This window comes from Ipomoea nil, unplaced genomic scaffold, assembly GCF_001879475.1.
Source record: "Ipomoea nil cultivar Tokyo-kokei standard unplaced genomic scaffold, Asagao_1.1 scaffold2848, whole genome shotgun sequence".
Classification (NCBI taxonomy): Eukaryota; Viridiplantae; Streptophyta; class Magnoliopsida; order Solanales; family Convolvulaceae; genus Ipomoea; species Ipomoea nil.
Genome location: NW_017619276.1, coordinates 748,250 through 820,338, shown reverse-complemented (window position 1 = coordinate 820,338; position 72,089 = coordinate 748,250). Strand labels below are relative to the sequence as shown.

The following is a 72,089-nucleotide window of genomic DNA, read 5'->3' as shown; positions in this document are numbered from 1 at the left end:
ATGTTTCCACCGAGGTCCACCAAGCTGGCTGGACCAACAGATTCCCAGCACCTCACTGCCCACGTATAGCACAGCAGCTTGTGCAACCAGACCTCCCAACTTCAATTTTCATAATCAAATCAATTTAATATGCAATTCCATTTCCAGTAACACTCCCAATGGCCTTTCTTTTTTCAATTTCCAGTAGCTTACTCCACTTAACAACTTTGTCTGGCGGAGGATGGTCGTCACAGACAAGCCGAAAAACAGCACGACGACCAAAGAAGGTGAATTATACTCTAAGCAAGTGAAATGACTACTTTACCCCTCAAACTAACGTTGACTTAACTTTCAAATAACGGAAGGACCAACATTGGAAAGATTTCGAAAGTCAAGTATCTAAATTGTCTAAATTAAAAGTCAATAACCGATTGAAAAAAATCAAAATAGTCGGAGGACCATTGCTGGAATTAACTCATAAAAAAATTAATAATGGAGCATGAGACTCCCTCAGTCCCTTAAAAGCGAAGCCTCATGCTCAATTTGCCAAAGGCCATTACAGAAGCAAAATTGCATTTGGCAAACTGCTAAGGGGTCGTTTGGTTCACGGAATGTCAGATTACCTTTGGGAATGTTAGATTGCTGGGAATGTTAGATTCCTGTGTTTGGTTAAAATTGGGGTATGTAATATAATCTTGTTTGGTTTAGGGTTATCTTTTATTCACACACTATAATATCCTTAACATATTTTCATATATTTTAATAAATTTTAAAATTAAAATAAATAAATAAGATAACGGTATCGTGTATAATTACATTGAACTTGAGAAACAAAATTATTTTATATGCTAATCTAACATAATAAAAATAAAAAATATATAATTACAAAATAATTATATATGTGTGTGTGTATGTGTGTGTGTGTGTGTGTGTGTGTTTGTGTGTGTAATAAACTAACATAACTAAGGTTATCTTACATAACCTTAGAAATTGAAGGGACTCACATTCCCTTCAAAATCCTATGTGGATGGAATGTGACATTCCTGGAAAATGTTAGATTCCTTGAGATAATGTGAACCAAACATAGGAATGTGAACTTTGGAATGTTACATTCCCTTGGTTATGTTATATAACCTGAACCAAACGCCCCCTAAAAGCTAAAGCCAACAGCGTTTTAGAAGTTGGCAATTTGTCATCAAATCGATGTCTAAATTCGCCATTAATCAAAACATACTTTTTATAATTTTGACAAAGTTAAACTGCTACAGTAGTCAAATCCGTCAAAATGTCATTTACCAAACAAATATGGAGTATATAAAACATTTTTTTTGGAGCACTTTTTTTTAGAATATATTGTTCTTTTTAAAATTATACTTATGCAGTAATGTGCTTCTTTGATTGTTGATTTACAGTATCATTTTGTGAGGAAGATGGATTGGCACTAAACAAAAAGTTGCTGTTAGTCTTCAGGATAGTAGTATACCCAGTGGCTTATTTTCCTTCACTTTACAATATTAATTCATGAGAGTTATCCTAAATGATGATAAATAAAGTTCAATTTTTTAAAATAATAATCAAAATTCGATTGAATTAGCACATATCTTACACAAAAACTACTCAAATACGAAACGGAATATGAATTGCTAAAGTTTTTCACTTTCATGTCTGTATAGAAAGTCTTTTATGCTTTTTACATAAATCATACTGTAGTGATGCTTCACTGTATTTTCTACTAGCCGAAAAAAAAAAACATTGCTTCATCTATAATCAATGATGATCGTTGAATAACTTTTTCATAGAACATCTGAAATATAAACGTATTCCAACCAAGAATAAAATAGATATAAAATTAAGAAAATTGAGAATTCATAAGAACTGAAATTCATATGATTAATATCAGAGTCACATTGTAACAATCAATCTGAGATTGATTCAGAACAGAACGCCCAATTTAACCCTAATCATCAACCCTAGATCTAAACACCACCGAAATATACACCGCCGATATCAAAACCTAACCGCCGAATCCGTACAGAGTGCGGCCCTGTCTCTTGAGAGCATAGACGACGTCCATTGCGGTGACCGTCTTCCGGCGAGCGTGCTCAGTGTAGGTAACAGCGTCGCGGATGACGTTCTCGAGGAAGATCTTGAGGACGCCGCGAGTCTCCTCGTAGATGAGGCCGGAGATACGCTTCACTCCACCACGGCGAGCAAGACGGCGAATGGCCGGCTTCGTGATGCCTTGGATGTTGTCCCGGAGGACCTTACGGTGTCGTTTCGCTCCTCCCTTTCCCAAACCCTTACCGCCCTTTCCACGCCCAGACATTTTCAGCAAATTCTTCTCTTCTTCGCTAAGGAAATCTGACCTGTCTTTTGATCACGCTGTTAAATGATTGAGATTTTGGGAGGTCTATATAACGAAGTGAAGTGGAGAACAACCGTTGGATTTGTTATGAGAATTGACGGTGAGAGATGGTAATCTGCGTGATGCGGGTTGGAGCTCATTAACGCCGTTGATAGCATTTGAATCGACGCTGTAGAGATTGCCTCTCACGTGATGACGCAGATCGTGGTTTTTTTGGAAGCGTGAGGTGGTCCCGCGTGTTTAGATTTTGAATTTGGGAAGTTCAGTAAACGGAGTAAAAATTTTCGAAAAAGCGGCAAATTTTATAGAGTGAAATTTTTATTATTTATATCTTGTAACTATAGTGCAATATATCTTGTAACTATTATCTTTTAACTTTAAATTTTATAATTTAATAGTAAATATTTCTATTTTATAATAAGGAATAAGGTCAAAATTGGTCATTATAACCTGAAAATGCAATTAAAACACTGAACAAAAAAAATACAATTAGGCCACTAAACACTTCAGATGTATGCAATTTCACATTATAGTAGGTTACCATTCATTTCATCAGGTTGCATGCTTACGTGGATGATGAGTTGTCATTTTAAATAATTTTTAATAATAAACTTTAAGGTGGCCGCCGGCCACCACCTCCCCCCTCCTCCGTCTCCAACGAAAACAAAGGAGGGGAAAAAGGGGTGGCGTGAGACGAAGGACCTGTCTCACCCACCCTTCACCCCCTTCCCCCATTCACCCATTCCTTCATCTTTGCTGGAGACGAAAAATTATTTTTTTTATTTGTAAAGTTTATTATTAAAAATTATTTAAAATGTCAACTCACCATCCACGTAAGTAGGCAACCTGCTATCAGGTGAAATTGCATACATTTGGAGTGTTCAATGGTCTAATTGCACTTTATTCATTCAGTGACTTAATTGCACTTTTAGGTTACGTTCAGTGACCAATTTAAACCATATTTCTTATAATAATTATATCTTAGTATATTTAATAATTGGAGAAAAATTATGTTGCCAATTGACACCGTGCCTTTTTGTGAAAATTTAAAGTCAAATAATGTAAAAATAAAATTAACTTTATACTCAGTACAAACTCAAAATCTTAACCATTCATTTTGAGATGATACCGAATATAAGAGTCATAAGCAACGATATATCATTAGAATTTTCCTTAATAATTATAATCAGGGAAGTGTTCAATTCCACCCACGAACTAAAATCATGGTTGCAGTAGGCGCTAGGCGCTAGTCAGGCGCCCGGACAGTGCCTAGCGCCTAGGCGGAATCTAGACGGGCGCCAAAAAAATAGTGGTAGACTTGCAGTTTGACAATTTTAATGAGGTTATTTTCAACATTTAATCAAATAACACACCCAAATAAATGAATTAATAATAATTTATAAGTCATAACATCAAAACAATAGTTTTCAAAAAAAAAAACATTAAAACAATATTAAAAATTAAAAATACTCAAATATGAAATAGTCAAATACTTCAATCATCCAAAGATTCAAAGTATCAAACTAGTCTACGAGTGTATATATATGTCATATTATATATATATGTATGTGCGCGCGCGCGCACACACACACATATAATAAAAAAATAGGCCGAGGCGATCGGGTTAACTCGACCGAAATGGATGAGTTAACTCGACTAACTTAGACGCTAGGCGGTCAAATTGGCCGAGTTAGGCGCTAGGCGGACCCCTAGGCGGCCGGTAACCTAGGCGGGCGCCTAGGAGGGAAATCGCCACGGTCTAGAGGCGCCTAGCGCCTATGCGGGCGCCTAGACCGATTTTTACAACCCTGACTAAAATATAGTCTAATCAGCCACACTAATTTTCTAGATTTGTGTCATTTAGCATGTTTCGCAGGTAACCACCCGGTTACCTATCTTTGTGGTTGACGTGGAAATAATTGTTAATGACATGGAGTATTAGCAAACCCTAGAGTGTAATCAGCCACGTCCTTCTCCTTAGTTCACAACACGTCTTCAGAGTTTGGCTTCGTCTTTAGAGTGAACGAAATTAGCTCTCCATTCTTCAAGCTTCATTCGTGATTCTCCTTGGCTTCGTTAATAGAGCTGGGCTTCGTCAAGATTCAACTGTATAATGTCATCATCAGCGGCTTCATCTAGCGTGCGAACTAACTTGGAGTATGAGCATCATATATATTGTAGGTGTGGATTGAAGGCTCCAATCTGCACAACCCAAGAATCTGGGAAGAAATTTTATGGATGTCAAAGGTGGAAGGTGCATTTATATCCATAAATGTATATATTGTTGTTAATTTTGGATTGATATTTTTAAAAAATTTGTTCAGGAGGGTCTTGGGTGTGGCTTTTTCGTATGGAAAGAAATTGAAAACGCAAAGTGGAATGGAGGAATTGAAGAAATTGGTAGCAAGCATGAGGGTTGACTTGATGAGTGAAATAGGTCTTCTACGTGCAATAGTTGAGAGTGAAGTGCAGCAGAGGAAATTGAAGGAGAAGAAATATGCAAAGAGAAAGTGGTTTTTGATTTCTTTATTAATTGTGTTAGTATTAGTGAAGATTATGTTGTAGTGAATCTTGTAAACCCTAGTTAAGATTATGTTGTAATTGTTAGTGAATGAAATGGCATTCTGCAAACATTGAGCATTTTGTTTCTTTGAATCAAATGGCTAGTAAACTCATTATAATTTGTTTCTGTTCTTTCATTTTTCTTATCAAGATTCACTTTACATATAATAATGAAGCTTATTATAATGATGTTATGTGGTGTTATTCTGGGATTTAGGTAACTGAAAATAATTGCTGAAGTTGAATCTCAGGGCCTCAATGATTGCGGAAGAGTAAAGAGAAAGGGGGAGAAAGTATATGCATCTACTTTTATTCACTTTGAGATTGCTCCTGGTTTTTTTCTTTCTGATGGTGACATGAATGTATATCCAGTATCTACAGATTGGTTAATGGAAGATGACATATGATTCAAAAGAAACTACTATAGTAGGGTATGATCCTAAAATACACTGCCAAACAACAACTTCACTGCCAAACAAAAATAGCACAAAACATACTGCATTAATGCAATAACACTAACAGTTAGAATTGCCAAAAGATACTGCATTGTCTACACAAACATACTGCCAAACATACTGTCTTGTTTACAAAAATATACTACTAACATAAAATATTCTACTTGTTATAGTTACAAGCCAAGACAAAACATTGCTACTAAGATAAATACATCAGAGTTAATTCCCTCCAATTGAACTGTTGGCCATGCTACTTGTGCTAGGTGTGTTGGTCCTCCCCCTTCTAGGTTTATATATGACTCGTTGACTTGGTAGTCCACACTATACAAAAATAAAACAAGATCTTAACTATCTACAAAGTAAGATAACAATAGTGCAAGTAAATTAGTCTACATCATTCCTTACATTTAGTGTGACTTCTCCAGTGTGTGGGTTTGTATATATACCAAGGCCAACTTGTGTTCCACCTTTTTCTGCACCAGAATGTCCACTTTTTGCAGCAGAAGTGCTTCCTCTTGCATTTGAACTTCCTCCTCTTGCAGCAGCAACATTAGAACTCCCTCCTCTTGCATTTGAACTGCCAATCTGCCTTGGTTGAGTATGACAGTAACGTTTGTTGTGTCCCTTTTGCTTACACAGTGCACAAGTCATAACTCTTCCCTGTCTGGACAACTAAGTAGTGGACCGTGAAGGCCTATGTTCTGACTCTTCTTGTTTTCTTCTTTTCTTAGGCCTTCCAGTTATCTTCTTGGGAGCAGGTGCATGTATCTTCTCATTTTGAGTTTTTGACCAAAAAATCTCACCATTTATGGGTTGAATCACATGTGTATATGTTTTGATATACACAGCCTTAGAGTACCAATCATGCATAAACACTTCTGGTTGTCTTCCTTTGTCAAAAATAGCACAAATTGCATGTGCACATGGGATACCAGTGAGATTCCAAGACCTGCAAGAACAACTCCTCCTTTGAATGCTGACCTTAAACTAATGTTTTCCTTTCTTTATCTCATATCCATCATCACCATTGAAATCAACCTCCCATCCAACACTTTCAACAATGTTATCATTTAACTTCTTCATAATAAAGGACCCAAACTGCCCATTCCACTTTTCAACAAAAAGACTTCTTTGCAGCAATCCTCTTCATCATTCCAACTCTAATGTCCTCTAACATTAAAACTATTGGTTTTGACCTAGCCTTTAAGAGTGTGCTGTTGAAGGCTTCTGAAAGGTTATTGTCCACTATGTCACACTTAACCTCTGTTCTAAAAAAAGACTTAACACCATTAACGGGTTCAATAGACCCATTGAACCCACAGTGGGGCATGACAACCTGCATTGGCATCGCTAGCTTCATTTATCCATTTTGATAGATCAATGATTGATGGTTGCTAAAAAAATAATGATAGAATTTGTTGCATTAGTTTTATAAATTTTGCAAACTTAAAAGTTTACAATATGGCTCGTAAATTTTTTTTTAAACTAAAACTCACAACCATTAATAAACTCTAATCGGCAACCGTAATTGATTCTCACTTTTTTTTTTTTTTTTTTTTTTTTTGCAATAAAACCATGTTCTCATTTTAAACCCTGGGTTCCCTATTAAGAATAGTAATGCGGGTGGGGCTATATCTAGAGATGATCACAGTACGATTCGAATCGAACCGTGCATTGTTGGAACCAAACAGAGTTTTGGATTCGATTTCAAAATATTTAGAACCGAAATTGCCGATTTTGGTTCCAAACCAAAAAAAAAATGTAAAAACAAATATTATTATTATTATTTATTTGATTAATGTTTAAACTTTAAATAACATTTTAAAGTTCAATGATTACAATTACTTTTTAATATAGTTTATGTTTCATATAACAATTTTAAAAAATAAAATTGTTGAATTTGGACAAGTTTAAAAATACAAAATAAAATTTACAAAAAAAAATAATAATAAAATCTGGTTCGAACCGAAACCGCTAGTTTCGGAATCGAATTTGGAATCATTATACAAGGTTCAGTTCCGATTCGATCGATTCCAGAACCGAGAACAACATTTTCGGAATCGGAACCAAACTGTGACCATGACTAGCTATATCTCCCCCTTGTACGGATAATTACTCATAGTCGATGTCCCCATTGGAGTTTGAACCTATAACCTTTACAGCACGTTTGGTTCACATAATGAATTTTGCGGTAATAGGAATGCTATTCCATAAGGAATGGAATATGCAAGGAATAGAATAGAAATTTTATTCTATTGTTTGGTTCGCGGAAGGAATAGACTTTAGGATTACATTACAATGTTTGGTTGATTTAAGGAATAGAAATGAAATATATTTTAAAAGACATAAATGCCCTTATAAAAATATGTGATGGTGGCGATTGTGGTGGTGGCAGTGGCGTTGGTGGCGTTGGTGGTGGCGATGGTAGTGGTGGTGGTGGTGGTGGCGGCGATGGTGGTGGCGATGGTGGTGGTGGTGGTGGAGGCGACGGCGGTGGTGGCGTAGTGGTGGTGGTGGCGGCGGCGGCGGTGATGGTGATGGTAGTGGCGACGGCGACGGTGGTTGCGGCAGTGGTGGTGGTGGCAGTGGCGGCGTCGGTGGTGATGGTGGTGGCGGCGGCAGTGGTTGTGGTGGGCGGTGGCTGTGGTGCTGCTGGGGTGGTGGCGGTGGCGGCGACGACGATGGCGATGGTGGTGGCAACGGTGGTGATTGTGGTGGCGGTGCTAGGGTGGTGGTGGTGGTGGTGGTAGCGGAGGTGGCGATGGTGGTGATAGTGGCGGTGGCGGTGGTGAAATAGGAAATAAATTTAATTGGGGGGTAAAATAGGAAATAGAAACTTTAGGCTATTTCCGAAAATTCAGGAATAGCCTAATACCAGGGGGCCCCCCAGGAATCTCTATTCCCCTTGCAAGGGGAATAGGTCATTCCCAGGAACAATGTTCCTGGGAATACAAGGAGTTATCAAACAGAAGAATATGTCTATTACTGGGAATGCTATGCCATTCCAGGCCTATTCCGTGAACCAAACAGCCCATTATTTGAAAGAACCATAGAGGTGTCATTAAGTTTCAAGTTAATATCAAAAAATATTTACAAACTTCAACATTAATGAATTAAATTCTTACCTTAGTACCAAAACTATAATAATTATAAACTTTTAACATTAGTGTTTTAAATCTTCTATTGCAAACTTCATATTAGTAGTTAAATTACCACCTTAGTACAAAAACAAAATAATTATTAATTTCAACATTTGTTCTTCAGTTTCCTATTTGACATCTCAAAGGTTCATAATATAATTTGCCCCCTATATCGACGTGGGTATAAAAATTTGTCCACATACTCGCACCCATAAACAAATCATATAGGAATTGCTATTCCTAAATCCTAACCCTATATAGGGAGATTCAAGTGAGAATGAGGATAAAATTTGAGTTGTTATACTATGGATCAGGATCTACCTTGCGAGATGGATCTAGGTCTTAAACGACGTATAAATTATGTATTTTTAATAATAACTTACTGAAACACAAAGAACCAATAACGCCTCCAGTAAGGCTCAAACTCATAATCTTCCAAATGGAAGTCCAACCCGAATACCATTAGACCACATAGTCCTGGTAATATCTTAATACCTTAATATAATGTAATTACAGTATTTGAAATGAACTTGTGAATATAAAACAAGGTAATCAATTACATATATGTTAACATTGTGTGTTCGTAGTATACAAATTATGAATTTTTAAAAGATAAATTGTGAACATTTGGATCCGAGTCCACAAAATTTAATGTGCGCCAAGGTCCATAAATATCATTTTAATTACCCTTCATGTCTCTACTATCTAATTTAATTTTATTCACACAATAAGATCATTATATCAATAGTAAAGTATCATTTTAATTTTACTATAAGTTCATATTATAATATACATATATCTATGAGCTATGCTATTCAATTTCATTTTATATATACATTAGGTTTATTATATCAACACTAAAGTATCATTTTAATTATTATACATATTCGTTTGAAAATATACATATTTGAAACATGATACGTCATGGATTCATGATAACAACAATCATTTCTTATAATTAAAAGAAACAATGACATATTAAATCATGATCCACACAATTATGTAGACATTGGTCCACCGTATAATGATTGGAGAACAAGCTAATAGAATTACTGTCAAAGCGGGCTGGGCTAGCCCATTTGGCCCACCCCTCCACGGGCCTAATTTTTGTGGGCTTTTGCGGGCCGGATCGCGGGGTTAGGGTTCATGCACCCCTAGCCCGTCCCACGCGAGTTGGCGGGTCGGCCCACGGTTTTGTTGTTGTTTAATTCAAAGTTCAAAAAAATAAGTAAAGTCTACTAACATTGCGAATTTACAATCCAACTTCATAGTCCAACAAAAAAATAATATTAATTCAAAGTTTATAAAAATTAGTAAAGTCTACAAATATATATATATATATATATATATATATATATATATATATATATATATATATATATATGTTACACATCAAGGCAGTACGCTGCCTTGCTATGTAACATGTATATATTATTATTATTTTTAAATGGGCTTGGCTCGCGCGCTCCGTGTCGATTTCAGTTCGCCCCGTTAGGCTTGCATTTTCACGGGCCTATTTTTCTATGATTCTAACTCGCTCCATCGCGGGGCGGGAGCGGGCCAGCTTGCGAGTTTCGGCCCAATTTGAGTATTTCACAATATTAGATAAGAAGTGATTACAAATCTAATCCATCAATTTTAGTACTTGTAACTTTTATCCCAAAAGGGCAAAAGGTATAAAAAAAAAATAGCAAAGGAAAGAATTAATAACCAAAATGGTCCCTTGACTATGTTATAATTACCAATTTACTCATCGACTACCATTCTTACCCAATTAAGTCAGCAACTATACATTCTTTATCCAATTTAGTCATCCATTAATTTGCATATTTGTTGACTATCAAAATTGAGGGCAAAATTGTAACTCAACAAGCTTTCTCCCTCATCTAGTGACACAACAATTCTTCCTGGTCGATGAGTCGAAATGGTAGCCGATTCTGATGGCGGGACCAATGAACAATCTATTTACTTGCCGAGGGCCCACTAGATTGGAGTTAAGTTATCACAGTCGAAACCGTATAGTGGTAGATGCGCTATAGAGACGCTCATGGAGGTCTCACATCAGTCTATGTAGAAGAGTTGCCGTGAATCGAGGTCCAAGACCTCGCAATTCCGGGTGCCGCAACATCACATTTTACAGGTGAATTAGACAGTAGGAGTCCCACATATGGTCAGCTCCACACGGACCACATCAAGACTTTCCTCTTTCCTCTTTCTCCATTTCCCATCACATTTCACTAATCATCTTCATGTAAAATTAAAAATTGCAAGAAACAAGTCTACCTAGGCACAAATCCTCAACCTCTCTTTCTCTTTCTCTTTCAATCACTCACATATTTTCACCAAACTCAATCTCACATAGTTAAAAATGAGATTTCCTTAACATAATCAAGATTTTGAAATAAGCTTGTTTTATATATGTGTTGTCAGTGCATAAGATAGGGCAGCAATCAAGTTCCGAGGAGTGGAAGCAAACAAAAATTTTAGGCTAGAAGAATACGAAGACGATTTAAAACAAGCATGTTATTGGAGAGGAGGGAAAAAGCTTATAAAATTATAATTTTGTCTCCAATTTTGACAATCAACCAACAAACAAATTAACATAGTATTAAATTGGGTAAAGATTCATAGTTGAGGATTTAATTAACTAAGAATGGTAGGCGATGACCAAATTAGTAATTCCAGCATATTTGAGTGGCCATTTTGGTTATTAACTCCAAAGGAAACAAGGAATTTATTTTTATCAAAATTGAAAAATGTTTTTTTTTTTCACTACAATAAATTCTCCACCAATTAAAAAAGATAAAATTTGTTTTTTCACAAATTTAAAAAGAAAAATCTCACCAAACATGTCATAAAAATGAAATTTTGTCTTTACTCCATATAGTTCTTTCACTGAAACGACGACGTTGTGACTCAGTGCGTCGAGAAATCCCATTTACACTGCTCTCGCGACTAGCAGTTCTCAGTCAGACCTTTTCTGGAGTAGAGAACGGGAGATCTCGATCGCCGCTGACCTGATTAATTGCCGGCGGACTAAGATTTTCACCGTAAGTTCTCGAAAAGATCTTGTTTTTTCTAGTTATTATCGGTATTGGTGTTGTGTTTCTCATCTCTCTAAGTATTTCATCGGCCTATTTATAGTTTAATCGATTTTCTTTCTTTGGTCTGCGTAATTATGCATCAATCTGTTGTTTCATTTTTTTTTCTTCTTAATTTAAACTGGAAATTGTTAGATATGACGTGAAAATATCTGGATTCCCATTAGCAACTGTGATTTTCCCCAATTAATCTAAAACCTAATTCTCTCACTATGCACCATAGATCGGTGTAATCCGATATAAAAAAGGTTTAAATATTTTGCAGAATAGCCAAAATCACTTTTGATTCTGTGAACTGATGGAGCTAGAACAAAAATTTCCAAGCATTTGAACAAAATCTCGAGTTCATTGTTGCGGAGATTCAGTTTTTTTTTTTTTTTTTTTTTTTTTTTTGGTGGTTTAATGTGAAATTTTACTCCGTGATGGAAAGTTTAGGTCGAAAGTTTATTGATCCATTAAGAACTTTTGTGATTTATTACTTAAAAAAAAAAATTATGAATGGAAGTATATGTCAAATTTGGATTCCTTTCAATGCAACCATATGATTCTGGGAAAACAAAATTTTATTTGCTTTAGATTTAAATGATAGTCTGTGAAGAAAAGCTCTCAAGTTTTTGTCATTGATGTTGCTTTATGTTGAATTTGAGTCTTTTTAATACAACCAGACACTAACTGTGGCAATGCAAATTCTGATGTGGAATCGCTTTCTATGTCTGCTGCTATTGTTTATGTTTCATCATTATTATTGTTATTTTTAGCTCAAAAAATTAGTTTGTGCATCCGGAATAACCTGTGGACTTTTCATTTTTGGTTTTTGTGCAATTTTTGTTACAGATGATTGACGATCAAGACTTGGGCTTCTTTGCCAACTTTCTTGGTATCTTTATCTTTGTGCTGGTGATTGCATACCATTATGTGATGGCTGACCCAAAATATGAAGGCAACTGATAGTTAATTTAGATATGTGAGTGCACTATGAAGTAGTATGAATATCATTTGCATTGACCTTTTTGTTTCCTAAATGGATCTTATGAACAAATTTTGGTGCACGGAAACTTTTTAGATTGAGCATGTGTTTGACTGATTACAGTCCTTAGATATTTCACCAAAATCTTAATTGTTACTTTGTACTTCTGTTACTTTTATGTCTGTTTCTTTCTAATTAATCTCCTACAGATGTACCTTTTGTTACTGGAGAGGTCTAAATCCAACACATGTTTATGCTTTAAAAAAAATGGATGGTTAGTATTGGAAGAGCCATAGCCGTGACTTTGGCAGTTTGCCTAGTTAGTTTTAGAGTTTTAGCATTGTGCTTGCATAGTTGACATGGTCTTCCCAGCACACAAACATTGAACCTCCTTTTCTCCATGGTCTTCCCCATCCCTGCAATAGTCATAAACTTTTCATTAGCCTCCTTAAGCTCAAAGATAGAAACTCAGAATCTTCTCTACCTCTTTGTGTTTTGTACCAAAACGCTGTGAGTAAAGTTGGATATCTTGGGGTTCTTCTTCCCAATGGTCATGATCCATTTTCTCTTTTGACAATGCCTGAGAATGTCTTGGACAACTGAATGAAGAGATTACTTTCTTGGAAGGGTCCAAGCCATTGTTTACATATTCTTCAAAGCTCAAGCTCTCTCCAAGCAACATCACAGTTCTGCCATGCTTTTGTAAGTAATGGTTGGAAAAATAGAGTAGATCCAGTGTCTTTCTCAAGTGTCTATGAAGCTTCCGATAGAAATAGATAAGAGGGGGTAATCCCTGCCATGTCAATCGGGTTTTTGGCTTTGTAACAAGGTTCCAAGTTCAACTTCTAGTGTAAGTGGCCTATTTGATTTGAGCTGGTTAGCTATGGGCAACTCAGGTTGGTTTATCTCCTTGTGATCTTTTACCATCTAGGGTCACAAGACGGGGTTTATCTAGTGCACACCTTTAATAGTGGTTGTGGGTTTTCTTGTCACATACAAAAAAAAAAGGAAATAGGATAAGGTAAAAACCCAGAATCAGGTTCTAATTCTGCATCTAAGGGGGTGTTTGGTTGGCATGAATTGTGTTGGAATTGAATTGCAATTCAATGAAATGATAAACTACATTGTTTGGTTGGATGGAATTGCAATTCCCTCAATTCATTGAATTGCAATTCATAGGTCCCCTATGAATTGCAATTCAATGAATTCATCCCAAGGGAAAGGGAATGAAAAGACATATTTGTCATTGAATGCTATTATTAAAAGTATTACACAAAGGGTATTTTAGTCTTTATATCACTTCTCCCGTTTTCATTATTTCTCCTTACCAAACAATGTAATTGTAATTTCTACTTTATTCCCACCTTATTCTTTTCCCACCGAATTACAATTCCTTTCCCACTTAATTCCTTCCTTCCAACCAAACGCCCTGTAAAATGATTTTACAAAAGTGTTTGATGTGTGATTTACATGCATCTTCTATCCCCGTTAATTGCTGAGCCTTCTGGCTTGATCTAGAACCATGTGTATATTTTCATCTCCTTGCTCAATTTGGGATGAAACTGTTCTGGTCCCCTGGTTTGTTCACCAGTTATACTAATCTCCCAGAAATTAGTTAATACCGGAGTAGAAGATTTCTTTATTCTATTAGCGGCTTTATACGGAGTAATATAATACGGGGAATGGCTATTTTAGTCTCTCACCACTAGAATGGTTAATCAGTCCCTTAATTATACATATGACCTCATTTAGTCCTCAAATTGTTTGTTTGGTGGTTATTTTAGTCCTTCACCTTAAATAGCTGTCGGTGATAGAATGGTATTGTTTGTTTGGTGGTTATTTTAGTCCTTCACCTCAGATAGCTGTGGTGATAGAATGGTAAATATGTAAATTCATCCGTTTCTTTAAAAAAAAAAAAAACACAAATCAAATAAGTGAAAAATAGATTTTAAATCAAAAGCATTAGACAATAATTTTGTTTTCTTTGTAAATTATTTAACTGCTTAACGACCAAAAGCAATCCTATAACTAAATGCTTTTAAAATGATTAATGAAAACTAAGAAAAGACTAGTAATAAAGTAAAAACAAAAATAAGTCAAAAGCAATTTTTGATTTGCTTTGTCCAAATATGTATTTTCTACTTGGTAGAAATTGATTCTCACACAGTTGGTTGAAGAGAATCAAAATTTGCTTTTAACTTTTTTTTTTTAAAGGAGCCTGTACGACATTTATTCAAAATATGTAGAAATAGATGCTGGTGGATCATAGTCCGAGTACATACTAGTTGATTGAGTAATTGCAGTAGATGCTAGAGTATGAGCTAAATAATTATTAGTCTAGGAACATAATGAAGTAAACAATAATCAAAAGATAATATACTAGTCCTGCAACTATCAATGGCATAACCCAAGTACGATCTTGACGAGTGTGTCATAGATGATAAATATTGTTGAAGCACCAAACAATCCGTGAAGAGCTCGATAGACTTTATTTCGCGACTTCTTAGCCACGACAAAACTTCCTTGCATAAAGGCCTCCGCCATTAGGGGCGAAAAACAGTCTATCATAGGGGCAGTCATAGCCGAAACATAATGTCCTTGCCAATTTAGAATAATGGCTCCCACCGCTGCTTTGTTTGTCCGTGGGTCGTACGCCGCATCGAAGTAACATTGATCCCTCATGTTTTGCGTGGCTTGGTGTACCATGTTCGGCGTTGGCAGCTGTGGTGTAGTCGGCACAACAATAGTATTGGTTGTTGCTGAAGGGACCGCCGTAGCAGTGTGGGTGTCCACCACGGGAGCAGTTCGGCTGCTTGATGCCGCGGAGGTGGCCGGCGGACGCAGACCGGGATGGGCTACTTTCCAAGCGTTCACAGCTGATGATGCCATTGCAATTATCTTCCGAGGTTTGGGCAAGGTCGCATCCCATACAGCCCCATTCCTTGCACGCCAAATATAATATAAGAGTGCCACTGCATAAATAATTCCATCATTATATAAAATATTCATCAAATCATTAAACCAATCACTGAAAATATTTGTGACACTATTGGGGATTGGAAGGTGCCCAAATGTTTGTTGAATAATCACATGTGATCAAAGAATGCAAAATATCTTCATGCTCAATCCCACACATGGCACATGTTGGATCAATATCAACTCTCTTTATAAGTAGGTTCTTTGTAGTGGGCAAAATATCATTTAGAGCTTTCAACAAAAATGTTTTCCACTTTGGGGGCTTTAAGCTTCCATAATATTTTCCATTTATCAAAGGTCTCAACCGCTTGGGTGTAGTTACCTACTATTGCTCTATAGCCACTTTTAACCGAATATTCTCCTTTTGGGTCCCCATACCAATACCACAAATCCTCATAATCTGATGACACAGGTATTTTTAAAATTCGCTCTACATCCTCAGGGTCAAAAATATCAGGAATATCCTGATCCCAGGTTCCTGTCTGTTGATCCATCAGTCCCATCACCTTTGCCTGTGCCAATTGGGGTGGTTTTTCTGTTAATATTTTCGGCTGACTCACATCTTGCAACCATGGATGGTCCCAAATCAAAGTTGATTTGCCATCCCCGATCCTGCGCCTAACCCCTCCACAAATCAAATCTTGTGTCGCCATAATACTTCGCCAACAAAAACTTGGGGTTATTTCCCAAGCATGCTTCATAGAAAGAATTAGTGGATAGTACCTGGCTTTATAAACTCTTGAAACCAATGATTGTGGCTGTGTCAGAAAGCGCCACGCTTGCTTGCCCAACATTGCAAGGTTAAAGGCTCGCAACTCTTTGAATCCCAATCCTCCATATTCTTTTGGGATACACAGTTTATCCCAAGCTTTCCAATGAATACCCTGGTCATCTCTCGATCTCCACCAGTATCGATTCATGGTTCGCTCAATGGCAGTGCACATAGTCGTAGGGAGTAGAAAAACGCTCATCGAAAAGGTAGGCATAGATTGAGCCACACTTTTCAATAAAACTTCTTTTCCTGCCTGTGACAAAAGTTTCTTATTCCACGAGTTAATCCTCTGCCTTATCGTATCTTCAATATAAGAGAACGCCACTTTTCTATTCCTGCCCACAAATGATGGAAGCCCCAAATACTTTCCAAAATTCTGCGCCTACAGAACTCCCAATATATCGGCAATCTCCACCCTTATTTCACCTCGTGTGTATTTTTACTATAACAAATATTCGATTTGTGATAGTTAACTGCCTGGCCAGACATCTCTTCATATTCTGACAAACAACGTTTAATCACACCCGCCTCTTGAATATTTGCTTTGAAAAAAAGCAGACCATCATCAGCAAAGAATAAGTGGGTAATGGAGGGAGCTCCTCTAGCCACTCTACAGCCATGTATCTCTCCCTTTGCCTGTGCCTGTTTTAATAATATTGAAAGCCCTTCAACACAAATAATGAACAAATAAGGTGACAGGGGATCACCTTGCCTTAAACCACGAGTCGGGGTTATTTGATCAGTCCTTGAACCATTTACCAGTACACTGTAAGACACAGTGGTTACACACATCATCAATAACTCTATCCATCTTTCATCAAATCCCAGTGCCCTTAGCATCCTTTGCAAAAAAGACCATTCCATACGGTCGTAAGCCTTAGCCATATCCAGCTTTAAAGCCCCCCAACCTGTTAGTCCACGTTGCTTCCTGTTCAAATAATGGCCAACTTCCGCAGCTATCAAGATATTATCTGTAATTAGCCTTCCAGATATAAATGCACTCTGGGGGACTCAGATATAATATTCTCCATTAGTGGTTTCATCCTGACTGTAATCATCTTCGCCATAACTCTGTAAATGACATTACTCAAAGCAATTGGCCTATAATCAGAAACCATTTCCGGGGTTTTCTTCTTGGGGATCAAAATAATGTTTGTTTCATTCAATTTATCAGGCATTGAGCAAGTATTCAGACAATTCAAAATATAAGAAGAAACATCAGTACCCACTACATCCCAAAAGTGCTGATAAAACCCAGGGTTCATACCATCCGGCCTGGTGCTTTATCAGGATACATTGAAAACAATGCAGATTTAACCTCACTCTCTTCAAATGGGCGCAATAAATCTCATTCTGTGTGCCTGTTACACGTGGTTGTATGCTCCCAAAGAAATCATCATTAACAGTAGGAGAACTCGAGTTAAAAATACCACGATAATAATCCAAGATTACATTTCTCATGGCATCCCCCTCAATCCAATCCCCATCATTATTCATAACTTTAGTAATAGAATTCTTTTTCTTTCGATGAGAAGCATACCTGTGGTAAAACCTGGTGTTTGCATCTGCATCCTTGAGCCAATGCTGTTTGGCCCTCTGTCTCCAGTACGTACCCTCCTGTAATTCAATACGAGCCAAACATTCATCTAGTCTCCGAAACTCGGCTAGGGATACCGGATCCGTACACCCCCTGAGGCGCAACTGTTCCTTACGCAAGTTCAATATTTTCTCACCAAATTTATGGAATCAGTCTCCACCCCAGCGTGTTAACCGATCACCACATAGAGTGACACACTCCTGCAACCCCCTACTTCTTCCTTCGCCCCAGGATTTTTCCACCACTTCCCTACACCCCTCATCATGTAGCCATGCCATCTCAAAACGAAAACCCCTTCTTCCCCGAAGATTGAGAATCCCAAGGAAAAGGAAAGAATGATCTGATTTCCGGGTTAATATATTCTGCACATTTGCATCAGCCACCAACTCTCTCCAGGTTTGAGTAGCCAAAACCTTATCCAATCGTCCCTCTATCCAGTTTGGCGTGCCTTTTCCCTTCTCCCAAGTATAGGGATATCCAGACATTGGTAATTGTGTCAAACCACACTCCTCAATAGTTTCTCCAAAGCCCCGTAGCAAGCTGTCCGGATGGGGATTTCCTCCTCGTTTCTCATACTGATATAAGAGATCATTAAAATCTCCAATGATTACCTATGACAGATCCGATCTACTTGCCAAAGACCGAATAAGGTCCCACGACTCCATTCTCTGCGGACGCTTCGGGAAGCCATAGAAACCAGTCATCCTCCACTTATCAAAACCTGGCAAACTCACCTCAACATCTATGTGATTATTAGAATAACCAATTATTCTTGCAGTATCATTCGTTCTCCATAACAATGCCAGTCCTCCACTCAATCCAGTGTTATCCACATTAAAAAGGCCTTCGAAACCAAGCTTAATCCGAAGTCGCTCTGCATGATCTCGGTTAACCTTAGTTTCCATCAGAAATACAAAATCGAGTTTCTTGCGGGACACTATATCCTCAATTTCCCGAACTGTCCGTGGATTACCCAAGTCACGGCAGTTCCAGCTCAAAGTACTCATTGGGTCGGGCGGGTCTGCACCGCAGCACCCGCCATCTGCAAGTTTTTTTGAACATCCGTCATTGCTATATCCTCTTCCATCACCACTCCCTCCCTCACCCGGTGCCCCCTACCACCCCCATTCTCAGAATCCGCCAAACATAAGCTTTCCGGCTCAATGTCCACCCCTACTTCCACTCCACCACCAATCTCCCCATCCATTCTACGTCTCTTTGGATCCACCCTTACTCCCTCTTCCTCCCCAACTACCCCTTTCTCCCTCGCCAACCCCAACTGACCGTCACCACCCTCCCCCGCAGCTCTACCCACCGCCACCCGACCCCTTGTTCCGGATATAGCCGGCCCACCTGCTACCGCAACATTGTGTCCATAGCCACCAACACCAAACCCGATTTCTTTCCTTCTCTCCTGCCCTATCTTAAACCACTTATCACCCAAATTTGCTTTTAACTTAAAAGTATTGTTTTATTTTTTAAAACAACTTTATTACTAGTCTTTTCCTAGCTTCGCATTATCATTTTAAAACATTTAACTATAAGATTATTTTTGTTTGTTAAGTAGTATTTAAATAAATTTACAAAGAAAATAAAATTATTGTTTGATATTTTTGACTTAAAATCTATTTTTCACTTATTTGAATTGTATTTTATTAAGAAACTGATGGATTTATACATTTATCCATCCATTATAGTTAATTTTTAGAAGTTACTAAGCTGGTATAATTAAGGGACTGATTTAACCATTATAATACAATTAATTAATGAACTAAAATGATCATTCTCCAAATATAATATGAACCGCCTTATAATATAACTAGTAGTTCCACCCGTGCGTTGCACGGTAATATATGTAAAACATCTAATATAAATTAATTCCTTAAAAAATATATATATATACTTCTGCAAAACATATAGTATGTATTAAACATTATTGAATACTTCTTTATATACGACATTTGTAGTCGTATTTTTTGATTGTACATTTTCGTCTGAGATAAGTATTTTTAATCCGTTAGGATTACTAACTCTTGACAATGCTACGTACTTTTGACCATGATTAAAAACCGGCCTCTTCAAAAACAAACCCACATTAGATAGTGTTTGGCCCTGGCTTTTATTTATTGTCATGGCATATGACAACATTAGCGGAAATTGCTTTCTTTGGAATTTAAAAGGCAATCTTGGATCCGAAGGAGTTAAGGACATCCTTGGAATTAAGACCTTCGTACCAGCACTTGATCCGGAGAGTATTTTAGCTTCTAAAACATGATCCGCTAACTTTGAAATAATCATCCTTGTCCCATTGCACAACCCCAGTGAGTGATCAATATTTCTTAACAGCATCACTGGCGAGCCAAATTTGAGAGTCAATGAGTGATTTGGAACTCCCGAACATCGTAATCCATTTAAAAACTCCGGTGTGTGCAGGTCCGCCAGCATGTCAACATTAGAATCAGATTTGCATACGGAGTCACAACTGATATAGGTCCTTCCTTCAGCATTGTTATAGTCATTCATGTATTCGTTGACTGTATCTACAACATCCAAAGTAGGTGCAAGTATGGCACGATCTTTTAGGTACTCATTATCTCTGTGGCCACTGCGAAACATAGGGAAAGTGCTATCAACAATTGTAGCAATAGGATCCTCTCCACAACTGAGCAAAAATTGATCGGGAATCTGTATCTCAGATTCTCCATCCATTGAATCACCAATGGTTCCATCACCTATATTAGCAATCCACTTTGCAAAATCAGCAATCTCTTGAACTTCACTATCTGATCTCAAAGATCTAAGCCTTAGATTTTTTGTTAACCTAAAAACTTTACAGTTTCTCCAAAGATAGGATGAATTTATAGTTGCTCGCACAATATCTTGTCTGGTGCCCTTTGGAATGACTGGTAGAATTTGTCTGAAATCTCCACCTAACACCACTGTTTTTCCACCAAAAGGCATATCGAAGCTGTTATGATTTTTGACACGCATTATATCTCTCATAGATCGGTCCAACGCTTCAAAACAGAATTTATGCATCATTGGAGCCTCATCCCAAATGATCAACCTGCTTTGCACGATCAAGTGTGCCAAAGGACTGTTTTGGCTGATATTGCAGGTTGAATCTTCATTAACAGCGATCGGAATGGCAAACCTTGAATGTGCAGTCCTACCACCTGGTAATAGAAGGGAAGCTATGCCACTTGATGCAACATTCAGTACTATCTCACCCTTTGACCTTATAGCAGAAGATAATGCTCTCCACAAGAATGTTTTACCCGTTCCTCCATATCCATAAACAAAAAATAGTCCTCCAAGATTATTCTCAGCATCTTTCAAAACATTGTCATATATTGTTCTTTGCTCTTCAGTTAGTTTATCCACCAAAGCATCATTCTCTTCCTTCATTGCAGTAGTATCATATGCCAATTCCTCCTGTATCAACCGATTGGTTGTTCTGCAGTGATTAACTACATCGGCTATCGGCATCCCCGGAAAGTCTTTCAAACTTTTTCCCATAGCTGAAAGCATTATTTCAATCTCCGTAAGTGCAAAATTCTTCTTCTCATCTTCAGATATAATCCAATCTGTGACAATATTATTTACACTACGTGTAAAACTTTTGTTGTAAAATAGAACTATAAGAGTAAGAATGGAATAATTTAATACCTGGCTTTCCCAATTGTTCTCTAATCTTGAATTGTGCATCATTTGACAAATGAATCCACGCAGCCTCCCAAACCACCTCTGGTTTTGCTATTGAGTTAGTCATCAAGAGAGTGACAAATAATCTTCTAAGATTCACAGTTGTGGCCCAATCACTTGCTTCTTCTATAACATAAACATACTCCATGTCATCATCTACTAATCCTCTTGCACAACACGCATCCCTAAAAGAATCATATTGGACACCATCCACTGTTTTTATATCTAAATAACTTGTCGGACCTTTGACCTTATTCAACAGACACCTTAAATAAAAGATTTCCCCTGATCCAGGAGGCACATAGAAAACTCTACCGATAAAGAATCCTCTTTTTCTGGGCTGCCATTTTCGAATATCTTTCTTCCACACAAACTTTGTTGGCATTTCAGCATATGTCAACTTTCTTGCTTCTGGGAAGTTTTTATTTGCCTCGAACCATTCTAGGAACATGCTTTGCAATATTGTTGGCCGACTGAGTATGTTATCAACGGGGTCATCATCTGCGAAAACAACACTTTGTTGGTTCGGCAAGTGAAAGCTTAATCGTTCCACTGATGGTGTCCTAAACTGTATATCAAAACCGAACAACCGCCACGATGCTTCACACGGAGATATGTACCTACAATCATAGTACATACTAATTTCATCCAGAACTTGTGCACCATCTTGATCATTGCTGGTTCTGTAAAACTCTGCTGTTACCCTGTCATGACCCTTGTTCACGTACTTGAATAGGTATTTGATTGAATGGGACTGATTACACCATTCAACATTAATATGAGCCCTATACTTTAACAACAAATGTCTATTGTGTGGTACCACGTACCTATTATCCAAGTCAATCCCATTGCGCGTCACAGAACGACCATTGTCTCTTCTCCGATATATAGGATAGCCATCCTCATCAAAAGTTGAGCAATTAACAAACTTTTTGGGAAAATGTTTAGTACATTTACCATTTGCCATACAGGGAGAACTGAATCTGGCTTTCCCACAAGGTCCATGCATCATAAACTCCTCAACTGCTTTGAAGTATTCTGCGTCAGCTTCTTGATCAGGCAGCTCAGCGGAAATAATGTTGTCCAAATTGTCAACATTATGATGTCCATTGACTTTATCAAGAAACAACAGGATATGAGCATGCGGCAAACCTCTTTTTTGAAACTCTATGGTATATATAACTGGTAAAAAAAAAAAAAAAAAGAAACATTACGAATGGCAAAAAAATTCTAACATTTATCTATATGAACTGTTTTAAATAGTGGCATGTAATTTACGTACCTCCCATCACTGGCCCAAATAACTTGTTCTTCCGACAAACTAAGATTAGAGCATCCAATTTCATTTTGAATAATCTACATATTATGTTAGGACGATCTTCAGCTTTTAACTTTCGATCCTTCAAGAAACGTTGTACCTCGGGCCACTTGGGGTTGCAGGTGAATGTGATAAACAGATCTGGATATCCAACCAATCTACATATAGCCATAGCGTCCTGATAATTTTGAATCATGTATCTAGCACCCCCTGTAAAACTTGAAGGCAATATTATCCTCTTTCCTTGAGTAGTGGGGTCAACTTCACCGTGTGTTAATGCATCATTCAAGCAATTATACGATTCACACCTCAAACTTTTTTTGTGTGTCCTTATATAGATTAACCTTCCTGACTCAACCATTGTATAGGCATCTACCAAAAATTGTTGGAATAACCTCTTTGAATGCAATAAAGTAGATACCTCAGATAACCTTGACTGTATACGGTATGCAAAATATTCTCGAGGACTTATCCTTTGACGGCCAGCACTTGTGTTTCCTTTTAATGTAGAGAAGGGAATGTCTTCCCTGTATTCGTCCTCACCATACGGAAAGAGTAAAGGGTATTGCATTAGGAGGTATGCTGGATTCAACTCACTAATTCGTTGCAATAGGCCGCTCTTGGTTTCGACCATAATGTCACGTTCTCCAATATTTGTATCAATGTCACCCACAATTAAGGCTGCAACTTCCGAAACCTGCGGCAAATTGTATGTTCTTGCATCCTTTGATCTCTTCCCAAGCAATTTAATTTTTACCTCAGCAAGCGGATTCTTTTGCAGCTCAGATCGTGCCATGCGGAATGACTTGACTAATACATTACTGGTATCCAAAACTTGTTGGATATCATTCACCATCTTGCCTAGCATACGACAAAAAATATTAGAAGTTGCTAAAAACTCATTTGGATACAAATATTGTAGAACTTATATTTAGAAGTAAATAACAGGGACGTACCTCATAGAATTGATACGATTACTCAGTTCATTATTAGTATCATATATATACAACTGTGCAAAATGTGGTCTTTTCCCGTCTACCGGCACGAGATTACCAATGTAATGGAAGTTCTGGCCATTGATCCGGAAAACAGGTGGACCACCGTTCTTGTTCACGCCCCGATCTATCTTACCACCCATGGACGTGAAGCAAAACATGCTATTGTATGTTCTAATATTTTGTAGGAATTGCTTGTTTTTTTTCTCCTTCTCCAAAAAACAAATTGTAAATTGCATTCGGTGGCCTCATGGTTGGTGGCAATTTGATCTTACCACTGTTGCAACACATTGAATATTTTGGCATGCCGTAAACAACTGTTTTGTTGATCCGCTCGTCGTACCAAAATAGAGCTCCACAATGTTGACAGGTGTTATTTGCATCCCCAAGATCTTTGTATTCAACTACATGGATATATTAGTTAGTTAAATAATAATGTACAACTGAATAAATTTTTAATTGACAGAAGCTAGGTAATAATAAATCAATTACCATTAGGAATCTGTTGTATAGTTTGCTGGTCAATTCCAACCAATCCTTCTAAAATAAGAATAAAAAACTAACTACATACAATGGCCTCTTAAGATTGTAAAGCACATATTTTTACACATGTTAGTGGATATTGAACTTACCACAACTATATTCCTCTTGCACCGGAGTTATGCGATTAGTAGTGCATACTTCTTCAAAATCTTGAAACAAATCGCGATTGACCTCATTATCTTGACTATGGTCTTTTCCATCATTCATGAATGGCCTCTTGTTGCATTGTCTTGTACCTAATTTATTTAAAGTATAAGTAAGAGTCCTGCCACCTAAAAATTAACATTACAAAGTTAAAACAAACGGGAAAATACATACCGTTTGATACATCCTGTAGAGGTGACCGTCTGACCTCCGACCTAGTTACTGTACCTTTTATGACAAATTAAATGTATATCGTTTTGTCAATAATGATATTAGAGTTTTGATACCAAACAAATAACATACAATTTATATGCACAAGATTAACTAACCGGTCAATGTAGGTGTTGTTGTACTTGATAAATAGGGAGATTTGCCGCCTAATACAAAATGTCTGGAGTTGCTATTAGCTTTTGTATACTCCATGTGACAACTACTCATACATATATTAAAATTATCTTGATTAACTGCAACAAAATAATTCGGAGGTTCAACAAACATTTCTATATAGTGTATTATACCGAAGGATATACAGATATATAAATCCAAGAAGTGTAAAGCGTTTACCTGTTGTTAGACAACTTCTTGGTGTCGCATTTGAAGTACCTGTTTGTTGTGGTGTTAAGTTTGTGGCTAAATTTGTGGCAGTTTTTTTCAAAATACAGTTGTGAGTGCTTATAACAGGCGAATTCTCATCATTTTCTGCATTAAAAAGATTCAAGGGACATAATAAAGTATCTCTTATTATAATGTCCAAAAATAATATAACTTAAGTACAGAAATAACAAAAAATTGAACATATTGTGCACAAATTTAAAATAGACCATCATGGACCAATGGTTCACACAATATTGTGGACCACTACCCACAAACTAAACATGGAAAATAATTTTTGCATACCTTAACTTCTAACTATTTCAGACCAAGCCCATTGCTATCCAAAAAATAAAAGCCCATTCTACCACAACAGATCATACCAGGCTTATTTTAACAATTAGAAATTAAAAGCCCAAACCCGGCCCACTATATGTTTGCATAACTTCACTTCCAAATCGGGTATTCTACACTTAGGTGGCATTTCTTGAACCCTCATCTCCGCGACCTTCTTAGAGCTAGCATCTAGAGAACACTACCCACCCTTATCTCTCACAATGTTCAGACAAACCCACCGCAATTCCGATACTCCAAGCCAAGAGTCTGCCATTCCAGTTTGTAGATCTTCGTTAATTCGTAGAAGATCTCAAAATGACTGGAACTGTTCATCTAAGCTAAGAGTAGATTACCCACAGTAATGAAACACAAATTACAGATCCGCGATGTGGTTGTGAGAGGATCTATGGTAGTATTCTCCGATCTGCGTTTTTATAGTCGGATGGCAGTTTTTTGAAGGTTACAATGGTGATCGATGATCTAGATCTTCACGGCATACCTATTCCACTATATCCGATCTAAGGTCTGTAAGCTTTAACACCCTAATTTATTTCGTATTTGATTATAGATTAAAGCTAATTTTGTTTGGTAATTGTAGATATAGAACACTGTAGACACCATACACAGTTCATGGACATAGATGGAAATTACAGTATATTTTTTCGCAATCCAATGAAAGATAAGTGATTTAGTGGATTATTTGCTACCAAGTATGTGTTTCAGATTATATACTAACAACATTGCGCTGCTGAAATGGCAGATTTGCAGGTTTTCTTTGTATATCTAAACTACAAAGGTTGGAAGCTAAGCATTCTTGAATCTCTAAGATTTGGTAAAAAACAGGGATATTTATGCAATTAACTGAGACAGTCAGGTAAAGTATAAACTACAGTTTGAATATGTGTTTATGGTACCTTTATTGTCGATCATGTGCTTCCTTTTGCTTCCAATTATTGTAGACTTCACTATTTTCCTCATGTTTGAGTTGATATTTTGTATGTTCCACTCTGTTGTTGGTATTTGGTTTCCAATACAAATACTTGGATTCAAATAGGTTATGGTGTTATATGGTTTATTGCCTTTAAGATTGCACTTTAATAGGAATGATTAAAAGCAATGATATGACTCTTCATTTTTTATTGGAAACCAACAAATGAAAGTAGTTTTTATAGAATTTAATATACATGTTCCCCTGGCTTTAAGTTTGTGTTTATTTTTCTATATAAATTGTGACTAACAATTTTTTTAAGTGTGTGGCAAATGATGAATTAACACTTCTGATGCGAATCCATTTCAACTACAACTTAGTGGCTTTTCAGTCTATAAACTTTACATGGCTCTTAGTTTAACAAATAGTCATTTCGTTTATTCTCTACCAATGTGGTAACAACTTACAGGATTAAAGAGTATAGTAAATAAAGGGCTATTTGTTTCTAGGGATGGCAATGTGCCCCGCACCCGACGGGGATCCCCGTTCCCCGCTCCGATAGAGACGGGGATGGGGAAATTTTTCGGGGAACGGGGACGGGGACGAGGAATATATGTGATTCCCCGTCGGGGACGGGGACGGGGATGGGGATACCCCTCCCCGCCCCACCCCGTCCCCGAACAATTATATATAACTATAATTATGTCGCCACTGTACTGTATGTATAACTAATATAAGTGGTAGTAATTAATTAATGCATTGTATTATATATATATATATATATATATATATATATATATATATATATATATATATATATATATATATATATAACTATGTCGCCACTGTACAACGTATTGTATGTTTATATATATAATAATAATACAAGTTTAGTAAATAATTAATGTACTGTCTATATTAGGCAGTATATATACTCTCTATATATATATATACTTAGTATTTTAAATTTTGAAACAGAAGTTAAATTTTAAATTTTTTTATTATTAAAATTTACAATTATTTAACATTTTGACTAGAAGTTGACGGGGAATGGGGAATCCCCGTCCCCGCTTAATTTCCTGCGGGGACGGGGATGGGGAGTATTTTCAATTCCCCGCCGGGGACGGGGACGGGGAGTATACTCCCCGCCCCCGCCCCGCCCCGTTGCCATCCCTATTTGTTTCATCCATATTCTCTGCCAATGTTTCATCCAAGCATCATTTTTTTAGGACTAAGTTTGTTTTATTTGTTATTTGTTTATTCTATTTTGTGACAGAATTTTTGTTTTTATGTGTTCACAATTGATGAAGTTACATTTTTCATCGAATTGTTTACAGATTTTTTGAATTGGTTGAGGAGAATTACCTGAACATGATTGGTGATTACTGATCGAAACATGAGTAGTTCTTTGTCCTTAAACTTAGCTTTTGTGTTCTAAGTTTAAAATAGAGTAATTTATTCAATATTCAATTACATATGTAGTGTATTGCAAACAATTTTATTCCTACATGGTGTATTTAGGGTTCATTATAAATAGGCATTATATGTAATTATGTACTTTTACAGCAGCAGTTTCATTTTTTAATGTAAGCAATTCCTCAGTCTCAACCAAATTTTAAATATCCCTGTTTATGATTTTTCAATACACATGAATATTTTTTTTCTTTAATTCACCTCTAATTTGTAGATTAAACATGGTTCTATTTTAAATGTAGTTACAATAATGTAAACTAAATTATACTTACCACATTATTCTTAAAAAATCATTTATTTTTGGTTACTGTATTTTCAAAACTCCACTGGATACAAATTTCCAGTGCACAATTTGAACTTAACCTATATATGTGGAACTTTTATCACCAAAATTGTGCACACAGTTCAAATTAGTCCATTTTGAATTAGAGTATGTCAAATGATGTTTTTTATGAAAATCTGTTATTATCATAGCAGCTTAATTGTGGTCTTTAAGTCAGGAAGTGTTTTATTATATATGTGAGGTGTTACTGTGTTAACAAAATGTCCTAAGTGTTTTACCATATTTTTTAAGTGTTTTAAAATAGACATGGGTGTTTTAACAACAATCTTTATTTAAAGATGCAGAATACTCCCATAAATTAAGACTGTTTGCTTATACTTTTTTGATGCCTAAATGACTGCTTGATATACTAACAGTGCTTGCAGGGCTCTTTTTTATAACTGATTGTCAATATTGAAAGCTAAATCTGCATATTTAGCATTGTAATTACATACAGTCCTAATTACATTACATAGAGTCCTAATTACACTACATAGAACCCTAATTAAATTACATGAGTGTTTGGGTGACTTGTGTTTTCTGCCTTGTTGTCTACAGTTTTCTTCCTTGGTGACTTGTGTTTTCTTCCTTGGTGACTTGTGCTTTCTTCCTTGGTGACTTGTGTTTTCTTCCTCGATGACTTGTGTTTTCTTCCTTGGTTACTTGTCCTGCATACAGTTTAATATATAGAACAGTATAGGGTAATAAATGGATAATTAGAAGTGTTTAGGATAAGTCCTAGGTATAGGTAAATATAACAGTTCCAAACAGTGCAAACATAGATTCAAATTAAAAGTAAATTGTTCAGGGCACACTGGTGCAATTAAACAGGCCAAATGTTTGTCTTCAAAATAGGAACAACCACAAAAATGCGGTAACAGTTTGTCATTTAAAGGATCTCTTAAATCTTCTCTTGCTTAACAGCAACTGTTTTGCCCTTCTTGCAAGAGGAGGAGAATTGGTCCATAAGAGATCGCTTAACACCATCAGCCTCTAAAGTTTCATGGTCTAGGCTTTGAGACTGTTGCATAGGTAATGGGCTGTTGACCTCATTCCCTCCATTTGAAGCTTCCTGTATATTAAAATAAGCTTAAATGTAAAATATGTCAAAGTAAGTTAAGAAATGAGATTAGTTATTTGACTTTAGTAGAATAGAAAACAAAACCTGATCAGACTCCTCTTCTTCCTCCTCGTCCTCATCTATCATTCTTGATATCAAGTCTTTGTCTTGTTCTTCAATGAGTTTAGAACAGTATGTTGACACCAAGGCTTCATCCCTTAGAACTTTCATAACAGTGTATGCTGCATTAGATCCCTTCATGTACTCCAATTTTAATGATATCTTGAATACCATTCTCATTCCGACTAATGATTCCAACTCTTTTGGGATGTCACAAACCTAACATTAAGAAAATATAATATTAAAAAAGAAAATAAAAAAAGGTCTATATGGATGTGTCAATTAAGCGACAGTTTTTTACCTTATTATACTTTGTGTACAAAATGTGTGCCGGGATACCAACCAATTCAGAACACTCCCTATCCCATAATAGGAACGGAGCGTCTCCAAGACCTTTATCTAGGACAATCACTCTTACATGATACCTGGCCATACCCTGTTTGTATTTCTTATCACAACTTGTACATTCAAGATCAGTCCCATCATTAAAAAGTTTCCTGTTACATCCCGGGGACATGCAAGATATGTACATCCATCCAAAAGAACCGTCAATTGCAACAATTTCAGCAGGTACATAAAATTCACCATTCTGCAATTGTATATAGATTCCTTTGTTACTATTTCTTATGTAATGTAATCTATGTTATTAAATCTATACAGACTACATTGATTACAAATAGGGACTAACCTTTGTCTTTTTCAATAGCTCCTTGACTGTAGTTACAGTCAAGGCACCACTTGTAAAATCATCAATGCATGTGGATTGGGACAGCACTGTTGCAGTACTTATACTTAGTAAAGGATTGGTTGAAGCATATAACCTACAGGTGAACACAAATTTTTATTCATGTGTAGTAGAATAGTTGATAAAATGTATAATTTAGGAAAAAAATCCAGGCACTTACTGAGACCTAAAATCAGCAAATTCTTGAAAAGATGCATTGAAATGGAGTTGGGTAGCATCATAGCAGCTAGTTATTCTGACTTCACCTAATTTTGCATGTTAGATGGCAATGAACTATGGAAATATATAAATAAATGAAAGAATAATACTGTATATTAACTTACCATTGACCACCTTTGCCCGACATAGCTGAAGAACCAGAATTAATGGTTCTTTAAGACCTGAATCATAGTATGGTAGCATGGCACCAACATGACTGTCTCACACAGTGCACTGCAAGAAATTACCCTTATAGCAAAGTGTGTTAGACAAAATATAATCTCTGGAAATATAGGTACCAATTTTTTAAATTGAAACTTACTCATTATCAGCCATTTTGAAGTCTAGGAGTTTGGCTGGTCTACCCCCTATTATTTTGTCTACAGGAGCATGGATCTCTACAACTCTGCCTATTAAATCTATTTCATCACAAAATAGAAGAATAAAACTTTTTGAAATAAAAACAGCTTAGACAGTATACAACATGAGCAGAATTCAAAAAGTCTTGAAGTAGAAACATCTTACACAGTAGACAAAATGAGCAAAATTAAAAACAGCTTACTTACCAAACAGCACCTTGTCATTCACCTGAGTAGGGTCTTTCAAAGAGTCAAAACTTTTAAGCTGGAACATCTTAGTAGGGAAACCTTTGGATTTTATGACCTTTACCTGAGTCTTAGAGTTTAGCCTGATCATATATTTGTGATCACAGTTTTGTACATATAATAATGGGTGAAAACAACAAAATTTTTGACTGAATACAGCTTCCCTTCTTGGAAAACATTGTTGTATTTTTTGACATCATTACTTTGGAGGTTCAAATGGATGAAAGAGCCCTGCAACATTAGCATAAGATTAACTTTAAACAGTGTAGACAAAAAAACTGTATAGACTCTAGATTTAGAGTAAGAATAACCTTAAGCAGTCTAGATACAGATTTAGAGTAAGAATAACCTTAAGCAGTCTAGATAAAAAAACGGTATATACTCTAGATTTTGGTGAAAAATAAATCTCTGTAAAAGAGACTATAAATCTGTTTATAGTGCATGTATTAATCTAGGCATATAACTGAGTAGAGCAAAGGCATTAAAAATCAACACAAGCTTTGAATAATAGAACAAAAACCTACCATAAGAAAATCCATTATTGCTAGAGACATGTAAATACGTGGCGGTATATCTATCTACAGTGAACAGAAGAATACAATATCAAAAAGGGAAGATCATACCTCTGCATCACAAAACAAAACTTCTCGTCTCTTAATCTCTGTAGAGCCTTTTTCATAGATTTCGTAACACCGCACACATTTTACTCTGATTGCTTTCTCCCTATCAAGAGGACTAATATCCTTCACAGCTACATACATTGGCATGGTTATCTTGCAAATAATTTGTTTCTTTTTCTCTGGTTCACAGGTGATACGAACTGAAGCAAATGTGGAATAGGTAGTGGAGGTCTCCATAGTGATCGGTTTATATAGAATGGAGAACTGCAATTCAAAATCTATGATGTGTCTTGGAACTATGAATGTAAGCGGGCGACCTTACAGCTTCCAAACGCATGGGGATCAGACATTAGATCATTGAGTTTCTTTATTATAATTGTATTTATATTGATTTTATCTAGATTTGAGATGTATATTTTCGAAGTAGTGTTTAATCTAAACAGTCTCTTTAGAAGTCTGTAATTAATAGAATTCTATTTAAATTCTATTAAAATTGCTTTATTGTGGTTGATATTAACAAAAAAGTAGGTGGCATAATTAATGATCACGCGTTAAGCATTAGTTAACAGCATTTAGTTTCGACCTTAATCTCTTATATACAAAGTGACGTCGTTTGCTTTGAGCGGGAATTTTTTTAGGTAGAAAGTTGTTGCTTTATTATAATAAGAGATGGCTTAATAATGCAAATCTCTGGAAAAAAAAAAAAAAAAAGTAGAGCTATCAGCTATGGACACCATACACTGAGCTCAAGCATTTGCATTTTGCAAGCGTGAAAATTGGTTGTTCTCCAGGCCAGTTACAAAGCTGATGGCGATATTATATTGAGAGTATTCCAGCACCCATTTTCTTTGTATAATAGCAGACCAAGTTCATTCCGATCAAAAGTTGTGTTTCCTCGTTTTCCAGACCTCAACTTTTGTTTATCCTCACAATATTCTCTATTTTAAAAAATGTTATGCTATCATATCATGTTGGGAAAATGGTCAAATAGGCCCTCGAACTTTAGCTTAAAAGTCAATTAGGTCCCTAAATTTTTATCAACAATTCATTTAAGTGCAATGAAGCCCAAAAACAAATTAATGACCTGCTATCACAGGTCATTAGGGTTCAGACCACCTTCTGGTGAATTTTCCGGCCAAAAAAAAAAGTGACCGGCAAAATTTTCGATAAAAAAGTGATCGTCGAAATTTTCGGCAAATCTAGGTCGGTTGCTGGTCACTTTTTTTTGCCAAAAAATTCGCTGGAAGGTGGCCTGAACCCTAATGACCTGTGATAGCAGGTCATTAATTTGTTTTTGGGCTTCATTGTACTTAAATGAATTGTTGATGAGTATAATTGCACCTTTAAAAAGTTTAGGGGTCTAATTGACTTTTAAACTAAAGTTCGATGGCCTATTTGACCCTTTTCCCTATCATGTTTATAATTTACTCACCATTTTCTGTATATTCCTTCATTTTTATAATTTACTCACCATTTTCTGTATATTCCTTCATTTCCAACTCGCTCTTCTAATAATAATAATAATAAACTTTATTTAAAACTAATACGAGTATATAGAGCTTCAAAAGTATACATACAAAACATATTTATATGTCTTGGATTACAATTTACAAGTATCCATCCTGTGTTGATTCCTTGAGTGTTAGTAGTAGCTAGTGTAGTAGTAGTACCCATCCTTTTTGACTCCTTTAGTATTATTAGAGGAATTTAATTCCCAAATTCAATTTTCATTTTTATGGATCGGAGGTGCAGGCTAACTCACCTTGCAAGTATAATACTTGCTGGGACGAAGTTAGCTTAATAAATAAGTAAATGATTCAACCCTAAACGTGTACTTCAAGTTTTCAAGTTTCAACCCATCCCATCATCCAACCCGCTATCCCTTCTTCATTCCATATCATATCATGTTAACATAAAAAACTCTAGATCTACACTAACTATGATGTGTTATATCTATTGACTTTCAAATAAGATATTGAGAAATTATTTCAAATTTACACTACGCCACACATTGTTACACCGTGGACCCTGGTCCTATATGACGTCGTTTTGATCTTTAATTTTAACAGCGATCATTTGTTCTTCAGTTCACGTTACAAAAGATTATTTCTTTTTTAAACTGTAAAGCATGTGTATGTATCTCATGTTATGTGTTTATGTACATAATTTTATGCAATTGTGTACATTAAGTGTAAAGATTGATTCTATACATGAAATTGATTAGTAGTTGTATAACACAAAACATATTGATGTGTGTCTTATTTTATGAATATATTATTGTATTATAAAATTATGTGCCTATAGGACATAAAATATTTACATAAATCAGACTTATTAAGTAAAATAGAAAACATGTGTATGTATCTCGTAGTAAAATAGAAAATATGTGTATGTATCCCGTGTTATACATTTTTGTACATCATGTTATGCAATTTTGTACATTAAGCGTCATGATTCTGTACCTAAAATTGAGTAGTAGTTGTATAACACAAAACATATTGTGTGTCTTATTTTACGAATTTATGTCTTGTATTATGAAATTATGTGCCTATAGGACATAAATTAATTATTTACATAAATATGATTTGAGAATAAGTAAAATAGAAAACATGCATATGTATCTCGTGTTATGCTTTTATATACATGTTATGGAATTCTGTACATTAAGCGTAAGGATTTTGTACCTAAAATAAATTAAATTTGTGTTGAAACATGAGAAACGGAAAATTACGAAGTCTATTTAAGCTTAAACGTCGGACGTTGTCGTTTTAATTTAGTGTCCACAATGTTATGTGGATCCTAGTCCACGATATAAATTGCCTATATTCGTTAACATGATTTTTAGGTTGACTTGGATTTTAAGTCAATTTTGATACAATTATACAAATTTAAAACTTGATATTTTGAATAAATCATAATTTAAAATATGAGAATGCCTCCTACCCCTACTAAAGTCACTACCTATTTGTCACAATATAAAAAAAATGAATATAATTGTTACAATTTAAAAAGTTTTATTTTTCCAATTGTTTTACAACTTCTTGATATTTTTTTTAAAAAATTATTAATTTAATTGTATGACATTTTAATTATCTAATTACATTTGAAAAATTATTTTGTGGACTTTGCCTTGCAAGGTGGACTATGTCTAAAAGACACAATTTACATATTAAGGGAGCGTTTGGTTCGGGTTATCTAGTTATATAACATTTCTGTGTTTGGTTGAAGTTTTCTAACATTCCATTGGAATCTTATTTAGCCTCCACATAAGCATTTTCTTTATTTTGAAGGGAATGTGATTCCCTTGGTTTCTTTGGGTTATGTAACATTCTTTTGCTTTTTTTACAGACTCTACCCTCCACTCTTTTACGAACTCTGCGTTTGATATTTCTTGATTTCTCTATTGCATCGTTGAGCGCAATTATTTTTGCAGGGTTTACTGATTCTATAATCCTTATTAATGTTAACTTTCCCCTTAATGAGCAATTATTTTTGCAATCTTACTGATTCTCATTTTGCCTAGTATAAGAATTTGTTCTTTCGCAGTGAAAGTTAATACAAATTTAAATTGAAGTGCACCACATATACTCAGTGAAAGTTAATACAAAATTTTTGAACTTCATATATTGAAATGTATGAAAAATGTTGAGGGTATTAAAGTAAAATAACCATTATAACATAAAGAATAACCCTTCAATCAAACAACTTTATATTATATATCTCAGTTTTAACTAAACACAAGATTCTAACATCCCCAGCAATCCAATATTCTCTAAGGTAATCTGACATTTCGTGAACCAAATGACCCCTAAATATATTTGTGGGCAAATTATGCTCTGGACCCGTGTCCACATTGAATTGTGGACACGGGCCCAAAACGACGCCGTTTTTTAAAAAAAAACGCGTCATTTAGTTAAAAAAAAAAATTCGCGCGTGTTTTGCCGTTAACGGCGTTAACGACGTTATTTTTTTTTTTGATTATGAATGTACAGTTATGCCGTTATGAATGTACAGTTATGCCGTTATGAATGTACAGTTATGCAATTATGAAATTATGAACACAGAGCTCTAACATTATGAACTTACAATTATGAACATATATAGTGATAAAATTATGACCATGGAGCTTTAAAATTGTGAATATAGAGCTTCGAAGATTATGAATGTACAGTTATAGAGTTATGAATCTACAGTTATGGAGTTATGAATCTACAGTTATGAGATTATGAATCTACAGTTATGGAATTATGAATGTACAGTTATTGATCGAATTATGAACAAAGAGCTCTAACATTATGAACTTACAATTATGAACATATAGTGATAAAATTATGAACATAGAGCTCTAAAATTGTGAACATAGAGCTTCGAAAATTATGAATGTACAATTATGGAGTTATGAATGTACAGTTATGACGTTATGAATGTACAGTTATAGAGTTATGAATGTACAGTTATAGAGTTATGAACGTACAGTTATGGAGTTATGAATGTATAGTTATTAACATATAGTAATAAAATTATGAACATATACTTCTATAACAAAGTGATCTGAAATTTTTTTAAAAAAAAAAAAAAAAAAAAAAAAAAGGAGATAACAGTGCCTAACGGCACTGTTACCCGTGTCCAGCAAGCATGCTGGACACGGATCCAAGGCATAACGATTGATATTTGTGTAGGTAAATTGTAAACATTTAATATGTAAATTATGATTTAGATCCGAGTTCACCTTGCTGGGTGGACCCTAGACCATGGAATAACTCTCCGTTACATTCTAGATTGGTCTATTTTGATTGGACCACTAAGTGCCTAATTAGCCAATCACATGGACCGGTTTTCTTTGTTTCCAAACTTGGCGCCCGGAGAAAACGGAATGCATCTTAAACCGGCTCTTTTTATAAAAGATCAACGGTTTACGTCAAGTCTTCTGCATTAGGGTTTTCGAACATTCTGGAACGCCAACTACAGATCTCCGGCCTGTATTATTTCAATATAAATTCTTGGGCTTAGCATTGTCTTGCTCCTCCTTGCAAACCCTAGTTCTTCTTCAAAACCTCTCTTAAGTCTCTAATCTTAACGTTTAGAGAGCAATGGCCGGGAAGGGAGAAGGACCGGCGATCGGAATCGATCTCGGAACCACATACTCCTGTGTCGGAGTTTGGCAACACGACCGCGTTGAAATCATTGCCAATGACCAAGGTAACAGGACTACGCCGTCTTATGTTGGTTTCACCGACTCTGAGCGCCTCATCGGAGATGCCGCTAAGAACCAGGTCGCCATGAATCCTACAAATACTGTCTTTGGTAAGATTTTTACATCTTTTACCTCCTTTAAGTTTATTATTATTGTTATTATGATTTTTTTATGTATATGTAATCTGTTTTTTTTTTTTTTTTTTTTTTTTTTTTTTTTTTTTTTTTTTTTTTAATATATAATGTGTGTACATGTTTTAAACTATGTTTTACAGTAGATCTATTAGTATTTGTGATTTAAATTTGTTGTTGTTTTTTTAATTTTCAGATTTATATTTTTTAATAAATTTTTATTTATTTTGTTCTAGTGTTTTAACCTGTTTTTTTAATAAAAATATTATGCATAATGTTATACTTCAAATCGAGTTTGATTTTTATTGTATAAGTTATTTTGTATTTAAGGTATAAAACTAAGCTGTATTCTCAAATGTTAATCTTTTGCTTCTTTTTTTGGTGAAATTTGATGTAGCATCATTTATACAAATGCAGTTCTGCAGAAAAGTTGTGGTTTTAATTTCTTTGTGACACACTGACAGTGAAGATCAACATCATATGGTTTTAGGAAGATTAGAATCTATAATATGTTTAAGGATTCAGTTAGTATGAAAAATAGTTTTTTTTTTTTTTTGTTGCTAAAGTTTGCATTATAAGACCTTCCAAAAAGTTTGGAACTTTGATTTCTATACAATACTCTTGTCAATTGAAGTGATTCCTAATTTATTTAGAAGCTATTGTTTAAGAATTATCCTTTTTCCATCTGTACAATTGTTATTGTGCTTGAGCTGTTTATTCAAATTGGTTGTTGTGCTTTGATATTTTAAGCTCATTCATTGCCTTCTTTCTCTTAATGCAGATGCTAAGAGATTGATCGGTAGGAGATTCAGTGATGCATCTGTGCAGAGTGACATCAAGTTGTGGCCCTTTAAGGTCATCCCTGGACCTGGTGATAAGCCCATGATTATTGTCAATTACAAAGGTGAAGAGAAGCAGTTTGCTGCGGAAGAGATCTCTTCCATGGTTCTCATCAAGATGAGAGAAATTGCTGAGGCTTACCTTGGCTCCACAGTGAAAAATGCCGTGGTTACTGTTCCAGCCTACTTCAATGATTCCCAGCGTCAGGCCACAAAGGATGCTGGTGTTATTGCCGGTCTTAATGTTATGCGTATCATCAATGAACCCACAGCTGCTGCCATTGCTTATGGTCTAGATAAGAAGGCAACCAGTGTTGGAGAGAAGAATGTGCTGATCTTTGATCTTGGAGGTGGTACTTTTGATGTCTCTCTACTTACCATTGAGGAGGGTATCTTTGAGGTCAAGGCCACTGCTGGTGACACCCATCTTGGAGGTGAAGACTTTGATAACAGGATGGTTAATCACTTTGTTCAGGAATTCAAGAGAAAGAGCAAGAAGGACATTACGGGTAACCCTAGGGCTCTCAGAAGGTTGAGAACATCCTGCGAGAGGGCAAAGAGGACCCTTTCATCCACTGCTCAGACCACGATTGAGATTGACTCTCTCTTTGAGGGTATTGATTTCTACTCCACCATTACACGTGCTAGATTTGAAGAGTTGAACATGGATCTTTTTAGGAAGTGTATGGAACCAGTTGAGAAGTGTTTGAGAGATGCCAAGATGGACAAGAGCACTGTCCATGATGTCGTCCTTGTTGGTGGCTCCACTAGAATTCCCAAGGTTCAGCAACTGTTGCAGGACTTCTTCAATGGTAAGGAGCTCTGCAAGAGCATCAATCCTGATGAAGCCGTTGCCTATGGTGCTGCTGTGCAAGCTGCTATCTTGAGTGGTGAGGGTAACGAGAAGGTCCAGGACTTGCTGCTTTTGGATGTCACCCCACTTTCTCTTGGTCTCGAAACTGCCGGTGGTGTCATGACTGTTTTGATCCCAAGAAACACTACCATCCCCACCAAGAAAGAGCAGGTTTTCTCTACCTACTCCGACAACCAGCCTGGTGTGTTGATTCAGGTCTATGAAGGTGAGAGGACAAGGACCAGGGACAACAACTTGCTTGGAAAATTTGAGCTCTCCGGCATCCCTCCTGCACCTAGGGGTGTTCCTCAGATCACAGTCTGCTTTGATATTGATGCCAATGGTATCTTAAATGTATCTGCTGAGGACAAGACTACCGGTCAAAAGAACAAGATCACCATCACAAATGACAAGGGCAGACTTTCAAAGGAGGAGATTGAGAAGATGGTACAAGAAGCCGAGAAATACAAGTCTGAGGATGAAGATCACAAGAAGAAGGTTGAGGCCAAAAACGCTTTGGAGAACTACTCATACAACATGAGGAACACTGTGAATGATGATAAGATTGGATCTAAGCTTGCCCCAGCAGACAAGAAGAAGATTGAGGATGCCATTGAGCAGACCATCCAATGGCTCGATGGAAACCAGCTTGCTGAGTCAGATGAATTCGAGGACAAAATGAAGGAACTCGAAGGCATCTGCAACCCAATCATTGCAAAGATGTACCAAGGTGCTGGTGGTGACATGGGTGGAGCCATGGGCGACGATGCTCCTTCTCACGGTGGTAGTGAGGCTGGCCCGAAGATTGAGGAGGTGGACTAAGTTCACGGTGTTTCTATCCTGTTTTGTTTCATTGCTTTTAGGATCTATTCACTGTTTATGATGATGAACTTTTGGGTTTTTTAAAAATCTGTTTTGATGGGTCTATTTTTGGCAAAGTATATAGGTTGCAGGCTAGACATTTTGGTTGGTGTTTGTAATCTGGATAATCTATATACCGTATTCATGCTGCCATTTAAGTATGTCTATGGCGGCCATTTTGCTTGTTTACATCCGCATTTATATCAATCTCATTTCGATTTTTTACATTTGCTCACTTCCGTTCACTTCTCTTCGGTTCTGAATTTTTGATGCACTTCAATTTTCTTGTTTATTTTTAATCATTTTATTATAAGAACCTGACTCTAATTACGCGTGTTAGGCAAATTATGCCATTGACTACTATTTTGCATAAATGGTGGGCATATAAAAGTTAACTGCAAGCACATTTATACACATAACCTGTTAACTGACTAATGCATTAATGTACACTCATTTTTTTTTATTTTCACTATAAAATTTGATATATACATTTTGTTGAGGCTCACATGATGAAAAGTTTGAGGGCATCATTGTCACCATAGAAGGTTACAAGTTTAAATCCCATCTCAGTTACAACTAAAAAAAATGCAATCATATACTCTAAAATTCAAACTCTTAAGTGCAATGCACATTCACATTTTTCAGTGCTATTTTTAATACTAAATGTGCACTTTGTAACAACTAATTGTGCATTCGTGAAAAATTCTAAGGAGTGCAGAAAATTGTGTTCTAGATTGGATAGGGGGTGTTTGGCTAACAACTGATAGTTGATAACTTATTGGTTTAACTAGTAGTTGATTGCCGATTGCGTTAGCTGGTTTAACCAGTTGGTTGTATTAGCTGGTTATAAAAAACTGTTTGGTAAATTAGTTGTTTACTAGTAGTTGATTAAATGTAAAATGACATTTAAGGGTATGAGTATTGATGTGGATAAAATAACAGTGTATTGATACGTATAGGTCACAGTAGAGTTACAGATAGACCGATCGTATATGATGACCGGGATCCCCTCTAATCTAGTAAGTAGCCTAATCCAAAAGTCCTCTACTGAAGCATTTAATGCAGTATTTATAAGGGTCATGGGGAACATCACCCGGTCCTCCGGCATGTCGGACACGTGGTGAGCATGCACCGGGCCTCGAAGGGGCAGGTACGCGACCGTACACGTGGTGCGTTCCTTCTGACAGCAGCGACCCCCACCTCGATCGATCACCTCTCCCGGTCACCGATCAAACGCCCGCAAGGCCTTCGACGTACTCCACGCCACGGGGGTGACCGGTCAACCGGGCTGGAAGTTGCAGTAGTCGTGACCGGGCGAATAGGCCGGGCCGGCCGAACGATCCGTACAACCGGTGTATATTCCCCATCAAGTATATTGTGTTATTTTAACCTTTAAATATAAGAGTTCTACTACATAATCTCCCAAAATTTTACTCCCTAATTTATACTCCCTGAGGTGGCAAATCAGGATTGGTTATTTTTATCATGTGGGTCCACAGAAAAATGTCTACATCAAGAACATGTGAGAGGGAGTACAAGTTGGGAGTTTAAAATGAGAGTATACTAAGTATTTTCCTAAATATAACAAGATGATAAACTCTTATTAATAAATAATTATAAAATTTGGTGGCCCTGTTTGGTAAAAAATTGGCCTATAAGCCAATTTTGACTTATTTGACCACTATTAATTGTTTGATTTAGTGAACATATCAATATAAGTGTTTGGTTAATTAGCTTTTTGCAACTCTAATCAACTTTTTCAATTAGCTTTTTAAGAAAAGAAATTATATCAAACAGCTATCAGCTAACAACTAATTTACCAAATATTTTTTTATAACAGCTAATGTTATCAACTAGTTATACCCTCTAATTAATAATCAGCTAACAGCTAATAACCATTTACCAAACAGGGCCAATATACAATTGATTCTAACCAGCTGATCCAAAAAGCTACATCCATTAGCTTTTTAATTTTTGACTTATTGGCCCAATCAGCTAAGGCCAATCAGCCATTTACCAAACAGTTCAGAACAGCTTATGGGTGGGTCAAACAACCAAACTTAGTCAGATCAATTAAAATTTAGCTGATAAGCCAATAAGCAAACACCCCCCTAGTAAAATTGGTGATTATTATAAAATTGTCACTGTTTTTTTCTAATTATTTAAAATTTGATCTAATCCATTCTATTTTTCAAGATGTAAAGTTGAGATTAATTCTTATTATTCTTCTTAAAACTATATATATAGGATTAAATGTGAACACATTCCCATGAGAATAGATCGTATCCGTTCAAGACATTAATAAATTAATGGTCCAGATTTTGTCTATTTAATTAAATTGATTATTTAAAAAAAATAAAATTCCGCATGTTGTTTTTATCTTTGGGAGTAGGGTGGTCATTTTGTGCACAAAGCAATTTGCTTATCCCGGAATCTTCTCCTCTTTTGATTTGATTTTTCCAGTTTCTTCTCATCCTAGCTTCCCGGTATTCATCCTTTCTCTCCAATGTGACAGCAGCTCTGTTCTCAACGGCGACTTATGGTGGGCTGTGCGGGCATATTGTTTCCGGCGTCGGCATGCACTAGCATGGAGATTTATGGGCGCAGCTTGAATTTTTGTCGAATTCTAAGCAGTGCAATTTTTTTATTTACGGTTGCAACTCTGATTTTCTTTCTTTGGCTTGGCATCAATTTCAATTTCATTTCTCAGAAATCAGAATTGGTTGGTGGATGATCATATCGGTGTTGAGGAGGGGGGTGATGGTGTTTGTTTTGGAACTAAAGCAAAATCAGGAGAAAATATATGTACATTTCAAACACCAAATGTGCACTCACACCCAGAATGCACATATGCATCACTATTACTATTTTAAATATACTCCATCCGTCCCATTTTATCTGTTCTATTTAATATTCATTGGTCATACCAACACTTTTTTTTATTTATTTATTTTCTTTAGTATTTTTTACTTATTTTTAAATTTGTTTTTTTTTTTTTTTGTGTGTTTAATAGTACTTTTAATATAGTTTCTAAATATATAAATTTTATATATTATGAAAAATTAGATTAAAAATAACTTCAATCAAATAACGTTAAATATTGAAATCTACCCAAAGCTGCAATTATACTATAATTAAAGTTCCTAAAATCAAGGGAAAAATATGGAGTAAAAATTATTACTATTTTTATGACAACCACAATTAGAACTCTTACAAACATGAAAAAGATGTTGAATCAATTTTAATACAATTAAAAATTTCTTTCCCAATTATTATATCACCCTTGTGAATTAATTTTAACTTAAATGAAATGTTGGAAGAAGGGTAAATCTTAATCTTTAATACTTTTTTGAGTACTACTAACGTATAATAAGTATCTGTTTATAACTACTTTTTTAACCTATTGAAGCATAAAGAGTCAATATATTTTGACAATATTATATTTTCTCTTAAAATTATATTTTTTGTAAGATTGTGTAATTCAAATTCCATACGTGTGCACTCTAAGTATATATTCATGTGTATCTGTATTACTATATATGTGTGCGCATCTATATATAACCTTCTATTTCAAATTTGTATGCACACATCCTTTAGACATTACAAGATGCAAGGTGCACAACAATGGACTACTTTGTCCACTAGCTACTTGACACTTTTAGTTTAATTATCCATTTATCCATTATTTATCCTCATTATGTGGGATTTGATTTCGTCAATAGATTTAATATGTGCCATTAATTTCTTGATTTCTACAGTTTAAATTTAATTTGAGCCATTAATATTTCTTAGATGAATGATTATAATTTGATCTCACAATCTCATATAAATAGTGCGATCTCACTTGATCCTAAGTCTATATAAGGGTGGGTTCCAGAACACTCTCTCATATGAGAACGTGAGAACAAATTCAAATCATCCATCTAATAAATATTAAAGCTAAGGTTTGCGAACATTAATGAATGAGTTCATAATTTGAGCACAAACAAAACAAACATGAGTGCACATCTTTAAAACCCGCACAATACGTAACTGCACAAACAATAGCACATGTATGCACGTCTGGACTCAAAGACAAGAACAACAGACAACGAATTGGCATAAATGATAACATGCGCACTAACAAACCAACAATGCACACGATGCCTGATTAAGTGCACACTACAACCAACATACTTGGATTAAATGTGCACTTTAATTTGAAATAGAATGCTCTAGATACACACACATATACAGATACACATGGTTATATACTAGAGTGCACATGTATGGAGAATTAGAAGTACACAATCTTACAAAAAATATAATCCTAGGAGAAAATATAATACTGTCAAAAATATATTTCCTAAAATTATGCATAACATTGACACATAATAATATTAAGATTCTAAATGTACAATAAATTACTAATTCTCCCTTTCATAAATATATGTAAATAAACAATCCAACAAATTTAAAAATATTATGATCATACATGAATCTGTGATAAAAAAATTCAAATTAATCCCTAGTTCTTATGTACTTATATAGAGAGGGTTCTCATATAATCGTAAATAAATAAAAAATATATAAATATAAATATATATATATATATATATATATATATATATATATATATATATCGCGTATCTGACAAAAAATTTTAAAAGAAAAGTTGATCTATAGCTAGGATATTTCGTCGCATTTTTCACCTAAGACAGCCATCTCACCTGAACCTAAGCCTATATATATATATATATATATATATATATATATATATATATATATATATATATATATATATACACACACACACATACGAACTTAAAGGTTGAAGGCACAACAATGTGTTCTGGATGAAGTGACAATGTGCACTGGAGATCTTAAAGGTTGAAGACACAAAAATGTACATTGAAAGGCACAACAATGTGCTATGTATGAAGGGACAATATGCACTAGAACTCTGAAAAAAATTACCTAACTTACACAAAATTATCAAATTGCAATCGCGTTTTTTTTTTTAAAAAAAATTTGCTTCATTTTGAACATGGAAGAGTCACTACATGCTATCTGAGCATAAGGTGCTTGACAGTGGAATAACAATTTATTTTATATATGATTTTAGGAAGTATATTTTTGGACGAATATATTTATGTACTAAAAACTTAAGTTATATATTTATTGTCATCTATTTATTTAATAAAAACTTAATACTTAAAGTTGATTAAATTGGTCGAAAACAATAGAATATTGATAACCCATTAAGGGAGAATTAAGGTAATGGTGGGATCTCCAGACATAAATAAAAAAAAAAAAAAAAAGAATTTCGTTGACACCAACAATTACCAATTTGGCAATCTTCAGTACCCGAGGGCTGATTATAGGAAGTTTATTGATGTACGTCAGAGTTTAGTACTTAGCTCTTAAGATTTTAAAAGGAAAACAAAGAAAAATGTGGTAGACTTTATCAAAGATTTTTATATTGCTAAAATCTGCAAAGCTTAAAGGGAAGAGCTTTGACTCCAAAACATTATTATTGTATGCAGTAAGTGGCGCACAGACAGTGGTTGGAAATGATTTAGAGAGTCCCCACACACCCAAAAATTGTGCGTATATATATATATATATATATATATATATATATATATATATATATATATTGAGAAGTATCATACACGAATTTATTAACGGTGAAAGAAAAGTAAGAACTAATCTCTGTTGATTATTTAGTCATATTTAATAAGAAAGGTTCGGGATGGGGCGAGCTGACTCGCATTGACACCCTTATACATGGGTGGTTATGTTGGGTGGGCATAGTATTTATTTTTAAGACTAAAAAATGTCTAAAGACCCCTTTGATAGTAAATTGATTAGGAAGGATGGTAGCTCTAAGCAGACTATGACCCATCATTTACATCAAGATAGTGGTGAAAATATTCTTATCATTGTCTCATCTTTTGGTGATAATATCATTCCTTTAACTAGTCTCACCTGTCTCCCGGTGACCAATGTTATGGTTAGGGACAAGACTAGTGCAAATGTTGCAAGTGGTGAGAGGTTAGAGTATAGAGATATGGGTAACACTTGTGTGAGACCCATGAGACAGGTCAGATCTTCTTTTTGACATTATTAATTAAAGATTTGATCCGTCTCACGTATTGAGACCCGTAAGACAGTGTCACATAAGTTTTTGCCTAAAGATATTACTAGTTTGAGGCGCTTGGAGGCTTATGATATTTCAAATGATTATTCATCGAGGGATCATGAGATGAATGTAGTTTTTGATGATGAGGGCTGAAGGAATTATTTTCCTTGGGTCGTTATAAGCCTTCTTTCTCGTTTAGTTAGGGAAAGAAGAAGGGTAAAGAGAAATCTTATTATTAGTTGATTTTTGTTGCAAATTTGAGGGTTAGGTTTATGTACTCTCTTTGTCTGTGTTTGTTTACTTTATTATTATTATTATTATTTTTTTTCTTGTTTAAGATAATTTTGTTAATTTTGTTGTTTTCGGAAAAAAAAAAAGAGATAATTTTGTTGAGGTAAAAAAAAAAAAAAAAAAAGAAAAAAGAAAGAAAGAAAGAAGCTACATGTTCCATGTACTTCATCATATTGACTAATTATCAATAATTGAAGGGCCAAAATTGCTCTATTCTTTATACATTATTAGTTGTACAATACATTTGAGTTAATTATATACAATAACCTATAGGCTAGAGTAGGGTATGAATTAAGTATGATCATAGATATTATTCTATGCCTGTCCAAACTAGGAATTGTATATTTTCCTTCCATCAATGAAATAAACACCACTAGAGGTGGCTGCCTTTGGAATTTCTTCTCTCTTTATCACAATCATCAAAGTAGAAAAGTAGAAACAACCCACTTTTGAGAATCTGTACAATTAATATAGTCCATCACAACATCAAGTGAAATGCAAGATGATGATTGATGGCATGTAAAGGTGTCAACTAATTTGAGTTGTATGCAATGGGAAAATCAAATTCTGAATTAGTTTTATCCCGCAAGATACAGATACTCGTGTATTACACACACACACACAAAAAAATTACTTATATTTTAATTTGTATAGATTGCAACTTTTTTTTGATACATTATATATTAGGTTTCCCGACCTATGTTAGATTAATCTTAAGCCACATGAGGTAAGTTGCGAGTTGCCCAAGTAGCCTCCCCATTGTTGACTTTGTGTACAAGGGATTCATCTCCACACTTCCGTCAATTTGGGGAGTCCAGTCTCCAATCTAGAGATCCCAAAGACCCAAATTCTAGGTTGGGCAGCCCTGGCCTCAAGATGGTGGGAGTCGAACCCAGTTATTATTGTGTGGACCATAAATAAAAAGTAAATTATTTGAAAGTATGTTTTTTTTTTAAAAAAAAATACTATTTTCTATTACAAGGTAGTATCTGTTTTATACTTTCTCTAACTAATGCAGCCCAATGCAACCCAAATAGTCAATACCCCACCACCAGGGTTCGATCATGTGACTCACAGGGGTGCCATCTGAACACAAAGTGAAGTGCTTGACAATTTGAAAGTATGTTATTTGAGTACGGGAAGTGCATTATTTTGTATATTATCAAATAATGTACATTTAGTATACAAATAATGTACATTCAATATATTAAAAAAGTACTTTGTATTAAGGAGAAATATATTATTTTGTATAATGAACATTTAATACACAAATAATATACTTTTAGTATATTCGGTCCACATAAAAATTTGCCAATCGAACCCCCACCTTGGTGTGGGAGTGGTAACTTTAGATCAGGTGTTCTACCACTTGAGCTAGCCCCGCATGACAATTGCAATTTTATTTTAGTCACAAATACAAATTGATCTTTTATGGGCGACTTAAAAGATTCAAACCTTTTCACCTCTTTGGTGGCTTCTAATGTATTAGTAGTACAAGGGGCTAAAAGATTTTAACAGAAACATTTGTCTGCAAACAAGAACATAAATATGTTACTAAACCAAGAACAAAGATTTTATAAGTTAGACCTTGTTACAACCAAGGCTACACAGATGAAGAAAGACAACACAACAGAAGATTTTTGCATATTTAGCTCAACAAACATATTTTATGCACTACTAGCATTTCTATAGCTATGCTTCCAGGTCCATAAAAGCCATGAAGTCATTGGCACTGAGGTCGGGGCGAAGTCGAATGTGTACTTCATGTTCTTCCGGCCCCTCCGGCAGTTTAGGCACCAGAATCTCTAGCGCTGTCCCTGATTCATCGAAGTAGGCTTCGATGTTTGCACCCTCGGGAATTCGGGTTGAGAGCGGGATTTCCCTCACAAATTCTCCTTGAGGGCAGTGTTCGGATGATGAATCTACGAGCTTGAAAGTCCGTTTCTGTCTCTTGATGAACGGGATGCGAGATGTGCTCAAGCAAGAAACCTTGATTATCCCGTTTGTGAGTGTGTTCCGCCAAGAGACTTTCACTGTCCGGAGATCAACGAAGGGCAAACTGATTATGATCAAATACCCTTTCTTGTCTTCATAGATGCTCTTTGCAGCTGTAACGGGCCCATAAACATTCCTTATAATCCCACTAAATTCATTCAACCAGTGTGGCTCATTCGGGTGCATTTCGAACTCTGGGATCCTATAGTGAGGATTCGCTTGCAAATGGCACTCAACTCCATTCCCGTTAGAGAAGAAGTCCTTCCTTTTGCAGCTGACAGGCGTTATTAGATCCATGGCATCCCCGTTGCTTTGATTGGATGTTAGAGTGGACAAATTAAGCCCAGATCCATTAAGCAATTTCTTAGTTGGGGAATGGTTATTGCCCTTGGGACATGGAGGTTGCTTCTCGAGCTCGAATTCAGTGCTTTGCAGGTTTCTCCACGAACCATAATCACTTGCTTCGGGTGGGATAGTGAAATTCAGTTCCCTTCCCGTAAGTTCAACCCACCTTCTCCGTTCATCTTCGCCTAAACCCATTAGATTGGGTAAGGGGACAACCTCGATCCCATGAACACACTGAGGATTCGAAAGGCCCCTATAATGCTTCCGTTGCATTCTATGGGATCGAACAAAACCCTTGTCGGCACTAAAAGGAAAGGGACGCTCCCCTTGGCGGGAATGCCCATTCATATAGCTTCTTAGTTGCATCTTGCCCAAAGCATTTTCGGGCCTCTCCTTGAAAACCCACATGTACATGTTCTCCAAATCATGCTGAACCATGAAAACATCGAGCTGAAGATCAGATTTATCGAACCCCGAAGCTCCATTACAGTCCCGCACAACTTTCGCCTTCGATTTTTCGACGAAAACCGGCCTAAAATAAAAGCTAAAGAAGAGCCAGGCGCCCCAGATGCTGTCCCCCCTTTTCGCACATTTCCTACTGACCTTATTAGGCGCACTGAAGAAATTCTCGGTTTCATGAACTTGGGCTCTTACCCTAACATCAAGACTATCACTATGCTCCGAATTCGACAACTGAGGAGTCGGGCTACGCTCTGCAGATAACGGTAAATTGATGTCGGGTGGACGAGCTAAGACTACTTGTCTATTCATCTCGAAATCTAAATCGTCTTGCGAAGAGGAGGTGCTAGAATCCATGGAAAAGGGGTAATGATTCTCCAATGACAGAACTGTTAGAACAGTATCTCCCATCTCACAAATTCTTCCTTGAATCTGGGACACTATCAGATGATGCCCTCAAAAGTATCAATCCAAAGATCATTCTCACAACTGGCTAATCTATCTTTACACTTTCACCCACCATACTAATTGCCCCCAAATTGAAATTCCTAATTCCAGTTCAGAAGAAAACACACAATTTGAGGGTTACCTGGAGATTGAATCCCAACTCTTTTCCCAAAAGAAGAATGAGACATCCACTAAAAACAGAAATCAATAGAAAAAAGACAAGAAAAAGAACAGCAGAGAAACAAATCTAATCCCAACCCATATCAGTAAAAATGTATTAAAAACAAAAAAGCTAGATGGACAATCCAATCCAGTCCTAATCCAAGAATCTCCTTAAGACCCTTTAATGACATGTGTAAAACACTGAATTAAACCCATCAATTCTTGCAAAGTCCATCTAGGTATAATAAATAAATAAAAACTGTATCTTTATATCTCTAAATGATGGGTATACTGTTATTTTGCCAAAAGTAAACACAAATATTACCAATCTATGAAGCCCAGACCCAAGAAAAGGACCAAATCAGAGGGGATCTTGGAAGAATACCTCTTGGGATAAGATTTAACAACCAAGAACCCACACAGACTTGGGCAATCCGAGCAATCAATGGCACTCAACACCCTCATCTTCTCACCCTTGTTTTCCCCTGCAACTAAAATACAGAATCTCAAGAGTTCAACTGAAAGAGTGTCAAACACATCCAGCTGAGATGAGCTGAACTGGGAATCAAACCAAACAATAGAAGAAAGAATAGGAGATTGGGGAGAGAGGGAGTCAAGAATGTGAGAAGAAAAGGGGACGAAAAAGAACACTTTGTTTATCTGTAGATTTAGGTTTCAGTAAAATGTGTATATACGTATGAGGTGAGTATATATAGAAAATAATGGTGGGATAGCAGAAAAACCTGCACTGGATAACACCGGATCTAATAAAGAAGAATCGTATTGCATTTTTCTTAACAGTATTTAAGAAACATATCTATTAAATACAGACACGTGTGTTTGTATACTATAAATACTAAATAAGTATTCAACAATATTATCACTTTTCTGTACTAAAGGATGCATGAATGGAAAAAACTAAAACCTAACATACCGAATTAGCGATCATTATTGTGTGGACACATATGGATCTTACAATTAAATAATTTACTTTTAGTATATTAAAAATGGTATATTGTATTCAGTGAAAAATATATTATTTTATATAATGTATATTTAATACACGAATAATGTATTGCTAGTATATAAAAAATGTAGCTTTTGTTACAATTCACGGAGCATTGTGTGGACCAATTTGTCCCAAATTACTGTTCCATTATTGATTATGAGAAATGATCATTTTCTATTTTTTTGGCAAATTATATCGTGGACCATGCATGTGACATGGTGGGCTCTGATCCAACATGACGTCATTTTATATTAAGTGTCAATTAATATGGCAAATTATTTGGTCTACATAATGTTCTGTGAACCATAACAAAAAGTATATTTTTAATATTCTAAATGTACATTAATTGTGTACTGAATGTACATTATACAATATAATGTGCACCAGTACACAAATAATGTACAACTCCTAAATACAATACCCAGTACACAAATAATGTACATCTCCTGAATACAATATATATTTTTAATATACTAAAAGTACATTATTTTTGTACTAAATGTACATTATTTTACAGTATACAAAACATGGTTCATACAGCTTGGTCCACACAATAATGATTGAATTAATACACCATGTTTAATAGTATTATCATGTACTATGTTCATAATATTTGTTCTATATATTTACAAAAATACACCATAAACATACATAAATTAATACACCATGTTTAATACTGTAGTGTATATCTAGGACCATGTGACATGGTGGGGGCTTAGATTCTTTGGCTCAAAATGTTTGAGAAAATATAGAACAGATACTACCTTTTAAAGAATCATGAGTATTTAAAAAAAATTATTAACTACAAAATATTTCTTTATGGTTATAATATTAATAATAATAAAATATAATTAATAATAACACAACAATAACAATACATTGGTATCGGGTTGTTCCTTTAAGTGAGAGGTGATAGGTTCGAACCTCACTTAACACAAGTAGTGTGTATATATGTAGGGTATCCCCCTTCTTGCAAAAAAAGTATCACAATATACTTATGCCCTTATAGGTTATTTTACATGTAATTAGTTAAGAATAAATAACTTTATCAAACACCTTTCTATAATAAACTAATATTATCGACTGGTCAAACCAAGTAACACAATCAACTATTAGCTAATTGTCAAACACCTCCTAAATCTACATCATATGCATTTCCATTCACGTTCATAATATTTTTTCTATATTTTCATAAAAATAAAGCATAATGTACATAAATATTACATTACATACACATCATGTTTAATAACATTAATTTGTACTTTGTACATAATATTTATTTGGCACAAGTGTCAAATAGGCCCATCTACTACTGCGAAGTGCTCAATTCCCACCATGAACTAAATTAAGTGTCAAATAGGCCCATTTACCCGCTAAATTTGTTCAATTAACTTTTTTTTATAGGTTACCAACAGGTTACCTATTTATTAATTATTAAATAAATAAATAAATAAATAAAATAATTAATTTTAAAAAAAAAATAGCCACCGGCTGTCAGCGAGGACAGCCGGTGGCTATTATCTTTTTTTTTTTTTTTAAATTTTAATTATTTTATTTTATTTATTTATTTTTAATAATTAATAAATAGATAACCTGTTGGTAACCTGTAAAAAAAGTTAATTGAACAAATTTAATTAGTAGATGGACCTATTTGACACTTAATTTAGTTCGTGGTGGGAATTGAACATTTCACAGTAGTAGATGGGCCTATTTGACACTTGTGCCTATTTATTTTTATATAATCATAAATCTAAACATTAATGTACATAAACATTACACTAGCTAAATGTACATCATATGTATTTTCATTCACTATGTAATAGATTCATAATATTTCTTTTATATGTTTGTTGGAATAATAATATTTCTTTTATATGTTTGTAAAAATAAAGCTTAATCTATACTATATATAAAAACAAAATCCTGAAATTTTAATTTTCAGCACAATTCCTAAAAAATCTCTCTTCCTACTAAAATATATTGATTTCTACTTTCTCATTCGTACCATAAGTCTGGGTTAAAGTTCTATTATAATATTATAAAATAGTGTAATACAATTCCTATTGTAATCTATCTATACTATATATAAAAACAAAATCCTGAAATTTTAACTTCCCGCCCAATTCCTAAAAAAATTCCTCTTCCTAATAAAATATATTGATTTCTACTTTCCCATTCGTACAATAATTCTTGGTTAAAATTTTATTATAATATTATAAAATAGTGTAATACAATTCCTATTGTAATCTATACTATATATAAAAACAAAATCCTGAACTTTTAACTTCCCGCCTCAATTCCTAAAAAATCTCTCTTCCTAATAAAATATATTGATTTCTACTTTCCCCTTCGTATAATAATTCTGGGTTAAAATTCTGTTCTAATATTATAAAATAGTGTAATACAATTCCTATTGAAATCACGTATTTTTTCGAGATCTATCCACCGCAAACTGCCGTAGGCGGTTTGGCCCACCAATTTCTAAAAAAAATGCTTTATAATTTGTCAAATTATATAATTATGGAATAATTAATGATGCTAATAGAAATCCTAGAAGAATATAAAATTGAAGAATATTTAATTGTTGTGACTCACGGAATACAATACAAGAATATTTAATTATGGTTATATTATTATTGTGCCTCACGGCCATTATATACTAACAGAATTTGAAAAGAAACTAATAACAATATAATAATAATAATATAAGTGGTAATAATAATATTTAAAAGTAATTAAGTGTTAATAATAATAGTAAGAATATTAACGCAAGAATTATAACATAGAATAAATCGTAATAATTAATAACTATAGTTTAGGATTAAATTTGGAATTGTCAGGAAAGATAAGCAACCTGTGGTGAAATTAACTCTTAAATAATTATATATTGATTTAAATATTTTTAATATATTACAACAATTCTATTTCGTGCATTGCACGGGTGAAAATACTAGTGTACATAAAATTGCATTACAAGTGCTGCTATGCATTATGTTTAATACTCACTCTGTCCCATTTTATGTGTCTTACTTTCCTTTTTAGTCTGTCCCAAAATGTTGTCCACTTTCCAAAATTGAACATCACCATCATTCTACTTTTTTCAAATTACCCTTCTAGCTTTTGCTTTCTTTATTGTTTTTATTTCCAAAAGTGAAAAGGTGAGGGACATAATTGGAAAGTGCATAACATTTACTTTAATTCATTAAAAAACGTGCAAAAAGTAAATGAGACATCCAATTTCGTCATGCACAATATTCATAATATTTGTTTTATATTATCATAAACTTAAAATTATATATATATATATATATATATATATATATATATATATATATATATATATATATATATATAGAAAAACGCTCATATGTGGTCATGTCATTAGGTGTGGTCGTGTGGTCGTATATGTGTCGTTGAATCAGTTTAATCTAAAGGCTGTGGTAATTCTGAGGATTTTCGCGCGTTTTAGTAAGTGGGGGTGTTATGGTAATTACAGTGACCATTTATAGCGGGCGGGTTCCAGAATACACCAACAGTGTTGACAACATACACCAATAGTGTAATAAAACACACCACAGTGGAACACACTAATGGTGTATTCCCGTGTTATGGTAATTACAGTGGCCATTTATAGCGGTCGAGTTCCAGAATACACCAACAGTGTTGACAACATGCACCAATAGTGTAATAAAACACACAACAATGTGATTTTCCTTATTCCGGTGTTTTATGACAAGTTTACCCTTACAGTTCGCTGGGTAGAAGAATGTGCGCGAAAATACTGAAAAAATCTTGATTAATATGATTCATTAGATCTATCTAATCTAATGGTCTATAATTGACCATATGACCACACCTAACAACATGGCCACATGTGATCACTCCTCTATATATATATATATATATATATATATATATATATATATATATATATATATATATATATATATATATATATATAGAAAAACGCTCATATGTGGTCATGTCATTAGGTGTGGTCGTATCTGTGTCGTTGAATCAGTTTAATCTAAAGGCTGTAGTAATTCTGAGGATTTTCGCGCGTTTTAGTAAGTGGGGGTGTTATGGTAATTACAGTGACCATTTATAGCGGGCGGGTTCCAGAATACACCAACAGTGTTGACAACATACACCAATAGTGTAATAAAACACACCACAGTGAAACACACCAATGGTGTATTCCCGTGTTATGGTAATTACAGTGGTCATTTATAGTGGTCGAGTTCCAGAATACACCAACAGTGTTGACAACATGCACCAATAGTGTAATAAAACGCACAACAATGTGATTTTCCTTATTCCGGTGTTTTATGACAAGTTTACCCTTACAGTTCGCTGGGTAGAAGAATGTGCGCGAAAATACTGAAAAAATCTTGATTAATATGATTCATTAGATCTATCTAATCTAATGGTCTATAATTGACCATATGACCACACCTAACAACATGGCCACATGTGATCACTCCTCTATATATATATATATATATATATATATATATATATATATATATATATATATATATATATATATATATATATAAACTTTTAGGTTTATACTTTATTCGAAAAGTTGGCTTAGCTTACATGATTAATGTTTTAATAGGTGTCAGTTCTAGTTTAGTAATATTCATTGAAGCTTGTAAGTATAAAAATTTCAAGTTGCTATTTGGTAAAAAAATATTTTTGAGCATGGCCCTACAGAGTAGGGAGTGCTCTCCAATTACGTTAGAAAATGTCTTGAAAATTTCATTTCAGTTTTCGTGATATGTTGCTAATTATGCAAACTGCATGAAATAGTACAAAGACTAATAACTCGCACCGATACTCTATAAAGACAGCCATATAGGTCTATATTCACGCATAATAAGCTAACAAATAACATGTCTGCATTATGCACTTTATTCATAATATTTATTCTATATAATTATAAATCTAAACCTTAATGTACATAAACACTAAACTGCGAGTATAACATATATACTTTCATTCACTTTATAGTGGATTCATAATTTTCCTTCTATATACTTATAAAAACAAAGATTAATGTACAAAAGAATAATAATAATGACTTTATGTACTTGTAAATTTATTTTTTATTTAAAAAAAATATCAATATGATTGTAATTTAAAAGATATCAAATATGGCTTTTTATTGATATCTTATACATTAATTTTTTTTTTTTTTTGTATAAAAAGAAAAAAAATAAATTTTAAGTTTGGAAAAAAAATTAATGAAAAAAAAAGTGTCAAGTGCATGAAACAACATGCACACTGGTCGTCTGGTCCATGAGATAACTATAGGACAAATGGGGTAATAACTTGGGTTGAACAATCCAATAAGACAAGCCTATAGGACTCGCATGCCTCCGAAGCGTTCCCATGCTTTCAATTTCCATAACAAAACAATGATTTTAATAATTCTTTTTTTTTTTTTTGAAAACAATGATTTTAATAATTCAAATGTCATCATTGCACTAATATATATATATATATATATATATATATATATATATATATATATATATATATATAGGTAACGTTCCACCTGGCTAGATAACTTGAATATAATAATGAGAATTTTGTAATATAAGAGAGGTTGTGTATAACTTCTCCTATCCCCCAAGGGTCAAATGGAACTTAGAATGCAGGAAATTGAAGTATGTATTCAATATGGGAAATAATGAGAATTATATTCTCAATCATTATACTATGAATCGTGCATGATAGATTTACATTATAAAGGTAAACCATTATCATATATATTTATTTTTAGTATAATGAATATTCATTTTTAATATATTATAGATTTTTTTTAACGTATTACATATTTATTTTTAATATACTATATAAAAAATAACAATCAATACATTAAAAATTTAAAATAAACATTTATTAGTGATTCACTTAGCAATATGGACCATCATATTGGTGGTCCACTTATCAATGGTTTGTCATTATGTTAGTAAATACAAAAACTCATATATGTATGTGATAAGTGTGTAATTGTTTATATTTTCACATTATATTTAAATTTATTTTGCTTGTAATTTGTTATAAATTTGTCCAAATTAAAATGTCCCTTATTTGATTCATTTGCATGTTTAGGTGTAGTAATTGATTATTGAAATGAATTGAATGATTTTTAAAGCATTTTTGGTGCATTTAGAGTCAGAAGCAAAGTAAACTAAGAAGATGGTTAAAATACTTTCAAAGAGAGCCAAAGAGTGTGTTTTCAATGGTTTTGATGATGTGAGCAAACCAATGCAAAAGTGGAGCAAAAAATAATAAGTTGAAATTCTCGCACAACATGACCACTGATTGATCATATCTCAGCATAGAAATGTCCAAATTAAGTTATTCTTGCACCATTGGAAATCCGGCTCAAGGAGCTACAACTTTAATGAAGATCATCGATCAAATCCAATTCTAACGTTAAAAATGTCAAAAACAGAAAGGAACAGGTTATGTCCATGAAGATCCATATGTTGAACCCGATCGTTCATTAGGGCGTTCTCTACTACATTTCTTCGAGTTGAATTGCATTCTGCTTGGTAATGAACTGTTGAGAGATGATCATTCCATAGGTTGTTCTTAAGTACTCTATCTTCTATATAAGTGCATTTTTAGTCATTTTTTCATAATTTTGACCCATGGATTAACTATTTTACTTCAACTCCTTTCATATTTTAGGTCAGGTATATTAGGCTTAGATTTAAATTTCTTTACATTTTGGAAGCTTGTAATCATAGATGTAATGCTTGGATTCCAAGGTTTATCATCCCGTAATAGATAAGTTTTTCTTTTCTTTCTATCTCTTTCTTTTATGCTATTTGTGCTTAATTCTTGTATTTTTGATGACGTTTATACTTAATATATGCATGTGTGAGTAATTAGTTTATGGACTTAGGTTAAAATTGTATAATCTATTTGATGCTCAATTTTGATTTGTGTGCATGAAGAATTCTAGGCTACAATGAGAGTTGTGTCAAGATTATATTCCAAATCACTCCTTACATAAACTTGATTTCTCTCTATGAAAATAGGGGGAATTGAGAGATTTTGATGTTGTGTGCTTGAATAACTTAGAGTATTCCTACCTGCATCCCCTCAATTCTTTGGTTGTGTGATTTTTCCTCAATAATCCGTAGGTTAATTATGTATGTTATACATTTAGAAGATAATGCTCTATAACGTACTTTAAGTCCTATTTCTTTTATTTTGTGTCATTCTCTTGTTAATATGTGTGTGTGTGTGTGTGTTTTTTTTTTTTTTTTTTTTTTTTTTTTTTTTTTTTTTTTTTTTTTGTGGAAATTATTAATATGTGTTTGTTCTTTCTTAAATTTGTATGTTGGATCAAAGGAGACAATATTTTTTAGATGAAAGTTATATAATTTTAAAACACATAGTGTCATCACTCATTGGTCATTAGTTTATTACTAACCAAACATCACTTTTTTTGTGGTTCTATACTTCAATGCTTGGTGGGGTTGGTGGCTAATATCCATTATATGTAACGCATCTTAATCATTGACAGAGAATGAAAGCTTTGTTGTACAACATAAAAGTAATATAGTACACTTAATTGAAAGAGTTGTTTGGTTCAAACACTGAAAGATATCGAGGAATTATTCAACGAGCAAGAAAGATTAGAATACGATGATGATTACGTTAGAAGAAGAATATGTAATTATAGGTTATATTTAATGGTTGATTTGCATCTTCAAGTTATCAAATCATTTTGAAATTTATAGAGTTAAATATAAATATTTTTTGGTACATCAGAGAATACAAAAAAAGTGAAACATTTACGATCTAATATTTTGTGTATCAAAGCGCTAAAAGCATCTAATCAAAGTTTATCCATTATATTATGCTATTCGGGATTATCTAACATAGTAATTCTCGAATCACTTTGTACGCTTGCAATTAGATTTGAGATTGCTAATTTTATATTTATTGAGTAAACCATGTTAACATATATTTTAATTTCAACATGTTATAATTATTACATACTTTATAATATAATTATTACAAACTATGAAAAAAATGAGAATATGTTTTTTATAGATACGAAAATATGAAGACTATAGTATACATATCGTAGTTATAAGAGCTTATTAATAATAGTAAAGAGTAAAAGAGGGAAGCATGCGTGTATAAATACAATACCCACTATATATATATAATATGTTATCCATCCAGTGAGTGAATTAATTAACCACATTTGAGTAGGTGATCTGATATGCATGCATCCAATTAAGGAGTTGTGGTTTGACACATTTGCCCAACTTGCTTTGGTGTGTTGTGTGGTTGTGTAAGTAGTTATGTTCAACCCTCACAAAACAATATTTTGGTAAGTATTATGTAATTCACAGACAATATATAGGGTCAAGTTCTCGGACAGATATGACTTTTCGTGTAGTTGTACGGTTATTCATAATTAAGTGCGCATAAATGCACTACAAAATGTTCAGAAATGCATTATTATGTTTGGTGTATTTTGTAGTGCATTTATACATAACGAATGGTGCAATCCGCACCAACCGCACGAGAAGCTCTATTTGCATTTGATCATATTCATATATATATATATATATATATATATATATATATATATATATATATATATATATATATATATATATATAAGTGAAACAAGAGGATTAATCATAACTATTGATTTTGTCAAAATCAACAGCTCAGAATGAAGATAATTTTTTTTAAAAAAAATACGGTGGATTATGGTAATTTTGTGTATGTTGAAAGTTTAAGGTACGTAATTGTAAAGTTTAAGGTGCGTATTTTCAAAGCTTAAGGTGCGTCATTTTAACACTTAAGGTGTACCATTTTAACACTTAAGGCGCGTCAGCTCTACACATGCATAAGTTCTACACTTAAGGTGAGCCTTTTTAACAAGGTGCACCATTTAAACATTTAAGGTGCGTTATTTTAACACTTAAGGTGCGTCATTTTAACACTTAAGGTATGTCATTTTAACACTTCAAGTGCGTTATTTTAACACTTAAGGTGCATCATTTTAACACTTAGGCCAACGGGGTGTTTCCGTGTGTGGTTGGGAGGATGGAATTAGGAAGGAAATATATTGCAATTCGGTGGGAAAAGAATAAGGTATGAATAATGTAGGAATTCAAATTACATTGTTTGGTACGGGGAATAGAATTATTGGAAATGAGAAGGCAAACGTGATATAAAGACTTAAATGACCTTGTGTAATAATAATAATAACAATAACTATCACTAAGGATACTTTTGTCATTTATTCTATTTTTGCCTTCCCACGAGCATTGAATTGCAATTGAATAAAGGAGGGAATTGTAATTCAGTGGAATTGCAATTCTCTCCCATCAAACAATGTAATTGAGGCCTTCATTAAATTACAATTCAATTAAGGTGCATCAGTTTGACATTTTAAGATGTGTCAATACGACCCTTAAAGTGCGTCAGTTTGAAACTTAAGGTGCATAATTTTGAACCTTAAGGTGCATTAGTTCAACAGTGATATGAGGAGAATGTATCCCGTTCACAAGAAGTGCATTTTTTTAAAAAAATTTCTTGATTTGAGTTGTTGATCTAGATTAGATCAACGACTCATATCTCACCTCATATTTCACATGGGAGGCTTTTTGCACGTGTGTATATATATATATATATATATATATATATATATATATATATATATATATATATATATATATATATATATATATATATATATATATATATATATATATATATATATATATATATAGGAGACGAATCATGTGAGAACAACATGCCCAGCAAAGGAATGAGAACCCATCGCAGCTACCCATATGTTCAGATCTAACGGATCAGAAACAATGCTTTTTTTTAAAAAAACGCGATAGTATTATATATATAGGAGACGAATCATGTGAGAACAACATGCCCAGCAAAGGAATGAGAACCCATCGCAACTATCCATATGTTCAGATCTAACGGATCAGAAACAATGCTTTAAAAAAAACGCGATAGTATTTTTGTAAATAATTGAACTTTGTGAGTTGTGACTTTGTGGAATTGTGTTTTGATTCTTTAAATCTTTAATTCTTTATACCATTTACAATTCTAGTTATTTTTTAGGTTAATATTTAACTTGTTCATGAACATGTATGCAACCATTATTAAACGAACACTAAACGAGCTTGTTGGTGAATATTATTAAACGAAAACAAACAACTTTGTTTACAAATTTTTAGCAAACAAACCTACAACTATTTAGACTTTGTTTGTTTATGAATCGAGCTCTAAAATTTGTTCATGTTCGTTTATCTTAATAAATGAACATAAACAAACACTTACCAAATACGAACACGAATGATTTACTGAAAGCTCTGTTCGCTAATACCCTAATTTCTATTTAGACAATTCAAAATTCAGGAGCAACATTTATAAAGTTGATGGTTAATATATACACCCGTTTAAACAATTTAAGAGTAACATTTATATTACTTAGAATTAAAGAGTGATATTTATAATTAGTAAAGGCATAAATTACATTTTTTTCTCATTATTGTTTTTTTGTATCATATACGTATTGATTACTCTTAAATTACTTTTGTTTGTTTGTTTGTTTGGTTTCCAAGTTTCCATCTTCGGTAAATTTTACAGCAGCAGTTTGTGAGTGTATCAGTTTCAGGACGCTGAAAAAGCTTTGGAAATGTTGAGAAGTTTACTTCTCCGCGCTTCGACACGACGCCGTTTCTCGCACGCGATTGCTCCATCGCTCTCACTTCGTCGTTGTTCTTCCCGTCCTTCAGGATTTGCAAACGGTACTTTCGTCGAACAGTTGGAGGATGCAAATGCCGCTCCACCGCCGTCCGCCAAAATCTCCGTCGACCGCTCCGGCTTATACAATGTTCCTGGTAATTGCTTCATCCCGTCATTTTCAATTTTTGATTTCTTGGTTTTAATCGTACGAGTACTGCGATCTTTGTGGAGTTTGGCTGTGCTTGATTGCTTGTAAATTGCAGAGCATTCGCATGAACCGTCGTCCGATTCTGAGCTTGTTAAGCATCTAAAGAGCATTATCAAGGTTTTACATTCTTTTCAATTTTCATTTTTATATGTGACTATAAGTGATTTAAGTGTTTTGCAGGCACTAATTTTTGGTTTTCTGTGAATGATGTTGAATTTTTGAAATGATAAATGCACTGCCATAATGAATTAGATAACTTTTACAGCCAAAACTCTATCTTTGTTAATATTTGTATCTGAGTATCTTGGGCTGGTGAGCTTTTCAGTTCAGAGGGGGTCCTATCTCAGTTGCAGAGTATATGGAAGAAGTCTTGACAAACCCAAAGGCAGGGTTCTATATTAATCGTGATGTGTTTGGAGCAGAAGGTGATTTTATTACCTCTCCTGAAGTAAGCCAGATGTTTGGAGAGGTAATTTGGCTTCTAATGGATATTACATACACATTGGAACCTTTGGTTGTTGTGCTGGAAAAGCATAAAGTTCCAAACTTGCTCCAATAAGAGTTGTTCTGATTACTCCTTATCTTTATAGATGATGGGCGTTTGGGCAATGTGTCTCTGGGAGCAAATGGGACAACCAAGTAAAGTAAATTTGGTTGAGCTAGGACCGGGCAGAGGAACTCTCGTGGCTGATCTTCTACGGGTATAATGGATATATAGTCTCCCTGATAATTCTTCAAGGGTATTGCATACTTTGATAGCTTTATACTGTGTTTGGCAATTGTTATATGACTTGTGTCTATTGCACCTTGCAGGGCACATCAAAGCTTAAACACTTCACAGGATCACTGCATGTACACATGGTTGAATGTAGTCCAACCCTGCAGAAGCTTCAATACAAGGCCTTGAAGTGCCAAAATAAGAATGATACAGGTGGAAATGCAGCGGACCATATCGTTAGCACAATAGCAGGAACTCCTGTATCATGGCATGCTACATTGGAACAGGTTCCAACTGGATGTAAGAAATTATAAGAGCTTCATTACATTGATATGTATTCTATGAATTATAAAGCAATTGAATGCTGTCTCTTGCTTCACAACTAATATATTTCTGTGGACGTAAATCTGCATTTCTGTCTTTTTCTGGCATTACTTAATCTAGGTATTTATTTACCCCTTCAATCTATCATATGATTGAAACTCTGCAGAAATTATTTTAAAAAAATTTCTATTTCTTTTAAAAATTTCAGCTCCCACTATCATCATAGCACATGAGTTTTATGATGCCTTACCAGTGCACCAATTTCAGGTTTGTATATTCATCTCTTTCTGCAACTGTTGGTTAATATACTTTTTTGGCAAAAAGCATGGTGCACTAATGTTTACTGTTAGTGAACTGATTGTCAACTTTCAATTTTTGAACTTTGTACTGAAACTGAATATTCACAATTTCACATTCTATGAATTGAATGTTCACATTTTGCATTGCTCTGGTGCCCTATATTTGGACTCTAATTTGTTCATCTGATAGGTTTCCTTGACTAGTTTTTTTTTTTTTTTTTTTTTTTTTTTTTTTCTAATCGTTTCTATCCCCTACTCAATTTATGCCTGACTTTCAAATCCTCATGGGATATCCTTCACTTAGAATTACATCTACATGCAGGAAATGTGATCATGAGATCCTAGAAGAAGAATTATGATGTATTAGATCTTAAATGTGTTTCTTAAATTACTTGATATTTGTAGGAAACGGCTGACCTGATTTTCTGAATACATAATACCTTGTTTATTTCTTCACATTTGCCTGTGTTTTAAAATCTGTGTACAGAGAGCATCTCATGGCTGGTGTGAGAAAATGGTAGACATTACTGAGAATTCCATGTAAGTTGTAATTACAGTTGGACTTCTACTGCCTTGTATGAAAATTTGAACCCCCAGTCACTTCTTCTGTTTTTGTATTCTACTCAATAGGTTCCGTTTTGTATTGTCTCCACATCCTACCCCTTCAACTCTCTATCTCATGAAGCGCTGCAAGTGGGCTGAAAATGAAGAAATAGCGAAGCTTGAACAGATTGAGGTATGCCCTAAAGCAATGGATCTGACTCGGGCAATTGCTGACAGAATAGGTTCAGATGGTGGCGGGGCTCTTATAATTGATTATGGCCTGAATGGAATAGTCTCAGATAGTCTTCAGGTCTGTCTCCTGCACCTTCTCTCTCTCTCTCTCTTTTTTTTTTTTTTTTTTTTTTTTTAAATCTCCTGCGCCATTAGCATTTAATTTTAGAACATATTGAAATATTAAAGCTGTGTATAGTCTTATTTTATAGGCATTTTATGCAACTTGTCTATTGCTCAGTTGAAATTTTTTTGCTATATAATATTGCTCGAGGAGACTATTTGTGCCATTTGTACGTAACTATGCAGCAGTATTCCAAATTCCATGCAGGCAATTCGAAAACATAAGTTTGTTAACATACTGGATAACCCTGGAACAGCGGATCTAAGTGCTTATGTTGATTTTCCTGCAATTAGGCATTCTGCCGAGGAGGCTTCAGGTACACTCACATTTTCTCAATATTTAAACTACGTATCCTCTTTTTGTTCTCATGTCTATGATCGGTGTTCCTAAAAGGAAATTGAACTACTGATAGAACTGAAAAGAAAATGTGATTACAGAAAATGTATGTGTACACGGGCCAATCACTCAGTCTCAACTCCTTGGCTCTCTTGGAATAAACTTCCGAGTTGAAGCATTGATGGAGAACTGTACCGATGAGCAGGCTGAATCCCTAAGGACCGGATACTGGCGGCTGGTGGGTGATGGTGAAGCCCCGTTTTGGGAGGGTCCAGAAGACCAAGTGCCCATTGGAATGGGAACTCGGTATTTGGCAATGGCGATTGTTAACAAGAACCAAGGTGTTCCTATTCCATTTCAATGAACTTTTTTGAACGATTCTCTTACATTTCCATAGAGCATTTTTGTAAACTAACGTTTTCTGTTTTACGTTTTCCGTTTTGTTAAATGTATCTTGTTTGTTGTAGAACATAGTATAGAGTTGGTGTTTCAGACTAGTTTAAGGTTATCCAATTTTCCACCAATGTTGGAAAACTTTAGCTCTATTAATAACATCAGCAAATTTTCAAAAAAAAAAAAAAAAAAAAAAAACATCAGCAACAGTTGACATTTGAATTGTATACCCAAAAAAATTATTTTAAAGTTATTTTAATTCTTTTATACTTGTGATTTTATCTCTAAAGCTTTCCTTTTGAAATGTTATTGCCTATGATGTATAGAAACTTTGAGGGGTATAGTTTTTCTATTTTGAAAATATTGCCTTCAAAATTTTCCAAAACTCATTTTAGAAATTTTTGTCATTTCTTAATTAATCAAAAGTTTTTTTTTTTTTTTTTTTTTTTTTTTTTTTTTTTTTTTTTAATGTTGAACCATTATTTTTTTTTAGTATTACTGATTCTGTTACAATGTAGTATCTATTTATACTTTCCCAACATAGAGCCATTCACTGCTTGACTACAAAGTCTTTGTCATGTTGAACCAAAACACTTTTTTGGTACTCCAAAAAGATAGAGTTCTCTTGCTTTTTTGACATCTTGAGTCTTTTCCAATTTCTCAAAAAGAAAAAGTCTTCTCCAATTCTTTTTATAGCACTATAATCAAAATTATATGAATAATTGATATTTTATATTTATGTGATAACGATTTAGCACATGAATATCATATTTTTAATCATGAAACTAAAACTAATATTTACACATTTCCTTTTCCCCCATTTCAATGGCTATTGCCATAGTGACCTGAAAATTGCTTTTAACAAAACTATTAAATCATGTAAATTAAACAAACGATGTTAAACAAAGTAACTAAAAGGGTTAAGTCAATCCATGTTAAAGAAAATCATCATTTACATTTAGAATAGTGATCTTTTGTGTTTTTTTTTTTTTTTTTTTGGTAAAAAGATCAAAATTGCTACAAATAAAGTCAAAGAACAAGTGTCTAGGAGGCTTGTCTCCGTCGCTTTATCCTCTCAAGTGCACCCAGATGACTGTCTGAACCATCACCACCCTCGTCTTTCTCAGATTCTTCCCTCTTACGGACTAAGCCTCCAAACACAGCATCGGGTACATCTTTTTGTGCAATCTCAACTTTCCCTTCATCATCTTCTTCTCCTTCAGAATCACTTTCATCAGGAAGCTCGATGTCCTCGTTGTTTGCAGTAGTCTTCTGTGCACCAGATTCTACAACACCTGCACTCACAAATCCAACTACCCTACTCTTATCTCTTGAGTCTGTTTCATTTACATTGGGCTCCAACTGCCTTTCTATGGCAGCCATTTGGTCATCATCGACTCCTGCCTGTTTCAACACATCCTTTGCTTCCTCAAGTGTCTGCATCTGATCCTTCTGCATGAGGAGTTCGGGAAGAATGTTGTGTGTCTGCAGAACATGAAAGAATGTGATGAGGAATGTAGCCCACATTAGGGTGGGGGGAAATAAAAACAGGAAGAGCAAAACACTCAACCTCTGTTTCATAGAACCAAGCTTTGCTTTTTTTTTTTTTTTTTTTTTTGGGGGGTGGGGTCTCATTCCATGCAGGAAATTTTACAAATAGAAAGTAATTGGTTGATACGTATGGTCAAATCAGTCATATTCTGTTACAAGGTATGCTGCAGGTTTAAGTATAAAAAACTAATGCAGAAACAGTTTGGCATATCATCTTATCCACAGGAGATTATATCAAATAACAAAGTGAAAGATTTCATCCCTTAGTAGTAAAAATGTAAAATCAAATGAAGTTAGATGAATTCTTGTAAATGCACAAAACAAATATATAGCAGTTCAATTTAAAGAAAACTATACAAGTTCCAAACGGGGTCAGAAAATGAAATATTACCTGACTATAGCTGGCAGAAGTGCTTCTCTTCATACGGAGCATCTCACGGAAGGTGTCCTCATTTCCATGTTGTACCTCAAATTCATTCCATTTATCCCAGAAGTCAGGGTCAGATCGCGGGTCTGCATAGTTAGATGCATGCTTGTATAATACACGGGCACGATCAATCTCTCCCAGACTCTTCTCAAGTTCAGCATACTTTAGGCACATGGTTTTCACATCCTTGTTGTTTGGAAGTCCTGTATTAATTGCCTGTTCATATATTTCTCTTGTTTTAGGAACCCCAAAGATCTCAGCCGCACGAGCTATGTAAATCTCATACATGCTTAATTTCTCATTAGCTGGAACAGCTTTGGTAGCTAGATCATAAACAATCATGGCCCTCTTGGCAAGACCATAATCTTCCTCTAGTTTAGCATATTGCAAAAACAATGGCTTGACCGCATCAGCAGGAGCCTAATAAAAGTTGAAAGCATAAAAAAGTCAACACATTAACATTTGATATCAAAATAATAAGTCAATCACAGATGATATGGTACCGTGATAACAGTTAAGAAATTGGGCATGCTAGTAGTTTATTTCTCGATTTCAAAGAAAATACTCAGTAATCAGTGACATAAAAGGGGAGACGCATAATAATTGTTTAACACTGCAGTATTAAATACATGTCCTGGAAACAGAGATATATATAAGATGACCAAAGAAAAGGTATTTGAGCAAATACTGATGTCTTAATTATCAGTGGCTAAGCTATGGCTTGATTAAAAAACAAGTTATGAATATTGGCAAGTTAATAAATTGAGTTAAAACTTAGTTTGATTATTGTATGAAACCATCATAATCATTGAGCAGATATTCAGATATGCAATTTGGACTTTGGAACAAACATTTTAAAAATATAAATACTATAAATCAAGAAATAACTTGAAGCATAAGAATTGAAAATAGAAGGAAATAGAAATAACACCACAAAAGAACTGTACAAACAGAATATAAATGACAGTAACATACCACTTCAACAGCATGCTCAAATAATTCTCGAGCTCGTTCTAATTTTGACTTCCCATATCTTTTGACAAACTTGGAAAGATAGGTAGTCCATATGTCCTTTACATGTGGGTATTTAAAAATCTTGACGCCTCTCTCATAAACTTTGAATGCTTCCTCGAAGAATTTATGATCCTGGAAAAGAAGTTAAAAATAGAATATTAATCTCATTCTAAAGGATTGTAATCTTCCATTGGAAATAAGATATAAAGCAGTACGTACCTCCAAAAGCATTGCATAATTAATAATGATTTGGGGTGTGGCAATCTTAAGATCTAAAATCCTCTCATAGACTGCCTTAGTTGACTCTAATGTACCCAGGCTCTCCTCCAAATCCACATAGAACGTCCAAAGCCTAAGGGATTTATGAAGTCTCATCTGAACTGGTTCATTGCCATCAGCAGCAACTGCCAAAAACAATATTGAACATACACCCAATGGTTAGATCCATTGCAGCCTCACAGAATGTTTTCATATACACAAAGTGTCTCATAAAAAACATATTTGATTCTACAATTATGCATTTTCCAACATGTCCCAAAATCTTTTAGCAGCAATTATTACTATGTTGAAAATGAATTGTTAAGTGCTGAATTAGCAGGGACAGTGCATTTCCTCTTTGTGACTGTCGACTTAAAAGTTAAAACTGAGCAATTCATATAAAAACAGTACTCACAATGACAATCAATAACATACTCTAGTATACAAAAAAGCTTTGGAATTTTAGTCATGTAAGTGCATCCCAGTGTCAACCATAAAACGAAGCCCTACTCAGTAAGAAACCATTATGTTTGAACATTTAAATAAGCAAGACAATGAATTCATATCTGTTTTGTGTAACTTCATGCACCTATCATGTAATTAAGCTTGAATAAGCAGTAAGCAGGCTTTCAATTGCAATTGTTAAATATTCTAGCATTGCCAAATTAAAGGTAATGATGGTAAGAAAAAGTCACATTCACAAGAAGGACTAGAATTACCTCTCCTTTTGACCTCAACAGATGGTTCTGCAGTAGCACGCCTCATCAGTTCAAGTGCATGTTTAAAATTTTTGTGCCTAAGTTCCATCTCAGCCCATTCACACCAGACAGCAGCAAGGTGATCCACAGTCTTGTAGTTGACCTGCACTGCCTTATCAAATATCACCCTAGCATTTGCAACATCCTTATGCTTCTCATAGAGTTTTGCAAATGCAACCCACAGTGTATGCGGCTTCCCTACAGCCTTCATTGGGTCTATTGTCCTAACTGCCTCGGTATATGTCAGTATCTGCCGTGTGGGATTCCCTTCAAAAAGCTTCACCCTCCTATGCCATTGCTCTACATTGTGTGGGTTTTGCCTGAGAAGCACACTGTTAGCAAGCTCTGGCCTCCTATCCATAAGATACTCTAGTCTCGCTAATCTCAAATCAACATCCTTATCATCATTCAACCAAAAATTCTTAAGTTTTTTCTCTAATTTTGCTATATTTAATCGATCATCCTCCTCATCTTCCTCCTCTACCCCTTTCTCACCATCACCCTCCTCATCCTCCACATCACTCTCGCTCATCTCCTCCATCTTTAGAGCTAACATACTCTCCTCAAACTGCGAATATGCATCAAAAATTACACTAAAATCTCGAACAGTCACCACTGTGGTCATTCCCTCCTCGAAAATGTCCCTTGCCTTCTCAACTAATTTTCTTCGGATGTAATAATCTGCCAAGGAGGTCCATAGCCTTCCAACCTCATCCGTGAACTTGCGAATCCCTCCCCTAATAATTGCATCCACATTCAACCCTGAAATTTCAGTAGCATGCTGAGTCAACAAATCACACAGCTCCAACCACAGCCGGTGCTTCGTCTTTCCCTTAATTGAATAGAACTGGTCATCATTCAATACTCCAGCCAACCTTTCTGCAGCCTCCTGCCATAACTCTGAATTCACCAAGAACTCAATGAAGTCCTCAATGTGGGAGGGGTCATACTTCAAGTACCGTCTGTAAACCCGGAGCGATGTCTCAATTGGGACCCCCCTCTGACTGACAAAATACAAATAGGGCGCCCAAATCCGATCATGTTGAGTCACCGGCAGTGCACACAGTGCGCGGTCAAACGTGCGGCGGGTGCGGGTCAGCAGCTTTTGCTCCGTTAGGGTTTGCAAGTACATGATCCAAATGCGGGGCATCTTGTGCATAGTGACAAGGGCTCGCTCGAAGGTGTTGTTTAGGGTTTGGTATTGAGAGTTGGTGACAGGGAGGTTGCGGACAAGCTCGAGCCGCTCTCTGAGATAGGCATGCCAAAGCTTGTAGCTGCCAGGGAGAGCTTTCAGAGCACGCTCGTAGATGATAGCACGCTTTTTGAAAGGAGCATCTGGTCGAGCCACCAAGTATCGCCACCACAATTTCAAGCCGAATGGGTTCCTAAGGAGCTCTTCCTCATAGGGAAGGTCATTCTCAGATGGATACAATTCTTTAGGAATAGCCATTCTTCAAGATTTGTTATTCCAATGCACCTACCAGACAGAAAATAACAAATAGGCCGGATTTAGAAAATTAGCACTCCATAAACAATGTAAGTAGGTAAAACTCTATTCATGTATTCATCTTATATACTATTATACATTTATACTATTCTGGGCAGTTCAACTTCAACCTATAAATCTCATAAATCTTCAACTAATTACAACTACAGCAACCGCAACAGTCCGAAGCAGCACAGCCGCCGCCTCCACAGTCCAAGGCGGCGGCAGCAGCAGCAGCCACCGCCTCCACAGGTCCACGCCGGTCGCGCCGGTCGCTGCCTCGCTGGAGAGTGAAGACCTACCTATCTACATCACTACACCACAGCTAGAGTACTAGACTAGATAAGTAAGAACAACTAACCTGCCTCCTCGCCGGTTACTCGCCGCCAGTCGAACGCTCGTCGGCCGTCGCAGTCTCGCAAGTCGCAGGGAGCAGCCGTAGCCCGCAGGAACACCGAAGCAAGAGATTTTTGATTTACCAAATTGGGGATTAGGGTTGAATGGTTTATAAGTAGGTAGTGCCGGCTTGCCGCGGTGAGAGTGAGAAGCGTGAAGGAAAGCAGGTCAGCGCGACTGCACCTCTGTCGGATTCTGCGCGATGTGCTTTCCGGTGGGATGAGTATTTGAAAATAGATATTTAGGGATTTAGGGTTTCGGGTTTCACTTTGCAAACGGAAAATCGTTTAAGGAGACAGCCCTTTATTTATTTAAAGTGTATAAAGATTATCATGGCGTTTTATTGAAAATAAAGAATTAGGGGAAAAAAAAATTATAATTCATTAAGAAAATAATAAGGTGGTAATAAAATAAGAATTCAAATTATGTTTTTGGTAGATAAAAATAGAATTATTTAGTTACTTTTGTTGTTTTTCTTTTTTAAGATGTGTTTATTAGGACTATGTTATCTATATTAGACTAGGACTATATTATTCGTGTTAGACTAGAATTCTATTTAGTACCTATATATTAGCTTTCTGTAATCTCACGATTGAATACAACACAATTATATTCTCATCTGGTATAAGCTTCCCGGTTTTCTCTAATGGAAGGTCTCGGTCTCCCTAATGATGGCTCTGTTCGATCTTCTGAACGGACCATTATCGAGACTTCCCCTATGACCACCGGGAATAGCCTCTAATTGGCTCATCACTTTGTTTCTTTAAAGCTGACCTACCGTAATTATCTCTTTTGCCGGACACAGATGTTACCGTTTCTTGAAGGTCAAGGTCTTCTCGGCTTCATCGATGGTAGTCTACAATACCCGGTCACAGCGCCGACCGCCGCTGCCTCGACTGCCGACAGTCTCACGGCAGCGAGTAGGGGTGGGCGTCGATTCGGTTCGGGTGGTAACCGAATTTTATTTCGGATATCCGAAAATTTCGGGTGATGTTTTTTACACCCGATATTCGAACCAAATTTAATTCGGATATGTTCGGTTTGGGTGAAAATATTTTGGTTTAATTTTCGGGTTTAATTGGATATACCCAAAAAATTATATAATACTTTCTTAGCGGATAAAATAGCTAATAAGTAACAAAAATTCAAAAGAAACACATATATCATTTGTTTCAAACCTAGCCAGTAGCCACCTAGGTAAATATATTTTAAATGTCTCATAATTAAATCTAATCAAATTTTTTAAAAAAATGTGAAATACTAATCAGTAATGCACTAATGCCATTAAACAAATTATCAAAAGTCAAAGTAGTTTAAAATAATAAAGATAATCAATTCCATAACAAACATAAACTAATGAAAATGCAACAAAATATTAGATAAAACAAATCAAAATAATGGCTCTTTTAGTCTTTTTCCAAATTCCAACCATCTCCATGATTCCAAATCAAGTTTCATGTTCATAATTTCTGCAAAAAAAAATAAATATAATAGCAGTAGTTAATAAATATAATAGCAGTAGTTTATTCTTTGGCATTAAGAGTAAGAATTAATATATTATACATATCAATTTAATGTTTGTTTGCTTGTGAATCAGAGTGGCTAGTCAAGTAATTTCTTCTTAACAATTGGGAGCTGAATTTGAATCTATTTTTGTGCTTCCAAAACCTAACATAGTAAAATTAAATATTAATAAATGGAAAAAAAAGAAGAAGAAGGGAACAGAGAAACACATGAGAGAACAATAGTAATATTAAAAATATTTAAAATTGATTTTCAAAAAAAAAAAAAAAAAAAAATATTTAAAATTGAAAAAGTATAAGATGTTTACCTTTTTCTATCTCTTCAAGGATTGCAATGTCTTCCTCAACTCTTACATCTTTTGATTGGGAACGTAACCAATCTTGGCCACATATCACTGCTTGAACC

The 72,089-nt window shown here is 34.8% G+C and overlaps 5 protein-coding genes across 5 annotated transcripts; 2 read left to right on the top strand and 3 right to left on the bottom strand.

Moving 5' to 3' along the window:
* Positions 1–1,823: 1,823 nt before the first annotated feature.
* On the bottom strand, positions 1,824–2,380 carry LOC109160573 (histone H4). Its single transcript, XM_019308860.1, has one exon. The coding sequence runs from the start codon at positions 2,303–2,305 to the stop codon at positions 1,994–1,996; it is 312 nt and encodes a 103-aa protein (XP_019164405.1). The 5' UTR covers positions 2,306–2,380; the 3' UTR covers positions 1,824–1,993.
* Positions 2,381–36,541: 34,161 nt separating this feature from the next.
* LOC109160565 (heat shock cognate 70 kDa protein 2-like) lies at positions 36,542–39,722 on the top strand. The gene is made up of 2 exons (XM_019308851.1): positions 36,542–36,921; positions 37,724–39,722. Exons 1-2 carry the CDS (start codon positions 36,708–36,710, stop codon positions 39,454–39,456), a joined length of 1,947 nt encoding a protein of 648 aa, XP_019164396.1. The 5' UTR covers positions 36,542–36,707; the 3' UTR covers positions 39,457–39,722.
* Positions 39,723–47,399: 7,677 nt separating this feature from the next.
* LOC109160566 lies at positions 47,400–50,014 on the bottom strand. Its single transcript, XM_019308853.1, has one exon. The coding sequence runs from the start codon at positions 49,118–49,120 to the stop codon at positions 47,603–47,605; it is 1,518 nt and encodes a 505-aa protein (XP_019164398.1). The 5' UTR covers positions 49,121–50,014; the 3' UTR covers positions 47,400–47,602.
* A 10,935-nt stretch (positions 50,015–60,949) lies between these two features.
* LOC109160463 (protein arginine methyltransferase NDUFAF7, mitochondrial) lies at positions 60,950–64,378 on the top strand. Its single transcript, XM_019308750.1, has 10 exons — positions 60,950–61,249; positions 61,358–61,419; positions 61,628–61,771; positions 61,893–62,003; positions 62,116–62,320; positions 62,553–62,611; positions 63,131–63,183; positions 63,274–63,496; positions 63,749–63,857; positions 63,979–64,378. Exons 1-10 carry the CDS (start codon positions 61,045–61,047, stop codon positions 64,239–64,241), a joined length of 1,434 nt encoding a protein of 477 aa, XP_019164295.1. The 5' UTR covers positions 60,950–61,044; the 3' UTR covers positions 64,242–64,378.
* A 790-nt stretch (positions 64,379–65,168) lies between these two features.
* Positions 65,169–70,436, bottom strand: LOC109160570 (pre-mRNA-splicing factor SYF1). The gene is made up of 6 exons (XM_019308856.1): positions 70,126–70,436; positions 68,240–69,755; positions 67,482–67,666; positions 67,224–67,394; positions 66,213–66,668; positions 65,169–65,755 (listed from the first exon to the last, which is right to left on the bottom strand). Exons 2-6 carry the CDS (start codon positions 69,726–69,728, stop codon positions 65,315–65,317), a joined length of 2,742 nt encoding a protein of 913 aa, XP_019164401.1. The 5' UTR covers positions 69,729–69,755; positions 70,126–70,436; the 3' UTR covers positions 65,169–65,314.
* Positions 70,437–72,089: the final 1,653 nt, after the last annotated feature.

Excerpts from the sequence above, each read along its gene's own strand:
- LOC109160573 (XM_019308860.1), bottom strand. The coding sequence starts at position 2,305 with ATGTCTGGGCGTGGAAAGGGCGGTAAGGGTTTGGGAAAGGGAGGAGCG.
- LOC109160565 (XM_019308851.1), top strand. The coding sequence starts at position 36,708 with ATGGCCGGGAAGGGAGAAGGACCGGCGATCGGAATCGATCTCGGAACC. Across the intron at positions 36,922-37,723 it reads TCCTACAAATACTGTCTTTG|ATGCTAAGAGATTGATCGGT; the intron begins GTAAGATTTTTA and ends CTCTTAATGCAG.
- LOC109160566 (XM_019308853.1), bottom strand. The coding sequence starts at position 49,120 with ATGGGAGATACTGTTCTAACAGTTCTGTCATTGGAGAATCATTACCCC.
- LOC109160463 (XM_019308750.1), top strand. The coding sequence starts at position 61,045 with ATGTTGAGAAGTTTACTTCTCCGCGCTTCGACACGACGCCGTTTCTCG. Across the intron at positions 62,612-63,130 it reads TACCAGTGCACCAATTTCAG|AGAGCATCTCATGGCTGGTG; the intron begins GTTTGTATATTC and ends ATCTGTGTACAG. Across the intron at positions 63,184-63,273 it reads GACATTACTGAGAATTCCAT|GTTCCGTTTTGTATTGTCTC; the intron begins GTAAGTTGTAAT and ends TCTACTCAATAG.
- LOC109160570 (XM_019308856.1), bottom strand. The coding sequence starts at position 69,728 with ATGGCTATTCCTAAAGAATTGTATCCATCTGAGAATGACCTTCCCTAT. Across the intron at positions 67,667-68,239 it reads TGTTGAGGTCAAAAGGAGAG|TTGCTGCTGATGGCAATGAA; the intron begins GTAATTCTAGTC and ends TGTTTTTGGCAG. Across the intron at positions 67,395-67,481 it reads ATTATGCAATGCTTTTGGAG|GATCATAAATTCTTCGAGGA; the intron begins GTACGTACTGCT and ends CTTCTTTTCCAG.